Here is a 72,089-nt window from a genome sequence, read left to right as displayed (position 1 = left end):
TTTCAAAGCCGTTTGTGTATAAATACTTAACTATTTTGTCTACTGCGTTTTGATATCTCTTCAGGTTAGTTCTGTGTTGAGTTTCTCTTGGTTTGTGATTTGACCACAGAGCCAGGTCGTCCGCATACAGTGAAATCACGGTTCCATCCGTCTTGACTTTGTGAATGTCATGCTGCATGATGCTGAACAATGTCGGGGCAATGACACTGCCCTGAGGGACTCCCATGTTAACTTTGTCTGCTGTGGATACATCTCTGCCTACTCGAACTTCTAGCGTCCTTTCGTTTATAAATTCCTTCACGAAATTGTAGTCTTCCTGATATACCAATGTTTTTCAGTTTTCCAATAGTTTGGTGTGCCAGACTGAATCGTAGGCGCGTTTAATGTCAAAGAAGGTGGCAAACATGGTTTTATTTCTTGCTCGAGTTTTTTGTAATGTGGGCGGCTAGTTTAACAATGTTATCTGTACAGGACCTGGATTTTCTGAAGCCGGCCTGGCACGTTGGGATGATGCCATGTTTATCTAAGTAGTGTTCCAGTCTATTCTTGATAATTCGTTCATAGATCTTACCAATATGGGGGGTGAGAGATTTGGGCCTGTAACTAGATGCTAACTGCTTTGGTTTTCCGTCTTTTGGGATTGCTATCACCAGCGCTTCTTTCCACGCCTTAGGAATTGTGTTGCTTTCATAACAGGATTGGAAAAACTTTAGCAGTATGTCAAGGAGACAGTCAGGGAACTGCTGTATCATTTTATATGAAATTGGATCTTTGCCAGTGGACTTGTTTCCAGTCTTTATGCTTTTTATGGCTTTGGTTAGAGGATGATTTATTGGTAGGGTGTTATCTTCAGCTGGGTGAGTGTAAGTCTGTTGGTGTTCTTCTCTGTATTCCCGCCTGTCTGCTTCAAGGTGTTCAGTCTGACTGGCCCTGGCAAAAGTTGCAGCCAAAAGCTCAGCCTTTTCAAGGTTGTTTGTGGTGAGTTTATTGTCAACTATCAGAGGTCTGTGTTTGATTTTAGTTATCTTTTTCCAAATGTTTCCAGTATCCTGTGGGTTATTTACTTCCTCCTTTACAAACTGGTCCCAGTAATCTCTCTTGGCTTTATGACTGTGCAAGACATGTGACTTTTTGCTTCTCTCATATCATTAACTCTTGATTTGCATCTGTTTCATTCTTCAGGAGGTCTGATGTGGCTCTGTTTCTTGCGTTTTTGGCCTGTTCACAGTCATCATTCCACCAGGGGTTTGGTTCTGTCTTTCTTTTATTTCTGTTGGTGGTGTTTCTTGGGATTGTTACATTAGCTTTTGATATGATGAATTCTCTAATGTTTTCATAAAATGTGTCTTTGCTTTGTGATTCTAACTTGGTTATGTCGCAAGTAGAACATTCTTGTCTAAAGGCCGACCAGTTGGCTCTTTTATAATTAAATTTGGGGAGGCTTGTGTCCTCTGCTAGACCGGGGTTTATGTTATGTAGTGTGAGTAGAATTGGCCTGTGGTCTGAGTGGAGTGTATCGGGAATGATCGTCCAGTCAGCTCTACTCGCTAGTTTTATACTGACAAGGGTTAAATCTATAGCTGTGGCTGACTGTTTGTTATTATCAGGAAGTCTAGTAGGGGAACCGTCATTTAACACAACCATGTCTGAGTCTATTATATGGTCTGCCAAATGACTGTGTGTGTTGTTGTTCTTGAGTTTGTCATCCCAAAGTGCGTGATGGTCATTGAAATCTCCAAGTACCACCCAGCTTTGTGTGTCACTTTTGAGTTCCTTGATCCAATTTGTGTATTCTTCTCGACAACCTGTGGGGTAATAACATTCACAATGTGAGCCTTGCCGCTCCCTTCCATCGTGATCTCAATTGAGCATGTTGAGCCATGAACACCAACGGTGGGTGCGGGAGACATGGTCTCTTAATAGTGAATATCTCGTTTAATATAGATGGCTACATCTGTTTTATTTCTTTTCCCATCTGGTTCTGTAACTGGTGGGTAATAATACCCATCTATTTGTGGGAGTTTGTATTTTGGGACAGTTAAGGACTGTAGGGCTAAAATATATGGTTGTCTTACACTTAAGAACTGTGTGAGGTAATTACGGGTGGTGTTAATACTTCTGCAGTTCCATTGTAATATGCTTAAATTCCTTTTTGGTTTTGGAGATTGTGGATTTTGTTCTGCCCAACACGTTGAGTTAGCCATGAGGAAAACAAGAAACAGAAGAATCACAAAAGACATGTATGTCTGTGTTTGAACATATCCATTATATATTTTGCATTGCCTTACCAAGACCAACAATTTCAGTCTCTGTAAGATCTCTGACACCTAGTGTGGTGAGTGTGAGGAGGGCTGGGCTAGGTTGTTTCTTTCTTTATTTATTTATTTGGTGTTTAACACTAGGTTGTTTAATTGACACATTCTTGCCGGTTAGGTTTCTGTATACCTTTGACATGCATTCCAGGAGGTAACCGGGGTTTTGTTTGAACTGGGCATCGACAATTACAGTCATCATTTGCCCCAGAAAACAATGCAACAACCCCTGGTCTTCTCTTTCAGGACTTGCGTGTCTAGTGCGTATTTTTTCCATAGCAAGAGTGGCCAGTTCCAGCTCTGCTTGGTTTCTTTTCATTTTGTCCTGTTCAATGGCCAGGGAGATTTGCTGGCCAATGCTGGCTTCAATTTTTGTCAGAACCTTCTGTGCAATTTCATCTTCTTGCTTTTGAGCTATTTTGTGTTTTGCGGCTGTAAGGCGGGCCTTTTGTTTTATGACTTCTGCTTTGTCTTTAGTGATTTTCTTGTGGAGAGCCTGCGGCTGTTCGTCAGGTAGAGCCTGTGTGTTTTGGATGGTAACAGTGGGTTTATAGGAAAGGCGACGTCTAGGGGCTGGTCTTGGATGAGAATCCCGTTTGTTGGCTGCTTCCCCTAGTGATTTGGGTTTTGCAATGGATGCAAATGTGGGTTTGAGGGACTCTTCCCTTCTGTAAAAGGCATCATGTATCATAGGGGGGTCAATTTCGGCATGCTTGGCCATCAGTTTAGTTTCATTTTCTGTGAGAAGTTCGTTTTTGGCTCTTCTCAAAGCTTCTGAGAAAGGACTGTAAGAGCAGGCCCTGATTTTGTTTGCACGTTGTCTGAGTCTCTACTCGGGGCACCCTAGGTATGCCGCCGAGTGATCCCCGAGACAGTTAATGCAATGTTTTGGGTTGGTACAAGTGCTGACAGGGTGGCCGTCCTTAGACCCACATCTGGGACAGACTTGGGTTTTGGATCGGCACTGGTCTTTAGAATGTCCGAACCGGTTGCACATGACACAGCGCCTCACAGGAGCCACAAAAGGAGTGACGCGAAACTCCTGGTTCTCGAGGCTCAAGGTTCAAGGTTTCAAGGTTTTATTTCGGCTTTAGGCCCATAGGGCATTTAAGCAAACAAAAATACACAATTAAGTCACACGCACAATGAGAGTGCACGCAGGCATAGCAAACAGTGTATTTAATTAAACACCAAAAGAAAAACATAACACACTAACAAAAAGAAACCACATCTTCATCAACTAGAGCTCTACCTCACAAAATTACGAGAAAAAACAAACTAAACAAAAAACCAAACAGACAAAACCAACAGAATAAGAACCACAACAAAACACAACGATAAGAGTGAATAAGTCTACCCCATCGTGATTGTCAAACACATCAAATATTTTTCTAAGCAAAACTCATTCTTAAACAAACAATAATTATAACAAACGCTATTGTTGGCAGATTCACTTTTCCAGCATTGCAAATATTGGTCTCGCAGTCTTTGTTTTACAAGGCTCTTGAAGACATTTACTGTAAACGGCTGGACAAACCACAAATCTGAAAACCCTAACTGGTTTAATAATGAAAAAACATAAAACAGCCAAGGCAGCTTTATATGTGAACTCTGAAATAAATTCAAATACAAATTTAACATCAAACAAGAAATCTTTCAAATGACATTTTTCAAATCAGGCATCAGGCGATACCAATACACCAATAATCTACACTGGGCTTCTAATTTAATTGGATACTGTCCTAACTCTTCAAAAACCATACACGATGGGGTAGACTAAATTCACTCTTAAAATCATTTTAAAATAGCACAACTGAAATTTTGATACTAAGTCAAGCTTGTTTGTGACTGTGTCAGGCAACACGGCCGTCAGGAAGGTGAGCCGTACTGCCGCTGAAGGGGAGCCATCCTTGTAGGTAAGGCGCCGGGCAACCTTTACCAGCCCAGTATGACCCCCATCAGCTGTGACGGTGACGAACTCCATGTGTAGAATGTCATCGTTGGTGTGTGACCGATCAACACCTTTGATCACTCCTTCTGTAGTTGGAACGGGGATGGAACATTTAATGGGGATCCCGTTTAGAGTCTTCAAGTTTGCGAGCTGTTGTTGTTGTTTAGAACCGTGGCAGCATATCAGCCACTTGTTTTGGGGTAACGGACGAATTAGCAGGACTTCCCCTACGACATGCTTTATCTGCTTGTTTCTTCCCAAACCGAGGCCACTGAAGGTTGCAGGGCCTGTTTTGAGGTCCTCAATGATGCAAGGGAATTGGAAAAACACTGGTTTTGTTTGAGCCGGTTTGTTTATCTTGCCAGTCTGATGATGGCCTTTCTTTTGTTTGTTCGTTTTGGATTGGGCGTAACCGCCTTCGGTTTTCTGAGCAGAGGGCTTTTGGGAAGAAGGTGTCTTGTTTGTTTTGTCCGACAGTTCCGGTTCGGCTGTCTTTTGTTTACGCAAGCGAGCTTTGCGTTTGCGGGCTGTGTGAAAAACCTCATTGTCCGTTGTCTCTGAGGTAGAGTCCGACGGACAATGAGGCTGATCTGAACAGACGCTCTCAGTGCGTGCTCGCTTGCAGGGTGAGCGTGATTGGGTACTTGGGGAGTCAAAATACCCTTGCGGATATCCTCTGTCAAGGTTTGGTAGGCAGGACAGCCTCCCGCGGTTCAGGGTGTTGCTTTCAATGAGAAGCGCTGCACCAGTGTTCTTTGTTTTCTTCTCCTTATCAGAGGCGTCTGATGTGGGGTTCACTTTACTATGTATGCTCGCGCCGTGCCCCGTGGGGTCTTCGCTCCGTGCCGGAGGCGCCGGACACGGTTTGCCACTCTCTGGGTGATTGCCACATCCACTACCTTTTGTTCCCTTGCCAGAAGCGTCTGGTTCGGGAGCATCAGGTTGAGTAATCACCATCTGTCCCGGTGCATGATGCGGGAGGACCAGCTTCAGCCATGCGCCTAGCAGAGCGGAACGAAACAGAACAAATAGACAAGAGTTGGGTGCGCTACACCCCCTTCTTCTGACCTAAACACAAGTTACAAAGCGGAGATAGTCGTGAGGAAAAAATAATCAAACACACACAAACAAAACGGAAGTCAGAAAGAGGATAGAAAGGTTCTAGCTTGGCTTACTGACTTTAGCTTCCAGGCGTTGTTCCACTCCGTGAGACTCCCGAATACAACACCACATCCACAAACAAACACAAATATTCCAAGGGAAATCAGACGAAATCCGGGCACACTGAGGAACAGCTCAAGTAAACAGTGTTTAGGTTTTGGGGGAATCACCACGAGCACAAGGAACGGGCGATCAACGTGAAAAAGACACACAGGAAAAAATGCACCTGCGTTCCGCGGCGAACGGGGGGGGGGGGGGGGGTCCAGGAAACACAGAGTCAATATCTCCAGGATCACACAAACACCACAGAAACACAACAACTACACTACAGCACAGTGACACGGAGGACCAACATCCACATGAAACACAGACACTGTAGCAAAACTGCTGATGACTCTTTCCGCTTTCAGCAAACACAGGGCAGCTGGACGACGGTCAGAGGGTAAGTCACGGTTGGTTACGTTCTGGAGCAGGTTAGAGCAGGTGTGTACAGCCTGTACGGGACTTCAGCCCACATTAGACTAGGGAGTATGCTTGAGTTGTTAATGCGAAAGATTGTGTATGAGTGCGCCTTGTGGTGAGATATGTGCGCGTTATAAATTCTCGTATTATTATTATTATTACATAGGCTAATTAAGCTCACCCATGTACTGTTTCCGCCGTACCTTTCAAGTTCGTGTCTCTTTTATGGCAGTACGGTGATGCTCACTGCTCCCGACAGCTGGCTTTCACATGAAAACCTTGATGTGAATCTATGTACAAGGCAGAATGAATGTTGCAGATGTGTGACGTAAGGGTTTAATTTTTACCTAACTCATTTTGTATATATATTTTTCCCAATAAGACCTGCAGAGATAGAAGCTAGACACTCAGTTTTCAGCATGTGTATGGCAAATCCTTGCAAGTGTCAGACACACGTTGTGTTTCATTAGGTCTGTGTGTGTGTGTGTGTGTGTGTGTGTGTGTGTGTGTGTGTGTGTGTGTGTGTGTGTGTCTGTTTGTGTGTGTGTATTTGTTTGTGTGTGTATGTGTGTGTGTGTGTGTGTGTGTGCGCGTGTGTGTGTGTGTGTGTGTGTGTGTGTGTGCTTGATAGCGAGCGTTCGTGTGTGTATAAATGTCTGTCTGTCTGTCTGTCTCTGTGTGTCTCTTTGTCTCTCAGTCGGTCTCTTCGTCAGGTTATGTTTCTGTGTTGAATTAATGTATCAATGTAGCTTCCTCTCGTGGGACTTTGTCCCTATTTCATGTGATATTGTTCACTACAGGTGGATCTGAGAGACACTGTGGCAGTACACATTGCGACAGCCCATCCTCATTTCGACACTGACGGAACTATGTACAACCTGGGCACTTGTTTCAATCCCACTTCAGCCTACAGCATAGTGTCCATACCGCCACCACAACCCGGTGTAGGTGTGTGTTTAATCCTTCCGCTGACTTCAGCTGACACCCTGCGTAACCTGCTTTACGGGCAGCAAACATTTCAATAAACAACAACAAACACAACAACAGCAAAAACTAAAACATCTGGAGATCCAATTAAGTGCAGACAAAGGGATAAAAAGAACAAAGACACACAAAAAGACAGACAGACAGACAGACAAACAAGCAGACAGAGTAAAACCTGTACACTACCCCCCCCCCCCCCGCATTTGAAGGGGGGAGAGTGTAAAAACAAATGTGTGTTTGTGTGTGGTGTATTCATTTTACATTCATACATGTAATGCGCACAGCACAGTGTACATTTCCAACACATGTATTAATACACTAAGTAATGCTTCATATTCATATATTTACTGCCAGCAAAGAGGTTAAAGATTTGAGTAGCTACCTATTTTATCCACCTTTTATGTATGAGTCCTTTAGCGTCGCCCATTGTGAGTTAATTTCCCAGGATGGGCAGAAGTGGTTGAATTGGACCCCTGCAGCCAAAGTTACTCTGGACATGTTTACTGAAATAAGAAGACCAGATTACGTTGGGTGTATTATTAATGCTGCTGTTCTTGTTATATCTTATTCTTTATGTTGGGGCTTTAGTTATATTTTATTCGTAATGCTGTGGTTTTGTTGTAGGTCTGACCATAATCTGCAAAAATCTCAAGCTGCCATCGGTGTATTAAATTCAGATATCATGAACTTACTCCCTGACCTATTGAAGAAATTGAGTTCCTCTTTTTCATAACTCGATCTCCTGGCAGTCTGATTATGCAGTTAATATAAGGTATGAAAACTACGTAAATTGGATATGTTTCATTCAGTCTGAGGCAGTATAAACAGCACCATAGCCGTGTGTGAAACATTCCTGCCGCTGCTGGTTTAAACAATGTTTCATTACTGTTTAATATTAATGAAATTTACATACGTTTAAACAAATATGAAAACAATAACAAGCCTACATTCACACCTCTCTTCTCTTCATTCGGGGACATCCTAGTCAAATCTTGACATTTTTGTCAATTTAAAAAAGCACTTTGTCCTCCTGTTTGGCCATTTTTAATTCGCATTTTTGTACATCGCAGACGGGGCAGAAGCGTTCAAGCAAGCGACTCTACTGACTGCTATTCCTTCACGGTTCAACATGCACATCAGTTACAATCACAGCTTTGGCATGTCCGAGAACTTCTTTGTGGTACTGGAACAGCCGATCACACTCAACATTCTGAAGGTGGTCACCACCAATTGGCGACGGGAAGGATTTGCTTCCAACTTCGTCAAGTTCCCAGAGGAAACGGTGGGTGGCAGTGGTAGAAAGTAACAATAACAGTAACAAGCACCTTTATGGTTTCCCATAAAACCATTTATGTTCTGAATTTGCTTGTGCTAACAACCCAAGGGAGACAACCACTTCACACAATCATACTATGAAACAAGCCAACACTGTGATTGCTGATGTTGTCGCTGGATCTACCCAGCGACTGCATTTTTGAGAAAACCAACGTATTTATACATATCATCAATCAAAAATGCATACTGTTTAGCACCAAATTGTTCGGATACATAATCATCATGTAGGCAACATAAAGTACCCGAAATTGTGAGAGTATCCGGTCGAATAGATGGACAAGCACATTTTTGTCCATGAAAGTGTATATGTTATGTACAGTAAATTGTCAAAACCCGGAAATTTACAAAATCCCTGACCATCTCATTCCATTAGAATGGAAAATTGTCTTTGACTCATCTGAATTAAACCGTATACATGTACCTGTAACAACACATGCAGGTAGAAGTAGATGCATCGAGGTCGTACTATAGTTGCCTGCACGTCACCCTCTTTTGTTTTAGAAAAGAAAGGCAAAGGGGGAGGGTGTAGGGGCAGTAATTGTGTAAGGAGGGTTGGACAAGAGGACGACTTTTTTTTTTTTCCCCAAAATTTTGATCAATCAATAAACACGTGATAACAAACATGGTAACTGTGTGTTTTCTGTTTGTACACATAATTTCTAATTTACATGCTTTACCTTAAATCAGAGACAATAAACAATTTGTTTCTAATTAATAAAACGTCAGACTAACGAAATCTCAAAACAACATGATTTCCAAAAATAATTTCCAGTGTTAATCGTGAATCGGTTTTTTAAAAAATGCTTACGCACATCTTTGCGATTAAAATAATATGATTAATCTTCTTCATATTCACAAGAGGACGACTTGATTATGAAGACGGAAGAAGTGACTAGCATAAGAGACGGAAAGAATAAGATTAGAGAGAAGGATGCTGGAACAAGCTGAAAGTGTTCAGAGGATTGTTTTCTTAAATTCTCATTCCAAACTGAGAAAATTGGTACAAAACATAAATATATGCGAAATTAAGAGGAGTAAAAATTCCCTGTGGAGCAATATCTATCCTGGCCATTTTCATCCCTTTTCAAGGTGATAAGTTCACAGTTGAAACTGTTTCGGTCATAATTATGACGTGTGCAGATGTTGCCAGTGCAATGGAGGCTGCAGATGTTTCTGTGTCAACAATATCTGTTTTCTCTAATTGTAGCTGTTTTTTTCTGGGTTCAGATCATCTTTGTGTGTGTGTGTGTGTGTGTGTGTGTGTGTGTGTGTGTGTGTGTGTGTGTGTGTGTGTGTGTGTGTGTGTATCTTTGTGTGTGTGTGTGTGTGTGTGTGTGTGTGTGTGTGTGTGTGTTTGCGTGTGCGTGTGTGTGTGTGTGTGTGTTTGTGCGTGCGTGTATGTGTGTTTACACAAAAAGCTCCCAAACTGAATTTTACTTAGAAGACTTGGTGATTAGATGGTACAAGCTATATCTGCTTTATTCTATGTTCAGCAAATCAGATAGTGTAGATTGATTCTGAGACAGTAAATATCAAGTTCACTTACTGATCAGCAGTTCATCTTTGTACTGCTGACATATATTCTTCGAACTAATTGTAATCGTGCAAAATTGTTTTGTTTGATAGATGCCATTTAAAAAAAATCAAGTCAGAAAGTATAATTTGTTCCTGAAAGTGTAGTTATTGAGTGTATTATTGACGCCCATATTCATCTTTGCTCGTTAACTAAGAAACGAACTACTATACTGGACAAAAAAATAATGTTGGACAGATTGCCTTCAACGTCATCCGCCGCTCGGATAACTCACTGCTGCCTGTGACGTTTCAAGCAGACACAACATTCTGCTTTCACTTCGTCAACTGCTACGAAGTTGAGGAACATCTGGTGGTGGACTTCTGTGGCTACGAGGACATCAACATCATTGACGACTTGTACCTGAAGAATGTCATGAGTGCTGAATACAAAGCCAAGATTCCGCCAGCAACCTTCCGCCGTTACGTTTTGCCCTACAATGTGACGGAGGTGAGTATCAATCAATCAATATGAAGCTTTTATCGCGCGTATTCCGTGGGTACAGTTCTAAGCGCAGGGATTTTTTTCTTTTTTTAATTTTTGTTTTATGCAATTTATATCGCGCACATATTCAAGGCGCAGGGATTTATTTATGCCGTGTGAGATGGAATTTTTTTTACACAATACATCACGCATTCACATCGGCCAGCAGATCGCAGCCATTTCGGCGCATATCCTACTTTTTCACGGCCTATTATTCCAAGTCACACGGGTATATATTTTGGTGGACATTTTTATCTATGCCTATACAATTTTGCCACGAAAGACCCTTTTGTCAATCGTGGGATCTTTAACGTGCACACCCCAATGTAGTGTACACGAAGGGACCTCGGTTTTTCGTCTCATCCGAAAGACTAGCACTTGAACCCACCATCTAAGTTAGGAAAGGGGGGAGAAAATTGCTAACGCCCTGACCCACTGGCAGGATCGAACTCGCAACCTCTCGCTTCCGAGCGCAAGTGCGTTACCACTCAGCCACCCAGTCCACATCGGCACATATAGTGGAATCATGCCCTGTTTGCTATAAGCCTGTCCTTAACGGGGCGAAGTCGACTTCGCGAAGTATTGTTCACGAAGCTGGCCGCACAAAGCTTTTAGCACAGAGTTTTCTGTAAAGTGACTTCTCGAACTCTTCGCAAAGTCGACTTCGGGCTAAAATTAATTATACTAGGACCGCCTTTAAGACCTCCTTCTTTTGAGACCATGCTTTCTCAGATGTTCTGTTTATACCTGCATGTCAACTCACTTCCGTTAAAGGTTCCGTATCTCAATTTTCTCAGTTTGGATAGCCTTTAAAGGTGGACACAATTGTATTGTTTTGACGCCTAGAGCTATCTTAGTTTTGACAAAACAAAACGTTCAGCCGAACAGTTGAACAACTGCCTCCATCTAGACAAAGACTTTTTTTCCTCTCTCCATTCTGCCCTTTTTTGTTTCATGGGTGAATTTTAGCATCATGTAGCAACAGACAGTTTACTCACTCTGTAATTGTGACATGTACCATTTTGTGAGGAATATGAGTTGGTGCTATCGTTATTGTTGATAACCTGGAACATTTATTCATTTACAAAACAAAACGTTCTGAATTTTGGATTATTGTTATTGTTGGATATACATTCCAATAACTTCATTTGAATACATTAATTCCAATTTAATTTTCCATTAGTCAAAACTTGCCTGTGAATATAAAAGGGATCAACTGCATGTATGATTTTCACTGCTATTGTGTCTGTAGCATGTAGCTTACTAAATTAAACCTCAACTGTTGTTGATATCATTTAGGCAGAGGATGACGTCAACCTTGTCCAAGTAGCGGGATCCAAAGCCACTGCCTACATGAAAACACCAGGAATCATTCATCTCACTCCAGACTACATCACAGACGGTATGATACTAGTCCTATATGTATCTGTCTGTTTGTGCATCTGCAAACACTGTACAGTGTGTGTGTGTGTGTGTGTGTGTGTGTGTGTGTGTGTGCGTGTGTGTGTGCGTGTGTGCGTGTGTGTGTGTATGTGTGTTTGTGTGTGTGTGTGTGTGCGTGTGGTGTTTGTAGTGTAGTGTAGTGTACCTGTAGTGTGGTGTGTGTGTGTGTGTGTGTGTGTGTGTGTGTGTGTGTGTGTGTGTGTGTGTGTGTGTGTGTGTGAGTGAGTGTGTGTATTTTTATTTGCATTTGTGCGCATGCATGTTTGTCGTCTGATGTTTGTTGTTCTTCGGATGGTTAAGTTTCAACGTTGTTTCCTTTTGTCATAGTGGTCTCATGTTCTTTATTCCAGGTACAAAATTAGAATATGACACATTCTTCCACTTTCAGACAAAATTAGGCTAGAATTGCCTCGAATCAACTACCAGATGTGCAATGGCAAGAAATACCGCTACGCCTATGGGACTTCAATTTTGATGGCGGAAGAGAGGGTACGTACTTTTGTATTTGGTTTAACCATAGGTATATGATCTTACATGTTTCTATTATCATTCATTAATCGGCTCTGTCAACGCCCGTTTTGTTACCGCTTGCTGCCATTTATATAAGCCTAATAAACTTGCCATAGAGTTTGATCGTCCCGAACGAATTCTTCACAATCTCCAAAACCGTTGGGAATTCTGAATAATGAAAACCTTTCGTAAAATGACGTCAGCACCCTTCGGCGATTGGTCAATGCATTTTGGAGCTGGACTGCCAACATAATGTCGGTCACACTGGAAATGATTGGCACTTGAGCCTTGCCGTTCAAACTGATACGAGGTTAATGGGAGCAAAAGTCCAACTATCAACTAAACGTATGTCGAACAATGAGATCGACAGAACGTACAGTACACAAATACGAACAGAGAAACTCGGAAACGACGAGTCGATACCGTGATACCCATGCTCTAGGACTGTCAACATTTCTCTTTCTAATCCTGAGAACAGTGAGCCGGAGAAGCTCAATCGGTAGAGTTCCAGACAGCCAATTTGTTACGTTGGCTGTCAAGGGTTCGAATCTCTAAGCAGTCAAACAGATTTTTCAATGTTTTTTTAGTTTTTTTTTAGTTTTTTTCTAATTTTTCTTTATTTTTTTAACTCTTTATTCTTGTAGTTTATTTATTTTTTTATTCATTCCAATGGTTTTGAGTGATGTATAGAAGATCGAATTTATCACAAGGTTGCATAACTATCGAGTACTTCCAGTGAACAATTTCCCAGAATTACCCATTCTTTTTTGTTTGTTTAGTAACATCGGCTTGTATTTCTGGTTTAACTTGAGTTTTTTTTAATTTTTTGTCATACTGTTTTATTGCTTGTGCAGCTGATGAAGGTTGACTTGGAGCAGAGGAAGATCGTGGAGTGGAACGAGGTTGGGTACAGTCCTGGAGAACCTGTCTTTGTGCCCAAGCCTGGTGCCAAGGCTGAGGATGACGGTGAGTGGTGTACCTTTGTTAACCCATATCCTACCATGCACGCTTCACACGTGCATTAAAAAAGTTGAAGAATTTAGTGGCAATGAAAGCGAGATTACTTTTGATTTTGATGTGCCGCGATTGCTGATAGAGTTGTCTACCTTTTCAACACCCCTTCCCGCTTCCTGCTTGCAAAACTCACACGTGGAAACATCTTTTCTGCAGCAGACTCGAAAAAATGACTTCGAAATCTTCACGTCAATCTCAGTAAGTGCCATTTATTTACAAAAGCAGTTATTTTGCTAATGCTTGCACTTTTATTTGCATGGACATCTATGGAAAAACATGTTAGATTCGATTTGTGTGTAGGATGAAAGTTCCATGGAACTTTTGATCGAAGTAAAAGGTAACGTCTCTGCACGCTTCAAGCGTGCATGGTAGTGAAAGGCCCCTATATTTAGTGCTGGGCCACGTACGCTTCACGCGTGCATGGTAGCGAGAGACCCCTGGATGTTGTGTACTTACATACTCTATAAACATGCACATAGTAAAATGCTTTTGACTTTCAAATAAACATGCAGTGGCGGCTCCAGTGGTGCGGCGTAGGGGGCACTATTTCTTGTTCTTTTGATGATAATATTGTGTTCTTTTGACGCTATGTTCGTGTCTCTGCTCTCCCCTTGCAGACAACAACACACTGGACCCAAACGACAAGGTCAGCAAAGTCAGGGCATTCCTCTCGATGATCAACGAGAGGTGTCTGTTGTATTTCCCTGAGCAGCAACATCTCTCAATCGATGAGAGCATGGTCCCCTATTTCGGACACCACTCGACAAAACAATTCATCCGAGGGAAGCCAATTAGATTTGGTTTCAAACTGTGGACCCTCGCTGACCCGCTTGGGTACGTTGTTCAATTCGAACCGTACACTAGGGCTGGCGGTGGTCAACCATACGGTCGTCTTGGTCTCGGGGGAACGGTGGTCAAAGATCTGATTTCGGAGCTTCCACAACGCCCTTATCACCTGACGTTTGATAACTTCTTCACATCTCTTCCACTGCTGAGTGATCTTGCGGCTAACGGCATAGGGGCGACAGGAACAATCAGGAAGAACCGCATAGAACACCTGCCCAATGAGAGATGCCACCCGGTTCGCCAAAGAAGACCGTGGTGCCCTTGACTTCCGTCATGACCGACGCAGCAACGTACTGGTTGTGGAATGGAACGACAACAGTGTAGTGACCGCGGCGAGCAACTGCGATCGTGTGATGCCGCTTGCGTGAGTTCGGCGCTGGTCAAGAGCACAACGTCAGTTTGTTCAGATACAGCAGCCAGATCTGATCAGAGTGTACAACGCAACCATGGGTGGAGTTGACAGGGCAGATCAAAATATCAATGCCTATCGGATCTCTTTGCGCACCAAAAAGTGGTGGTGGCCATATTTTGCACATGTGCTGGAACTCGTGATGCAGAATGCGTGGCTGTTGTTCCGGAGAACAGATGCACACACCGCCGAGCCTCTCGACTTTCTTGCCTTCCGGCGACGCATTGTGCAAGTCTACCTGATGCGGCATGGAGCCATTGCCATGCCACGGCGTGCTGCTCGACTTGCTCTGCCTGCCGTCCACAGAGTGCCAGACGAAGTCAGGTTTGATGGCGTCGCCGTCGGTCATTTCGCTGGTCCATCGCAGACAACAAAGCGGTGCGCACTGTGCAAGAAGAACACCAAGAAACTCTGCCTGAAATGCACAGTTGGACTTCACAATCAGTGCTTCAATGCGTTTCACGGCATCCACTGAGATGACGCTCTGCTCAACCTGCCATGTCTACAGAGCTCAAAGTTGAAACTTATGAGTTTGAGGAACTATTTGCGAACTGTAGGTCTTGTCATCACTACTTTGTGTTTGTTCGTATCATTTGTTTGTGAAGTTTTGGAGATAAAAAAAATAACACGTACCAGGCCTCTTGATACCATGCACTCTCTGAGCGTGCATCATGAGAACACTTATACGTACCCGTTGGCTACCATGCACTCTTCAAGCGTGCGTCCTCAAAAACTCATAAGAAAAATAAAAGTTCAAATGTTATGATTATATTTGTGTTATAGAGTGTGTTTGTGATGGTAAAAAGCGAAAACAAATCAAAATTATCTAAAAAAAAAAATGTTGGTAGGATATGGGTTAAATGGCTTAAAAAATCATTAGTCTATAATAGACGAATTCCCTTGTCGGGTTTTTATTGTTGTGAAAGAGTGACCCCTAGGTAAGAAGAAAACCATGTGGGTGCCTCTCAGTGTTATGCACCTGACAAACAATTAAACTTGCAATCGTCAATGGCTTCACACATGTGTATAGATTGATAGACAATGGTTCACTGGCACAGACCCCAAGCTCACTGTATACAACTACTGGAAACCCATGCCTGTCGGGTCACATTCCTGTTCCAGACTCTCCTCGCCTCGCCTACCATACCAACCAAAGCCGGTGGCCAAAGCCTATGATTACATGTATAATTATAAAATTGTTGGGGCACTCCGTCACCATTAGTTCTGTGGCAGAATGTTACAGACTTTCACTGTCAAAAGCATTGCACCAGCCTGCTTAAATCTCTGTGAATGGAATCAGTCGTACATTTTATGGAGGCACCCCCCCCCCAAAATGTAATTCTGAATTAATATAACAGCTGACCTGCTGAAGGCAAATGTATAATAGACGAATGTTGTTTTTCTCTGAATTGTGTTTCAGGTGTGATCCTTTCTCCAGTGTTGAGTAACCTTCCCAACACCCCATCCTACCTACTGGTTCTGGACGCCAAGACCTTTAAAGAAGTGGGACGCGCCATTGCACCTTGCGACGTCAAAATGGCAATGTCCTTCCATGGTTCTTTTGTGGAGGGGCAGGACTTCGGCAGTAAGTCATCCGCACCTGCAGAGTCAGCTCACACCGACTAGTTCGATTCGATCAATTCCAGACAGCTGCAATCTCAGCTTGAATCTAAACTTTATTTCAAGGCTGTCCATAAGATCCTTCACCGTGCTTCGTGGGTCGTGGACGACCCAGAGCCTCACAAAATCCTCTTTATCTCTGAAACGATTTGGAGTTTTTGATTGAGACTTCTTGTCATCTCCCAGCACCATACGACCACCCCGTTGCCCAACTTTTAAAAGAGTATCTTTGTAAACAAAACAAAAAAACGATGACGTAATTTGAACTACATAGTCCGGATGATGTGAGTCGTGGACGACCCATATGGAACTACGTAAGGAATTGCACGTTGTTTATCCTTATTCGGATGGCGTGGGTCGTGTATGACTCATACTCTGCAAAGAGGAGGCAAAATGTTTATCCCTATTCGGATGGCGTGGGTCGTGTACGACCCATACTTTTTACGTTGAATCTATCATCATCCGGACTGTGTAGTCCAAAGCGTGATCCAGTGAAGGTTTGCGAAGTCTTGTTGCCAACAATTTAGTGCCAAAGCTTTTGTGTAGCCAGCTTCCTGAAGTAGACTAGACAAAGTCCACTTTGCCCAACTGGTGAGAGGATTTAGGGACTGTAAAGGTTGATACTAATTGGGCAAAGCTCGCTGCACGACGCTTTAGCACTAAAGTTTCAGTAAAAAGAATTAGCGAAGTCAACTTTGGGATCAGTTAAGGTCATCAGTTAAGGTCATCAGTTAAGGACACCTCCCAATAAAGGATTGCTTCTGTATAGTCCCGTTGTCTGCCATCTTTATTAAAATATACTTTGTCATGAAAGCCCACCTGCAATGTAGGGGCACTGTTGGCTGATCCGAAGTATGTCCTTTCATCGTTTTCAGAAGATTGTTTTTCCTGACATATTGTATCTGAAGTTGGCAACTGGCGCAATGGCCTGGTGGATAAGATGCCAGCCTTCCAAAAGGAAGGTTGTGGGTTTGAACCCTGGCCGCGCCTGGTGGGTTAAGGGTGGAGATTTTTACGATCTCCCAGGTCAACTTATGTGCAGACCTGCTATAGTAATTATCGCCAAATGCGCATGGAAAATACCAAAGGGGCGTATGGCTGCCTTATTGGCAGGGTAAAAATGATCATATACGAACAAAACGAGGGAGTTTCAGCCCATGAACAAAGAAGAAGAGGTCTGAAGTTGGCATAATTAGCTCTTCCATCATTTTGAGTTTGGTTTCACCTGACAAGATTGAGGTCTTTCTCGTTTCAGATTATTTACAGAGATGTTTCTTCAAATGTGTAACAATTGTGTTTAAACGTTCGCAATATGTCATTCCTTTTTTCTTCTCATTTTATTCGTTTTTATCTGCATATTGGCTTGACCTTGATTGTGTAGCTTTTACGTTTCCGCGCGGGTGGGGATCTTTAATTGGTGTCATATCATCAAGAGACTATGACATTGAAATTTAACACTTGTCATAGGCAACAATCACTGATTCATCTCTCCTCATATGTATCTTGCTTTTCGATTTACCACTGGTGGTGCTTACCCTAGCTAACCCCAACGCAACTTCCTGTACTTTTCTAGTCATTTTTACATAACACTGTGTTTATTTTTATTTGCAAACATCTTTCTTTACACTTTCCTGGCCGTGGGAATGCTGGTTTTATTCCTTTTAACCGCAGACATGAGCCTCAATTGCTCCTGGATTAATGAATGCGTGTTTAAGGCATTAAAGAATTTTTTGTATGTATAATTCTGGTGACTGCAACTTTAAATTTGTGTTGCTTCTTTATGTTTATCTTTCATTCCCCAAGGTAGGGAAATTCTTAAAAGTAATTGGGTGAAAAGGTGAATTTGTATTTCAGCTGCATTCTTACCTAGTCAAGATGACAATATGCCAAATTTGGAAGGTTGATGTCACAAGTGCTAAATGTGTATCTTTGCCAACATAGTTTTTGCTAAACTGTACACTGTTTTGTGTGATTTAAATTACATGATCAAGTCTGCTGTGTGCTGAGAGAGTACTACAGTATTACAAATTCAATTTATACATGTCGACTTTTCATATGGAGCATTAAATCACATATGGAACTGTGCAATAATTTTAAACTATTATTTTACCTGTATAGTATCACAGTTCATATTATAAGCATATTCTATTTCGGTATTCTTTTCTTTGTCTTTCAGTGGACATTAGCACTCGACAAATTTCCATTGATAACATTTTCTTTTATATTTATCAGTGCTAGTCTGTTGTGGAAAATATTATGTGCACTGTATACAAAGTGATGAAATACTACATGTATTCTCATTTTCAGATCTGCTCTTTTAATACATCCATTTTTACATTGTAAATGAATTATATGATCTGCTTGGCTTCAAGTTTGAGAATCCACATGGTATTAATCTTCAAGAACAAATTCCATGTTACAAAATGTGATTTAAATACCATTCATTTATGGTTAATTAAGTCAATACCGAACAAATATAGTAAACGAGTACAGTAGTACTTTCTTTTTTTCTAAACCTTGTGCCATACGTTGTTGTTGTTTTGGGTTTTGTTGTTGTTGTTTGTGTGCAAGTTTGACATATAGTCAATGTTAAACATGTTGAAAACATCCTACGTTGTCTTAAAGTGTACTCAGGTTTATAATTGCGATATATATATATCAGTAGCTGTCATTTGATTTTAAACATTCAACAATTAGCATTCCCTGTTTTTTTCTGTTTTGTTTTTACTGTTGTTATTTTTCTTGTTGTTGTTATTGTGTGTGTGCTTGTTTGTCATCTACTCAAATTTGACAAATAGTCAGTTTTACACAAGCAGAAAAAAATTCCCACATTGTTTTAAAGTTTAATTGCATATCACAATTACTTGTACATGTATACTCAAGTTTATAATCATGATAAGACAGTACGTGGTCACTGTTTTGTTTTTAATATGATTTCCAACTTTGTTTAAATTGCAGAATGAACTTTTATGCTTTACAGTTTTAATTTAATCTTGGTGCATTTACTTATTACTACATATTGTCTGTGTAATACACTTGAACACTTACTCTTGAGATTAATTCTTCCAGAATAGAACAGACATGCTATCTGAAAGAAAAACGTATAACTATATACCTTGAAGAGATTTCCTTTTCTTCTTCACATAATTTCTTCATTAGCAATAACTGATCATTTGCTGTGATTATTTTGGTGATTAATAAACTGCATTTTGTTACTCAAGTTGGTTTTTTTGTTTTTTGGTTTTTGCTGCAGGTATTGCCTTCCTCTCCGTTTGACCTACACCCCCCGCCACACCCACAAACAAACACCCTCATGACTTAGTATAATTATTGCTTTGTTTTTGTTATCAATAAAAGGGACTGTCTCTCTACTGAGTTGCTTTCTACATTGACAATTAGACTTGTTAGAAATGTTTCTCTCACTTTCTTTTCCCTCTCTCACTTTCTTTCTATCTCCCTCTCCTTTCTGTCTTGCTCTCTCACTCTGTGAATGAACACAATTCTTTTGATCCTTTATAACGCATTTAATACCCACACTGTGGAAGCTGGATTCATGTCAGCCAATGTCCACTCACACAAAAGATTTCACCACAGTGCAATGAAAAGAAAATGTAGAAAGCATGCATTTAATAGAGTACATTCAATAAAAATAAAAAAATAAATAAACGGTATACATTCTTTCTTTCTTTATTTGGTGTTTATAAACATCGTTTTCAACCGTTCAAGGTTATATCGCGTCGGGGAAAGGGGGGAGAGGGGATAGAGCCACTTGTCAATTGTTTCTTGTTCACAAAAGCACTAATCAAAAATTTGTTCCAGGGGCTTGCAACGTAGTACAATATATTACCTTACTGGGAGAATGCAAGTTTCCAGTACAAAGGACTTAACATTTCTTACATACTGCTTGACTAAAATCTTTACAAAAATTGACTATATTCTATACAAGAAACACTTAACAAGGGTAAAAGGAGAAACAGAATCCATTAGTCGCCTCTTACGACATGCTGGGGAGCATCGGGTAAATTCTTTCTCGTCCCAACCAAAATGGGACTCCCCCTAACCCGTGGGGGGTAAACGGTATACAGCTGTTTTAACAATATCACATGATTATAGGAACACTGAAACATACAGCAACCTTCGGCATGCAATCATATTTAATGGCATTTATGTCTTCATAACATTTCAACATCTTTTACTATGCATTAAAAAACAAGGGAATTAAACAAAATTGCCAAACTTCAGCCTTTGACAGAAGACTTTGCATCTACTCTTGACAAAAAATTCAAGATCACAGCATGGTAATATTTTGTTTGTTTGTTTGTTTGTTGCTTAACGTCCAGCCGACTACGCAGAGCCATATCAGGACGAGGAAGGGGGGGATGAAGGGGGCCACTTGTCAAGCGATTCCTGTTTACAAATGCACCAAGGAACTTAGTCGATAAATATCGACAGGGGGCCGACAAATGGTTTAAATGGGAAATGTGTGTATATGGGTGTGGGTTTGAAACAAACAAACAAACCAACCCATGTGAACCCCGGGCCGCAGGCCTTCGATGTAGTGATTGAAAAAAAAGGATGTTCTCAAATGGTTCAATTCTCATTTGGTCTGATTCTCAAATGGTACCGGTATACTCCCCCCCCCCCCCTGGCCGCAAGCCTAGGAGTAAAATTTTATAGACACTGACCTTCTTCCCAGGGGTCATTGACCCAGTTTTAGCTATGAGAGGTGGTTCGCCCAGAGGCTGTAGAGTATACTGGGGCGGTCTCTTTGATGTCTTGAGAGGAAACTTGGCCAGGGTAGTACATGCACCAGAACTGGTGGACACCAAGGACAAACATGAAATCGAAGCAGTTTGCTTTCAGAGAGAACGGTCGTCAGCAACTCAAACTTCTCTGTTTTCTTTTTTTTTTAAATCTGACTGTCTTTGTGGCCCCCTGACTCCGCCCCCCTCCCTCTGTAAGGACCCCCCTCCACAAGGACCGATTTTTGTCAACATTTTAAAGGTCGCTAGAGAGGGGTTCCACTGTATGACCTAACCGCTACTGGCAGACGGCCTCAATCTTCACGCGCAAAGACGAGATTAATAGGTGCTCGGTTTTGGTATTTTGAATTACATTACATTAAACCTTTGTTGGGTTTCATGGTCATGGCAACAGCCATAATAATATTACATGATGTATAATATCATATTTCAGCATATGTGAATTACATGTCATCATACTAAACTGTCATACATTTTTATTCCTACATTATTGTGATTGATCACAACCAAACCTACTATCATTGGACACATCCAAATGCAAGCGCCTGTTCTTGACAATTTCCCTCTAATCTAAATATAAAATCAGTGCAATTTCCTGGGTCGGGCTTTGCCACAGACACTCACGGTTTGGCCTGTAGGTAAAATGTACAATGTATTTTCTGATTTGTGCACAAAAGCTTTTTTTCTTTTTTCTTTTTTTTAACATAACAATGTTTAATGTCACTGTATGTTTAAAAGACCATGGTCATATTTGTAAAAAAAATGTTAAATTAGAAAATAAATAACATTTTGGTTCATGATTTTTCCTACACCTGTGCTAAAAATAAGAAATAAAAATGTCGGGTATATAAGTCACTCAAATACAGCTAGGTATGAATGGCTCGGTTTGAGTTTGTTGCAGTTGACCCTGCACAATGCGACATATCATGTTTTTGTTGAACAATTTTGACGTCACCCCTCCCATAGGGTGACGTATTTCACAACTTCCTGTGTTACACAAACTCTGTGATGACCAATTTTGACGTCACCCCTCCCATAGGGTGACGGATTTCACAACTTTCTACAGATGAACAATTTTGACGTCACCCCTCCCATAGGGTGACGGATGTCACAACTTCCTGTGTACACAAACTGATGACGTATTTCACAACAAAATGGCGCTGCCCATGGTCAACCTCGAAACTATCCGTATAGAATGGGGGCGTCCTCGCCCCCATAATAACCCATTACTTGTGTCCCAGCAGGCTTTAGTAAAACTAAATTAATACCTACTGGAAGATTACCAGTTTCCAGTATGTTAAAATAGGCTTAACCTATCTACTGCTGGACTTACATCAGAACACTAACAGATTAAACTATACATGAATCGCGAGACAAGCGGCAAGAGAAGAGATTTTTGGAAAAAATACAGGTGAATGAGCAAGAAGGCAGAAAAAAGAAAAGAATTCATGAAGAAAAAGAGAGCATGACAGGAAAGAGGAACCAAAAATCTACCTAACAGCAAACTAGAAAGCTCCTGCGGTTCCAAAAACAGGAGGGGCTTTTAATTTCATAACCGCAGTGCCCCACTGCGGGAAGCATGGTAATAGAGAAAATTTGTTTTCTGTGAGAATTAAATATAAAGATGTCACAAAAGACCTGAATTGATTGAAAGGGGAATACGGTCATGAAATGTTAACATGCATGTTTTCATAAACCAATGCTGAAAAAAATTACGAATAACACATGTGAATGCCCCTGCTAAGGAGCCTTCTGTGTATCTGGATTCTTTTTGTTTTGCTTGTGTTTTTTAGTCTTGCTTCTAGCTTGACTCGCATGCGACTTTCCGTGGTGGTGGCTTCCCCTCTCTTTTCTTTCACTTTTCTTTCCCTATCTCACTTTTGCCCCTATTTGTTCCCATTTTGCAGCCACCTCTGTAGGTTCGCGTGCGGGTCTAGCTCGCTCTTTATCTTCTAGTTTTCTTTATAAAGTATGAGCGTCCTGGTACGACCTTTGTTTTTGTTTTACTGACGTTAAATATTGTAACGTTTTTCTGATATTGTTTTCATGTGCCTGTATGGCTCACGCTGGACCATGCTAGCCTCTGGAGATTTTCCCCGGAGAGCACGGGACGCATGCTTTGCAACAGTAAAACCGTAGTAACGCGTAGTAACTTTTAGTTCACCTCTGTGGTGGATAGCCTGTATTCGTTGTCACTTGCTGGGAAGCCGTTCAGGGAACTACATGTGTTTTAGTATAGATAGGGTTTTGCTCTGTTCCTGGGACCAGTTTTCAAGTTAATTTGTAATGTTCTGTTTAGTTGCTCGCCTTGAGCCTGTTTAGGTTATATTGATGCTGTCAAAGGCGAGTATCCATTTCTGACTCCATGTTGCTCTTATTTACCGAATTCGTGTAATTTTCGTTTCGAATCTTTGTTTATGACTTCTTTCCGTTTCTGTGTCTTCTGTCCGTTTCTTTGTCTTCTTTCCGTTTCTTTGTCTTACGTTTTTATCTATGCAAGGGAAGAGCTGAGACTGTTCTGGTTTATTATGATTTGACTTTAAGCCAGTTTTTGTTTGCTAACCTTCTGTAAGATTTTGGTTCATGTTCGCGAGTCGTATTTGTATTTCTCCGTCCTGTATTGTTGGTCAGCTTTCCTTTCACTGCGTGTCGTTTCTTGTTTAGTTAGCCTAGTGTGTCCTACGTTTATTCTATGTTAGGGTTTTTTAACATATTTTGTCTTGGTGTTCAGGATAGCTTTGGTGATTTTTTATTGATTTGCCGCCATCTTGTTTCGGCCGCCATTTTGACGTCCATCTTTGATGTTTATGTTTTTAGGACACCTTTGATGTTTAGTTTGATGTTTCGAATTCTAAGTTTAGTTTTTTCTTTCTATCAGTTTCCACCGCTCCGCGCTTCTCGCTCCGCGCTCACCGCTCCGCGCTTCTCGCTCCATGCTCCACGCTTCACACTCTACTGTTCTGCACTCTCACTCAAGCTAGTCCTTTCTACTTCACATTTTAGCTTTAATTCACTTTCTAAACTTAGATTAGTTTTTCCGCCACGCTCCTATATAGGTTACTTAGCTCTCCATAGATTTATGTTTAGCCTTTTATATATTGATATTATGAGCTGATTCCGAATTACTATGACATTGACAAGTATGACCATATTCACAATAAAACTTTAATTAATTTTCCAATTCTAGTGTTCGTTTTGTTTTGTGAGCGCGTCGGTTCTTTGTAGCACCAAAATTACATCCTCCAGAATTTACATAAGTCATCTTAAAATCTTACAGCAACTCAAGGGCAAGCACAGTGGAAACTTTGACATTTTTTGGAACATTTTGGATTGTTTTCGACAAAGAACTTTATGAACTTTTGTAGGCCTGTGATCAGGGCCACTGACTTTTGAACTTCTTATCCTTACGAATCTTGTGAAGAGATCATGAACCTTTTGTCTTAAAGGAACTGTGTTTCGTATCTAGCGAACAATATTTTAATTTATTTTGTCGGGCCCAGAGCAGAGCAACTTAGGCATTATTTTAGGTTTGTTGACCATAGCATTGCACACTTCGTACTTCGTATTTTCTTCCCCTCTAGTGAGTGACCCGAGGTGTGCCGTTTTTTGAATTTTGTTTCTCTATATTTCGCAAGTCTTTGTTAACCTCTACGTTTTCACTTGACTTAAAGTATGGATGAGAAATTACCTTCTCATGAGAGTGCCGAGCTATCCCCTTACACTTTGAAGTTAGAAAGGGATGAACATTTTGCTTCGGACACTGATAGTCGTAAGAATGAAGGCGACCATGATGGCGCTCAGGGAGAGTCTCTAGCTGAACCCACTCAGACCCAAGACACTTTGAATTCAGATAACTTTCCCTCTCAAGCTGAACATTCTCCTACACAGGAAGGTTTAGGAACTGAGCCCTCCCAACAGGCTGCAAGTGCAGAGCATCTCGCTCAACGAAGTAGAGAAGAAAGAGGCCCCGCCATTGTTAGGGCTAGACTTAATGCTGAGGTGAGGGAACTGGCAGACAAGTACTGGGCCATAAGTCGAGCTCATAAGAATACGATCAGCGAGTTGTGCACAGCCTTTAGGGAAACACCAGACAAAAGAAGAGCCCTTAAAGCTCATAAAATAACCCTCTGTGAGCGCCTAGATGAGCTGAATGTAGCGAACTCGAGGCTTTGTCAAGTGGCTGAAAGTGATGTTGCTATAGAAGAGGATCTGAGCGATATGCACATGCAAACGGAGACGCTCAAAGAACAATACCGCAGTCTCTTTCCCAAGTTAGACCCGTACGCCTCCAGCTCGGACTTGACTTCCACAGTCGCTTCTGGAGGTGCTAGAGAGGTTTCTCTAGATGCTGCTTTGGCGGTTAGTGCAGCGAGATTTAGGTCCCAGCAAATGGTCGCAGATGAAAGGGCCAGACAAGAAGAGACTCTTTTGCTTTTAGAGGAGAAGGCTTCTAGGTCTAAAGCTTTGGCGGCAGAGAAGAAGGCAGAGATGGAAAGAAGAGAGATGGAAAGAGAGTGTGCTCGTTTAGAGAGAGAAGCTCAAGATGAAGAGTTAGCTTTGAAGAAAAAAGAAAAAGAAGTTAAGGCTGCACTAGAGAGGGTGGAGAGAGAAGGCAAGATGCAAGAAGAGCATGACGTTTTTAAGATCCTTAAAACTGACATAGAAGACCAGCAAAGGGCTAGAGAAAGATTCATGCCTCAGCTACCTCGTGACAGCCCCATTGATAGGTACCTAGGTACTCACAGCACCCTGCATGTAGGTACACACCTAGAGAGCATAGGAGATGTGGCGGTAGGGTATGATAGGCACACACAGCACACACAAGATACATATAAGCCTGCGACAGCCGACACCTACGCCCGCCCGCGTCACCAGCCGGCAGCCAACACCCTCGTCTCTGGGCAACATCAGCCTGCGGCAGCCAAGCCTGGACTCCCGCCACTTCAGCAGCCCACGGAGGTCAGGGCTTATGCCCCTTCGCATCTCCAGTCGGCCGCCGAGGATATCCGCGACACTCTTCGAGGCATCTCCAGGACCCTTGCCCAACCTGTCTCCGCTTTTCACCCACTGCCAGCAGCGGTCACAGCCACGGCTCCTACCACTACGACGATGACTACAGCCACCACGATGACGACAAGAGTCGGGGGCCAATTCGCGACCTCCTTTCGGCCTCAGTTTGTCAAAGCTGAGATTCCAAGCCACGAAGATCGTCCTCGCCAGATCTACGCGCCTTCCCGTTTCCCTCACAAATCCCTCAATCCATCAGCGAGACCTTTTCCCGGGCCTTTCCCTGGTCCTTTTCCTGCCATGACCTCCCGAGAGTCTCCGACCTATGTGCCAAACTTTGCATATGGGCCTTCTGTCATGCATCCTCCCATGCAAACACAGCAATATGACCACGCTGCAAGCTTTGCTCCTGACACTGACTACACACAGCATGGTTTTCAAGAGGCTCCGGTCACGAGCCCTTCAGACGTCTACTACGGGCAAGATGCATACCTTCCTCAGATGCAAGGCCAGCCAGCGCTCTCCGAGGGTTCTGCCCTAGCTCGTACTCTAGCTGAGGCTCTCCTGATCAACAGGTTACCGACGCAGGAGCCCACTACGTTTTCAGGAGATCCATTGACGTACCCTCTCTGGAGGTCCTCATTCACGCTTTTGATTGAGCGGCAGGGCTTTTCTGCAGAGGAAAAGCTCCTCTACTTGGAGAAGTACTTGGACGGTCCGGCGAAGGATGCGGTCAAGGGACTCTTTCTGATCAGGGATGCCCAGGCCTATCAGCAGGCCCTTCAGACGCTGGAGGAAAGATTCGGCAGTTCTTTCGTCGTTGCCAGAGCCTTCCGAGAGAAACTAGATGCATGGCCGGTAATCAAACCCAAAGATGGACAAGCCCTCCGCGCCTTCTCGGACTTTCTTGGACAATGCCTTGTGGCGAGCCGAGTGATAGGCCAGCTACAGAATCTTGAAGACCCAGCCTATCACAAGACACTCATGACCAAGCTTCCAGATTGGTTGGTGAGAAACTGGGTGCGGAAAGTAAACAAGACCAAGAACGAGAAGAAACGCTACCCTACCTTTGAGGAGTTGTCAGCTTTCATCAAGACAGAGGCAGACATCCTTTGCGAGCCCCTTTTCTCCTCCAGCAAATCTGCCGCCTCTTCCACCTCACAGACCGCCAGCTCAGCAGTCCCCAAGAAAACATCGTACAGTACGGATTGTTCTACATGTCAAGAGTGTGACAGATGTCAGCACCACGCTAAAACTGTCCTGAGTACGAACTGCGACGAAGTCTGTCCCTTTTGTACCGTTCGTTTTCCGACCAGCTCTTCTTCTCATCCTCTACTCAGATGCCAGAGGTTCGATGAGATTCCCGTTGAGGACAGGAAACACTTCATGTACGAAGCGTCCTTGTGCTTCTCCTGTGCCAGAAAGACTGACCATAGAAGTGTAGACTGCACTACCAGGGCGATATGTGACAAGTGCCAAGGCCCACATCTCACTATGCTGCATGGAGCGCCTAGCTACAGGAAGAAGATTCCCAATCAGCAACGGAATGCCCGGGGACCGCCAGATTCTTCAAGGTTTGTCTGTCTCAGTCAAGATGCCCGTGTTTCTGCCTCTGGATCAGCATTCGCGACGACCAACAAGTCAGACAGACCAGTCAGAGCTACCATGATTGTTCCGGTCAGAGTTTCGACGAAAGAGAATCCCACGGTAGAGCATACGACATACGCGCTGCTTGACACCATGTCTTGCATCTCCTTCGTTACTGAATCTTTGAGTGACAAGCTGAACACTCATTCTGAGCCAGCGTCATTGAGGCTGAACACTATGACTTCTCAGAACACTCATATCGAATGTCAGAGAGTGACCGGATTGTGTGTCAAGGCCCTCAACTCCAATGTTTCCCACAACCTGAAAACGCTCTACACGACGGACCATCTCACCAATGACACTGAGAACATACCAACATCAGAAACCGCTCGTAACATCAAGCATTTGAGCCATATTGCCAGCGAGATTCCCCCATTGCTCGAAGGCTGCACTCCCGGGTTGTTGATTGGCTACGATCATGCAGAGCTATTCATGCCAGAGAGAGTCATCAAGGGAGACCCATACGCCGTTCTCACACCGTTGGGTTGGACGATACTGGGACAAGTGTCGCCAAAACAGTCTGTCCATGACGTGATGCACGTGTCTCTAACAGAACATTGTCTCAGCGAGTACGAAGGTGAATCAGTCGCTTCCGTATATCGCACGACACTCGCCGAACCCAGCATCTCCGACGCCCTCCATGTCATGGAAAGGATTTTGAGAAGACCAGTACGAAGAAGACCACAACGAAGAAGACCACAACGAAGACCACGACGAAGAAGACCAGTACGAAGAAGACCACAACGAAGAAGACCACGACGAACAAGAAAGTGGCTTCTTCCCCAACGTAACGTTGCTGTCGGAGATGTCGTCGTGCTACGTGACGAAGCCGTATGCAGAGCAGATTGGCCTCTTGGGCTCGTGACGGAGGTTCGCCCCAGCGACGATGGACTCGTGCGAACCTGCAAGCTGAAGACTGTCAAGGTCACCTCGAAGACGAGCCATTCCACTTTCTACTACTGGCGCCCCATCTCCAAGCTGACCGTGCTGGTGAAGGCAGACCCGGACACCCAATGACTTTTCCAGTGAACTTTACTGTTTCGACAGACCGTTTGTGCATGTTTTGGTCTGACGTAATCCGTTCGCCTTTTTTGACAGGTGGCGCTGTTTTGATTTGGGGAGAAAATTTCGTCTTAATGCAAATATTTTTTGTGACTTTGTGGTTTTTCTCCATTTTGTATATATGTTTTTGATTCCGCATTTTGGAACGAAAGCTCTTGGCAGAGGCAAGCGCTTAATGAATCGGTTTGTTTAGTCCTTCCCGCGTGCGGATGCCTGTGCTTATGATTAAGAAGACTGAAGATGTTTTTCTTTTGTATTCTTTTGTAGGTTGCGACTACAGTCTTTCATACTGAGTTGCGGGTTATGTAAAGGTGTAAGAATAATGTTGACACGATATGTTGACAGTGACGGACCGACGAAATATGATGTTACATTTGTTGAAAGAACACGTGTGATTTTTTAGATTGAGACTCATAGAGAGTGCGTTTCGAACAGCTACGTTTTGGATAATGCCAAAAGGATTCTGTAATGTTTCGGATTTTGTTTTTGAACCACGTATGTATTCGATGATTTTTGTTGATTTTTTATGTCGACTTTTGTAAAGACTAAGATGTCTTCGAGGGGGGAATGTGAATGCCCCTGCTAAGGAGCCTTCTGTGTATCTGGATTCTTTTTGTTTTGCTTGTGTTTTTTAGTCTTGCTTCTAGCTTGACTCGCATGCGACTTTCCGTGGTGGTGGCTTCCCCTCTCTTTTCTTTCACTTTTCTTTCCCTATCTCACTTTTGCCCCTATTTGTTCCCATTTTGCAGCCACCTCTGTAGGTTCGCGTGCGGGTCTAGCTCGCTCTTTATCTTCTAGTTTTCTTTATAAAGTATGAGCGTCCTGGTACGACCTTTGTTTTTGTTTTACTGACGTTAAATATTGTAACGTTTTTCTGATATTGTTTTCATGTGCCTGTATGGCTCACGCTGGACCATGCTAGCCTCTGGAGATTTTCCCCGGAGAGCACGGGACGCATGCTTTGCAACAGTAAAACCGTAGTAACGCGTAGTAACTTTTAGTTCACCTCTGTGGTGGATAGCCTGTATTCGTTGTCACTTGCTGGGAAGCCGTTCAGGGAACTACATGTGTTTTAGTATAGATAGGGTTTTGCTCTGTTCCTGGGACCAGTTTTCAAGTTAATTTGTAATGTTCTGTTTAGTTGCTCGCCTTGAGCCTGTTTAGGTTATATTGATGCTGTCAAAGGCGAGTATCCATTTCTGACTCCATGTTGCTCTTATTTACCGAATTCGTGTAATTTTCGTTTCGAATCTTTGTTTATGACTTCTTTCCGTTTCTGTGTCTTCTGTCCGTTTCTTTGTCTTCTTTCCGTTTCTTTGTCTTACGTTTTTATCTATGCAAGGGAAGAGCTGAGACTGTTCTGGTTTATTATGATTTGACTTTAAGCCAGTTTTTGTTTGCTAACCTTCTGTAAGATTTTGGTTCATGTTCGCGAGTCGTATTTGTATTTCTCCGTCCTGTATTGTTGGTCAGCTTTCCTTTCACTGCGTGTCGTTTCTTGTTTAGTTAGCCTAGTGTGTCCTACGTTTATTCTATGTTAGGGTTTTTTAACATATTTTGTCTTGGTGTTCAGGATAGCTTTGGTGATTTTTTATTGATTTGCCGCCATCTTGTTTCGGCCGCCATTTTGACGTCCATCTTTGATGTTTATGTTTTTAGGACACCTTTGATGTTTAGTTTGATGTTTCGAATTCTAAGTTTAGTTTTTTCTTTCTATCAGTTTCCACCGCTCCGCGCTTCTCGCTCCGCGCTCCGCGCTCACCGCTCCGCGCTTCTCGCTCCATGCTCCACGCTTCACACTCTACTGTTCTGCACTCTCACTCAAGCTAGTCCTTTCTACTTCACATTTTAGCTTTAATTCACTTTCTAAACTTAGATTAGTTTTTCCGCCACGCTCCTATATAGGTTACTTAGCTCTCCATAGATTTATGTTTAGCCTTTTATATATTGATATTATGAGCTGATTCCGAATTACTATGACATTGACAAGTATGACCATATTCACAATAAAACTTTAATTAATTTTCCAATTCTAGTGTTCGTTTTGTTTTGTGAGCGCGTCGGTTCTTTGTAGCACCAAAATTACATCCTCCAGAATTTACATAAGTCATCTTAAAATCTTACAGCAACTCAAGGGCAAGCACAACACAGAAGCAAACAATATTCCTTTCCAGTAAGTTAAGTTGAGGCAAAAGAACCAACTGGTTGTAAAAATTGTCACTCTTTAGTTGCCCAGCTAGGTTCTGAATTGCTCTCAGATATATTATATTACATGACAAGCTTTTCAGTACCATGGCACGATTGAAACCTATTTACACCCCCGGTGTAGGGGTGTGTATAGGTTTCGGTCGATGTGTTTGTTTGTGTATTTGTGTGTTTGTGTTCGCATATAGATCTCAAGAATGAACGGACCGATCGTCACCAAACTTGGTGAACAGGTTCTATACATTCCTGAGACGGTCCTTACAAAAATTGGGACCAGTCAAACACACGGTTAGGGAGTTATTGGTGGATTAAGATTCTACAAGGACTTATAGAGAAACATATTCATGGTCAAAGGGAAATAACCTTCTCAGTTGGTGGCAGTGAGAATGGGTGCAGTGAGAATGGTTATTTCCCTTTGACCAACGGGGGTGTGTTTCCTACCTCGAAGGAATTTCTTGTTTTATATATATTTTATAAGTAATGCATGGAAGTACAGCTGTGTCGATCAGAAACAGGAATTATCTTCTTGCAATTATGGAACAACCGGTATATGTACAGAATGTTTTTTAAAGTTAACCTGGGCAGGAAGAGACCGCACAACAGTCACTGTCAGGTGTTTTCAAGGGGAGATAACAAAGTTAAATGCACTCTGGGTTTTATTTTGACAACATTTAGCCTGTGTGATTGGGTCAGCTGAATTTCAAACCTCATAACGGCACAAGATCTGCTCAGCTGAGAATTGTAATAAAAAAGAGATATCTACCTTACTAATCGTCTTCACTAAAGAATCAAAACAGAAACCCTAACTACTAACCAGCAATAACGCACGCCTCACCTTTCCATTACAAACCTGGCTGCTTTCTAATGCCCTCATCAACCGCACCCAGCTATTCATCATTCTAAAATCTATGACTCAGTGTGGCACGCTCGCCTCCTAACTAAATTACAGCGTATTGGTGTCACCGGGCGCCTGTACCACTTCATAAAGAGTTTTATCTCTGATCGTGAAATTTCAGTTAGAGTTGGCTCCGCTACATCAGCCCCACAGAAGATAGATATGGGGGTGCCCCAGGGTAGTGTGATTGCCCCAACTTTATTCATGATAATGTTACACGACATAGATCTTGTGGACGTGGGAGGAGCCACCATTATGCTATATGCCGATGACTTAGCCCTGGTTGACAACACAAAACCACGTATCCTAAGTAATAAAAAACCAAATATGACCCCCTATCAAACTAAAATAGATAACCTGGTAGAGTACATGAACCTAAACGGATTCCTACTGGCAGCAGAAAAAACGGTCTTTATGGTAGTCTCAAGGCAACAAAAACTGGATAAATGTAAATTAAACATAGGCGAAACAATCCTATCCCCCAGTAAACAGGTGAAATTCCTAGGCGTCATTATCGAGCGGAACCTATGCTGGTCACCCCACATTCTACACCTAGTAAATAAGGCGAATAAAACAATCAGCCTAATCAAACTTTTAAGAGCAGAGCCGTGGGCTTGTGGCAAAAAGATCATGACAGACATAGTTAGAGCCCTCGTCAGGTCTAGGCTCACTTATGGCCAGGAGGCTTTCTTCACGGCACCGAAATCTGTTTTAAAAAAACTAGATACAGTAGAACTAAAGGCACTGAAACTGGCCCTCGGCACATGTAAACACGCTAAAAACAAACTTGTTTACAAAGAGGTAGGCTGGACAACACTACAAGAAGAAAGGACACTGCGCGCCGCTCAATACGGTGTGCGCTCATACACCACTGACAACCCCACAAGTGAAGTCGTACGAGAATCCTTCACCAAAAACACTCGTATTCACATGGACACATTAAAAGAAAAAACTAAAACCATCTATGATAAGACCACACCTCTCTGTGATTTTGTTAAACCACTACTTACTGGTAGTAACATCACCCCGGAAAACATAGTAAAAAAAACCCACAAGTATACCCCCCCTGGTTACTGGAGGCCCCAATTATAACAGGCTCCCTTCACCCAACAGCCACTAAAGTAGACAACCCCCTTTTATTAAAGTCAATCGCCCAACAAGAACTTAAAACAACATATGTCAATTATTTACAGATTTATACAGACGGATCTAAACTACAGGACGGCACCGTCGGCTGTGCCTTCGTTATCCCCGATATGAACACTGTAAAACATTACAAATTGAACCCCAACATCTCAATCTTTTCCGCTGAACTATTCGCCATTATTATGGCACTTACGTTTGTTAAGGATTTACATAACAAACCAGTTGCCGCGGTGATTTGCACCGATTCCAAATCGTCTTTACAAGCCATGCAAGGAAAAACTAACAACCGTCTAGAACTCCAAAACGAAGCACTCTTCCTATCACATCAAATTATAACAGCTGGGACAGACCTGAGATTCCTATACGTTCCGTCCCATACGGGCATAAGAGGAAATGATTTAGCCGACCAGGCAGCCAAAACAGCTACAGAGCTACCGGATGACTTTATCATCAACATTAAATTTTCCAAATCTGAAGCTTACGCTAAAATAAAAAAGACATTTTTTTGCAGCCTCGCGAGTCAGCCTGACGGGGGATCATTTCCCCCCCTCCCTCCCGGCCTCCTGAGAATGTTCCACAGAACCCGCACCGAGGGCTGTATCCATAACCTCTTCCTGCACCACTGCGAGTGCGGAGAAGTTTTTAGCTTTGAACACATCTTTCATAACTGTGATTTTAACAAAGTAAATTTTAACACAGTGCATGAATACCAACACACCCACAAGCTCACACCAACACAATTTCTGCATCACCACACAGAACTAGGCTGGAAACACAGTTCCCTGCTTCTTAAGTGTATTTACAAGTCAAACATAGCTAGATGGTTTTAACCAGTGCAAATAATTTTAAGAGAACTCAATTTTTTCTCGGTATTGGGATGCTGTTTCCCAATACGGATACCTGCTTTTAACCGGTATTAGTCTGCCACATGTGACTGTGGAGAGGGAGATCAGACTCCAGAACATGTTCTCCAAGCATGTCCCCTCCTCGACCAACTGCGAATCCAGACATGGCCTGACCCAACAGATCTGAGGACCAAAATGTGGGGAGCACTGGAGGACCTGGAAAGAACGTCCATGTTCATGGCATCCTCCAGATTCCGAGTCTGACACAACCGTCGTACGAAGAAGAAGAAGAAGAAACCGGTATTAATCAAATGTGGCTCTGACTTTTATAACTTTTAAACATCAATTGGATGAAATAAACACTCGTTTTTATCGTCCCATCCCCCCAGAATACGTATGTGGATCCCACCTATATTCAGGTGATACAAAGTACTCGACCTTATCCAATCTTAACAGATCCTCTTAAATATCTTATCACCCCCACTCCCGTCATCCTCCCTCTTTTAACCAGCCCCACCTTTTTGTTTTTTTTGTTTTGTTGTTTTTTTGTGTTTTTTGTTGATCGTATAAACCAATTCATGTCCAATATAGGCAATTAAGACCTGACGGACAATAAGCCCCTTAAATTTCTTCTTCTAAAATCTAAAACCCACAGTCTCACTCTGAGAAATGTCTTTAATAATTTCTACCCACTAAAATTGTTTCGTGTACCACGTCTAGTCATTGTTGGATACAGTCAATACCACAGAATAACAAAGCACCAATTTCACCAGATAACTGAAGACAGCATCCACAGTCTCTGTTGTAAAAACACATCAAAACCACTGACCTGCTGAAAAAGAATAACCACAAGAGTTCAGGGTAGCTATATATAGCACATCAATAGTGTAGAAAGGACATTTCAGTCACTTCCATTATTACTAATACTATTAGACAAGGACTGCCAATTTAACAAGACAGCGTAATTCAACAAATTCTACAAATCTGTTTTCAACCTTAAAGATATTCTCAGCTCAGACGGAAACATAATACACATTTAGTGTGATTGAGAAAAGGTAAAACCCTGACTTGATGTTCAATTCTTTGTCAAATATGCTTCTAGCCTTTGTTGCACAAATGGGTGACAGCACTTTTCTACTGATTGCAACATGCATCACATTCTCTTATTGTTATGTCTGATAGATACAGCATCAAGCCAAATACAGTCAATGCTGTGGAAGGGGGTGGAGGATGAAGAGAAGGAGCAGAGATGAAGTGTCTATGTGATGACAGTGGGTGCTTTGCGACCGGTCAGTTCCTTCAACTTGGACATTTCCAACGCAATCTGTATCAGCGGCTTCAGCACCTCCTGCAGACACACACACACAATTCTGTCACTGGTCATGTTTCTTTCTCACACACACACACACACACACACACACACACACACACACACATACCACACCACACACACACACATACCACACCACACACACACACACACACACACACACACACACACAAATACACACCCACATAAACGCACAAACTCAAGAGGATGTCAGACCTGGGAACCCCTGTTTTGCACGTGGAATATTCTCAAACAAACTTGGCGTCTTTTCAGAAAAATGAGCTTACTCCACACAGCATTTGAACATCTATGATTCAAAAAAGCTTCACAAGCGTCCGTCACACTGTTAATTAAGTTTACCAATACATTTGAAACCAATACTTCTCTCAATATTTACTGACAAAAAACTGTTATCATGTTTCAAAATACTGGATCAGCTTCGGTATGCCCTTGTGAAGAAAAGTAGTCTAGGAATTTTTCTCGTCATATTTTTTTCCACTGACCATACTGATCATATTCTAGATGATTATGCGTACAAAATATGGCGAAATCGTATGGGTTCCCACGTCCGGGATGTATACATTCAACTGAATTTCCCCACAATAAAAAATATAAACAGTGGCATACAATCAAAAATGTTAGTAATAAATTTTCATTTGATTTGTTTGTTTGTTTGTTTATTTGTTGCTTAACGTCCAGCCGACTACGTAGAGCCATATCAGGACGAGGAAGGGGGGGATGAAGGGGGCCACTTGTCAAGCGATTCCTGTTTACAAATGCACTAACCCATTACTTGTGTCCCAGCAGGCTTTAGTAAAACTAAATTAATACCTACTGGAAGATTACCAGTTTCCAGTATGTTAAAATAGGCTTAACCTATCTACTGCTGGGCTTACATCAGAACACTAACAGATTAAACTATACATGAATCGCGAGACAAGCGGCAAGAGAAGAGATTTTTTGGAAAAAATACAGGTGAATGAGCAAGAAGGCAGAAAAAAGAAAAGAATTCATGAAGAAAAAGAGAGCATGACAGGAAAGAGGAACCAAAAATCGAAAATTTTAAAAGTAAATTTTGATTTGATTAATATACTTACCCGACTCACAACTAGCATTAACCTCTGGTTTAAGTGCTGGGACGCTGAACTACGCTTCACCCCTTAAGGGGAAGTAACCCTAAAAAAGAACAGCCTAGAACCCGCAAACTGGGTCAGAGATCCAGGCCATACCGTCACGTGACTGACCACGCGAGACCGCCGCCGCCATGTTGGAAATACCTCACTCGAACGAAGCGAAACGTTCATTTTTAGGGTACCATAAAGCGGGGTAGGCGGGAGGGTATAAACGATGTGAGTCGGGTAAGTATATTAATCAAATCAAAATTTACTTTTAAAATTTTCGATTAAATTACATATCTTATCCCGACTCACAACTAGCAGATTGCTAATGAAGGAGGTGGGTAAAAAACTTACACTACAAGTTGGAGAGAACCTGCCCTGCGGCTACCATAGCCGGAAGGGTACTGGTCCCATCCTGACGAGTACTTGCGATGTCCCGCAAGTAGAAATTTATAAACACGTCTTCGGATCTCCAGTAAGCGGAATCCAAGACTTCTGCAAGTCTGCCAGACTTGAGAACGGCAACCGAGGATGCCCAGGCTCTGGTTTCATGCGTCTTAGAAGACGACTGGGGAAGGACTGACTGCCCCCCCCCTCTTCCTTCTTGCTGCCAGATGTACGCTTGTTTGATCAAGGTAGACACCCATCTGGCCAAAGTGGCCCTAGACAGGTCTCTGCTCCGGGCCGTATTGATGGAAATGAACAGGAGCTTCTGATCTTTTGAACGAATAGGCGCCGTACGCGACAGATAGTTGCTGATTGCTCTGACAGGACAATTTACGATATCTGGGTCACCTGGTGCTAAAATTGTGGAAAGCGGAGGAATTTTGACCAAGGGGGAGAGCTGATCTGGCCTCTGATTTTTGGCTAGAAAATCCGGACGAAAACGAAGCACGACTGAACCGTTCCTCTCGAACGAAATGTCTTTAGCGAGACCGGATAAAGCATGTATCTCACTGCTTCTCCTAGTGGTGGAAAGCAACGAAAGGAAAAGCGTTTTACGGGTAAGATTGTGGAGACTCGCTGCATGCAAAGGTTCGAAATCCCGTGACCTGAGAAACTCGAGAACCAGAAACAAATCCCAAGCTGGGACTGGTGACCTTGTCTTAGCAAAGTCCAAGGAAGCACCCCTGAGGACGCTTGCTATAACACCATCAAGAGAGATTATACGCCCCAACTGCCTAAGTGTTGAGGAAATCGCCGATCTCCTGACCCTCAGAGAGGCAGGAGACCGGCCCTGAGACGCCAACCAGGCCAAATGATTTGCCACCTGCATGGAACGGGGGGAAGTAGCGTTCACGCCATTATCCGCGCACCATTTGGACCAAGCTGCCCAATGTGAGGCATATACAGAGCTTGTGGACTGTCTGTGAGACTTTTGCACTAAGTCGAGAGTCCTATCCGATGCACCAGCGCGGCGCAGAGACGTCTTCACAGTCTCCAGCCGTGAAGGCGTAGGGACTGCGGATTGTCGTGCAGGACGCCCGTGCGCGGCTGAAGAAGTTCCCCTTTTCGAAGGTTTAGCGGAATGGGTGGCCCCACTGCGAGACGGAGAAGGTCCGGGAACCAGTGCTGAGAGGGCCACCATGGAGCCACCAGAATGAGAGACGGACGTTCCATCTCCGCCTTCCTGAGCACCTTGCCGAGAAGCTTGACAGGAGGGAACGCATAAGCCACGAGTCCCGACCAGCATATCTCCAGCGCGTTCGTTTTCCAGGCTTCCGGATCCGGAAACGGAGAAACAAACACGGGAAGTCTTCTTGAGAATCTTGTGGCAAACAAGTCGACCAGTGGCTTGTCCACCTGAGCCCACAGACGGAGTAGGGCTTGGTGAGCTATCGTCCACTCCGTGTGGATGACGGTAGCCGACCGGCTGAGAGAGTCTGCCAGAACATTGAGAGACCCTGGCAGAAACTTGGCTGAAAGAATTATATGATGCTGCTGGCACCACACCAGAATTTGACAAGTCCTGAGAGACAACGAGTGGGAACGTGAGCCGCCCTGTCTGTTCACGTAAGCAGCTACTGTAGTGTTGTCCGTGTGTAACTTCACATGGTGCCCCGTCACAGTGGGAAGGAAACTCTGAAGTGCAAGGAATACAGCCTCCAGCTCTAGCATGTTTATGTGCAACAGAGACTGTGTCTCTGACCACACACCCGAGGCCGTCAGATGGGCTAGGTGAGCGCCCCATCCCACCATGGAGGCGTCTGTGAACATGTCCTGGTCCGGGGGAGGAAGGACAATGGGAACGCCGAGAAAGAGCTGATCCTGAAACCACTGCTCTGTGGTCTGCTTGATCCAGCCCTGAATGGGGACAGAGACGTCCCAACCCTGAGAAGCTGCTTCCCATACCGAGCCGAAGGCCGCCTGAAACGGCCTCTTGGATACTCTTCCCAGGGGAACGAGTGTAGCCATCGACTCCATCTGGCCTAAGGCAGAAGCCAGAACCCTGGCCGGGGCCCGTTCCTGACACCGCAGCGACGTTAGGAGAGACAGAAGCCTGTCGACTCTCCTGAGAGAAGGTCGGACCGTCCAGGCCACGGTGTCGAACGTCATACCTAGGTACGTAAACGTTTGTGACGGAGTCAACTCCGACTTGCCCTGATTGACACAGAAACCTAGGTCTGCCGACTGACTCAAGACAAACTGAGTGTGAAGACTGCAAGTCAGACGATCCTGGTTCAGAATTAGCCAATCGTCTAGATATGCACGGAAGCGAATGCCCCTCTGCCTGACAAGGGAGCACAGCTGACGAGTCACCATTGTGAAAATCCAGGGAGCCAGAGACAACCCGAAGGGAAGGGCTCTGAACTGGAAAATCTTCTCTGCCCACCTGAATCTGAGCCACTTCCGATCCGAGGGGTGGATCATGATATGAAAGTAGGCGTCCGTTAGGTCTATGGACGTTACCCAGTCTGACGGCCTGAGAGACTCCCTGACAGAGGTTGGAGTTTCCATAGTGAACCTTACCTTTCTGAGGTACCTGTTGAGAGGAGACAGATCGAGAACAGGCCTCCAACCCCCCGAGTTTTTGGGGACGACGAAAAGTCTTCCATAAAAACCCGGAGAGTTGAGGTCCAAAACCTCCTCTATAGCTTCTTTCAGAAGAAGAGAGGCAATTTCCGACTGAATTGTCGCCTTTGCCTCTGGTCTTGCTGGGAACCGGAACGCTGGTGCTACTCTGGTAAGAGGAGCTTTTCCTTCTTTCCAGAGTAGGCGGAACCCCGAACGCACTATCCCTACGATCCACTGACTGTCTACAAGTTGTAACCAGCAGGGAAGAGCCCGGGAGGGGCCACCCGCCACCAAAGGGGTGGGGGTTGTAGGGATGAGTGGTTCGGGGAGGCATCATTGGGGGTTGGGCTTTCGCCCACCCCCCCTGGAGTTCCCGAACGATGGCTTCTTCTTAGGATAAGGGGCACCTCTGCCCCTTCCCCTATAAGAAGACTGAGAGTGCTGCGTGTTGTGGCCGCGATTAGCTGCCGAGAACGAAGCCTTGGCCTGACCCTGCTGCTTTGCCTGTGGCTTAGAGAAGCCATGCTGTGCAAACCGAGCGATCGCCAAATCCTTGGCGTTCTGGGTCTGCTTGTCTAGAGCGTCAAGCGAGGGCTGCCCGAGCAGAGCTCCCTCTGTAAAAGGAGAAGACTTGAGAGCATCCAAAGTCGCTTTCTCCTGAATCTTTGAGCCCGCCAAAAAAGAGTCCCTGCGTGTAAACACGGCGTGGGAGTAAAGGCGAGCCGCCACAGCCATCTGTTCCGCATTGACCTTAGCTAATGTGGCCAGAAGTGTCGTAACGTCCTTCACACTTGCGTCATTCCGGAATTCGAAAGGATCCAGAGAAGACGCAATCGAACGAGATAAAGTCCGAAGGAGTGTCTCAGAAAGGGAGGCAAGTTCAAGAGAGTATCTGCCTGCCTCCTCCAAACCAATGAGAGAACCTTCCGTGTAGACACAAGGTCTGTCTTGACGGTAACCATCCTCCCTAAGAGTGGACAGCTCCGGTGTGACCGGAAGAGCTGCACTCGGCAGGGCAAAAGTGTTGATAAGGTTCTGAGGCCGACGGGTGAGTGAAAACCTGCGCGCAAGGGCAGGGACACTAGCATGCGGAAGTTGATCAGTGGCAAGCCAATTCTTGGCAGCTTCTGGCGCCTGACCATGAGCAGATAGGAGAGGGACAGTGCCAACCGGCAAGGAGCTCGACGTGCCTGGAACTCTTGCTAGAATTTTCGAGAGTTCATAAGCAACTAAAGGAGACTCAGAAAACTGAAAACCTTCAGCTGCTGTTGGTGCTGTGCGGAAGTCACCCACCGCTGAGGGTGGGGGTAAGACACGACCCGCAGATGAAACAACGCCGTCAGGAAAGTATTTGTAAGCGACCTGTGCTGCAACAGCTAAGGACGGCTTCAATCTTGGCGGTAACTGGAAGTCACCGTCATCCTCATTGAATGAGGTAGGATCGTCTCGCTCCGACTCCACTTCCGTATGTATAGACAAGTCTGCATGACTCACCAAGTCTTGAACATCATCAACCGGAAGCGAGGCTGACTGCAAACCGGAAGTAGAACTTCGGTGCAGAGCCTGCATGGAGCCAACTTCCTGCCCAGGAGGAAGTGGTGACGCGAATACACCAACGGGGGAAGTCAAAGACGGCCCGTGTGCACCTTGGTCACCAGATCGATGTAAAATCGATTGCATTCCCGCGTCAACACCCCATGAGCTCCGCTTCGTATGAGTCGTTTGCCCCAGGTATGTCGAACTTTCACTCCCTGACCTATGAGGCGGGGGAGCTACTAGTTGCGGTCTATGCGGAACGCTTTCGCCAAAGAGCCTGGCTACCGGCGAACCCAACGTACCTGAGGAGAGAGCCTGCTGCGCAGGAGCAACAGTGTCCCGAGGGACCATCTCTCCGAAGCTGGCGTGCGCCAGTTCTTCCGCCCGCAAATCCGCTGACGTGACTGTGGCCGAAGGAGGCAACCGGATGCGGGAAAGTGAAGAAACATCGCCCACACCCTTAGGCAGCGAACGCAACTCCTCTCGCGTAGCCTGTAAGTCAGTGGCAAGTTGCTGCTGTTGAGAAAACATGGTATGCATTTGCGAGGAGAAAGAAGAGAGAAGGGAAGAGAAATCTTGCTTATCACTTTTCTTAGACTTGGCTGAACGAGCCCTACTCCTGCTTTTAGATTCTTTCAGAACGGGTAAGGTAGGGCTTGCTGGGTTATCAATATCAACCGAAAGCGAAGCATTAGAAACCGGGTCTACAAGAGTAACCGTTGTACCTTTGGGTTTATCTTTTGCCTGACTGCTAGCGGGGGAAGAATCAGCAACTAACTGTCGAGTATTATGCTTTTTCTTCTCTTTGTCCGACATGTTGGAAACAACTCACAGAGAGTAGAACAACAACAAAGTTGACGGACACAAGGCAAAAATACAAGTAAAACAAACAAAGAACGATCTCACCAATACAGCCGTAGAAGCAGAGACCGTGAAGAAGAACCGGGGTGAAGATAAACTGCCAACCAGGCAGCAGGCTGAACGCCAAAATGCGTAGCTCGAGAGAACAACGTCCTATCGCTAGAACCGCTGAGGAGAGAGTGAGGTATTTCCAACATGGCGGCGGCGGTCTCGCGTGGTCAGTCACGTGACGGTATGGCCTGGATCTCTGACCCAGTTTGCGGGTTCTAGGCTGTTCTTTTTTAGGGTTACTTCCCCTTAAGGGGTGAAGCGTAGTTCAGCGTCCCAGCACTTAAACCAGAGGTTAATGCTAGTTGTGAGTCGGGATAAGATATGTAATTTAATCTACCTAACAGCAAACTAGAAAGCTCCTGCGGTTCCAAAAACAGGAGGGGCCTTTAATTTCATAACCGCAGTGCCCCACTGCGGGATTTCATTTGATTAATATACTTACTCAACTCACATATCTAGCAATTAACCCCAGTTCAGTCCTGGTAACGCTGTACGCGTCCCCTTGGTAACAAGGAAGACGCCTCTAAAAAAGAGTGACCATGACCCGTCAAGAGGTCAAGGCCAGACCGAGATCGAGGCTGCCTTCCGTATGCGTGCGCATACGCCGCCATTTGTATTCTTTCTAACCGAAGCCCAACTCACTTCTTTTTTTAGATAGATATAACCCCAAAAGCGGGGAGGCGGGAGGGAATAAACGATGTGAGTTGGGTAAGTATATTAATCAAATGAAAATTTATTGGTGGAGGGAATTCACCATATCAAGAATAGAGAACTTGTCCTGCCACCACCAATGCTGGCAACGCAGAACTGCCATCCTGTCGCGTTCCAGCGACATCTCTAAGATAGTAGTTGATGAAAATGTCCTCCAAGCGCCAGTAAGCTGACTCCAGGACCTCTGAGAGGCGCCCAGAATGGAGGACTGCTAGGAGCGAATAGGCAATGTCCGGGACAGGTAGCTGCTGAGAGCCCTAACCGGACAGTTACATAAGTCAGGGTCTCCAGGAGCAAGTACATTGCTCAAGGGGGGGATGCGGATAAGAGGGGATGTTTGACCAGGCTTCTGGTTCTTAGCAATAAAATCTGGCCTAAATTTAAGAGAAATAGAGCCATCTTTTTCAAACGTAATATCCCTAGAAAGTCCAGATAGCGCGTGAACTTCGCTACCACGTCTAGAGGTAGCAAGCAAAACAAGAAACAAAGTCTTACGTGTCACATTAGCCAAACTGGCCGCATGGAGAGGCTCAAACTCCCCAGAAGCAAGAAAACGCAAAACCAAAAACAAGTCCCAGGCCGGGAGCTGTGACTTAGAACGAGCTGTGTCAAGGGAAGCACCCTTGATTACACTAGCAATAACACCACCAAGATTAATCTTATGACCTAACTGCCTGAGAGTAGAAGAGATCGCTGATCTCCTAACTCGAAGAGAAGAGGGAGAACCTCCTTGATCGGCTAGCCAAGCCAGGTGATTGGCCACATGCATGGATCTGGGTCACTCTCCTGAAAACTGGTCAGATGTGTGACTTGAGTGTCCAAAAATAAAGTTAGTCAAAATTGAAATATTTTGGTGTGTTTGGTTTGTTTAACATCTCAACTTTCCAACACAAGGTTTTGAAAAGCAAGATAAACTTTTGGAAATGTTGTAATTTAAGATAATGTGTTGAAGGTTGCCTTGTCTCGCGTGTAACACAGAACACCATTAGAGGCACATTTTTACTCTTATCATAAAAAATACAAGTGATTATCATGCAATTTCCAATGAGATACAATAGAAATTGCTTCATAGAAGTACCAGAAGTTTCAAAATATACCATACACTTACATAATGGGGGGATTACTATGAGGACGCTAGATCAACAATTTCTTAATTTACAGAAAACCTTTCCAGCAAGTGATCAGATATTGCTATCTGCAAAATTGTATGATTTAAAGAATCTCCATGAATACTTAAAACAGCAATATGGACATACTTTGAAAAATCTTGGTATTACATGCAGATATTCATCAAATGACACAGAACGTCTCGCGTGTAACCATGGACACCGCAAACAAACACAGACACCAATATCAGTTAACCATGGGTTTATTTCAGTCAAAACGAAACAACTTTTTATTGAAATGTGTGTCTGCCACGCCTGTCAAGAGTTGGGACAGGCAGCACCTTAACTACTTCCTCAAACTTCACAAAAAATATCTCTTCCACAGCAGGCCACACAAACGATGATCCTTGTTTCCTATGGAAACGAACAACCACCCCATTCCCATCCAGTGTGTCAATCTGTGGACAAACAAATAAACCTTTCTTAAAATAGAAACATTAAAAATAGTAACTGAAAAGGTTTACATCATGAATTAAAAATACAAGGAGCAAGTGACACCAATAAACTTGGAAATGTCTACCTCAGAAAAGCAGACAACTGAAGCTCTCCATTCATACCAACTAGGGGTAATTTGGTACTTGAAATACATGTATAAATGTAATTGATTCCATATGTAACCTGCACTTACCATGCCATGGAAAGACTTTGCTAGGAATGTCTGCACAAATCAGTTTGGATACAGAAAATTTAAAAAATGACTGCACGCAAGCAAAGTCATTCCAGTATAATAAGATTAAGATTAATGAAAAACATGTTAAAACAATTATTTACAGTAGAAACGTACCGGTCTCTCTGATCTGCTCCTGGATCAGCATTGACTGGACTGGCAGAAAGGATAGGAGCATTAGCAGCATCCTGGCATCTGAAAAAAAAGTATGCAACAGTTGGAGTCAGATATTTTAATTGCTACCACAGCTTTACATCTCACATTGAGGTACATAACAGTGCATGTTACAACCGTCAAGATCCCAAGATACACACATTGAAAACCAGAGTGGTTCTGTCCTGAACACATCCTCGTAACACAAAGAAACAACAAGTCGCGTAAGGCAAAATTACTACATTTAGTCAAGCTGTGGAACTCACAGAATGAAACTGAACGCACTGCATTTTTTAACAATGACCGCAGTGAAACTGACGAGCCTGTTTAGGGCGGTAGTGGTTTCGCTGTGCTGCATATAAGCACGCTTTACTGCACCTCTCTTTGTTTGAACTTTCTGAGCGTGTTTTTAATCCAAACATATCATATCTATATGTTTTTGGAATCAGGAACCGACAAGGAATAAGATGGAATTGTTTTTAAATCGATTTCCGAAATTTAATTTTAATCATAATGTTTATATTTTTAATTTTGAGAGCTTGTTTTTAATCCGAATATAATATATTTATATGTGTTTGGGTCAGAAAATGATGAAGAATAAAATGAACATAGTTTTGGATCGTTTTATAAAAAAATAAAATTTGAATTACAATTTTCAGATTTTTAATGACCAAAGTCATTAATTAATTTTTAAGCCTCCAAGCTGAAATGCAACACAAAGTCCGGCCTTCGTCAAAGATTGCTTTGCCAAAATTTCAATCAATTTGATTGAAAAATGAGAGTGTGACAGTGCCGCTTCAACTTTTACAAAAAGCCGGATATGACGTCATCAAAGACATTTATCCAAAAAATGAAAAAAAACATCTGGGGATATCATACCCAGGAACTCTCATGTAAAATTTCATAAAGATCGGTCCAGTAGTTTACTCTGAATCGCTCTACACACACACACACGCACAGACACACACACACACATAATACACCCCGACCCTCGTCTCGATTCCCCCTCTATGTTATTAAGTCAAAACTTGATTAAATGTAAAAATGACTACACGCTGTGTAAAATCTGCTCCAGTGCGAATGAAAATGCCAGTATCTGTCATAATTTCTGTCCCGCACGCATCGCTGACACCGCATGCGGAAAGCAGCAATGGCGTCTGCAATACGAACGAGACAGCTCTGGCTATGATGAGAGATTCAAACGCTATTTCTTGAGATTCTCAACAAAACAAATGAACCTGAACCACATGATCTAATCTTCATTTAAAAAAATAGAAAATAAACTAACAAGAGGCGCAAAACAATCATAAAAAACGAAAACTTCTTTTCACGTTGGACTGTTACCTAGATCTACTCTACCCATGAATTTGCCACTTGGTTGCGTTTTTCTGACAGAAAGGCATTTTTTTCGAATTCAGTTTGTAAACATGACAAAATCACATTTATAGTGGTTTAAGTTCTACACGCAAAATAGTAAAAATAGAGCCGTCGTAAAGCTCAAACTTACCTCAAAGGTTGTGATCACATGTACCGTCTCGCACGTCTGTCGTCAACTTTGGCGCGGACACCGCAACAACAAAGTTTTCCTGCGTCTAACCGCGTGCTCGATTGTACGAAAACACGTTTGCACCGTGTAACCCCCACAGGGACTCCCTTATATTCATGCCCGAATGGGTTGAAAGATAGCAAGTTTGCCAGAAAATAGTTCTGCAATGTGCTCACACGTATCGCAAATTTTCGGACACCACTTGCAGATCTATCAGAACATCTCATTAACCTTGCTTTACAGACTCAACTTGAATCTCATTCAATCGCGATTAACGACATCGAATATTTTACTATGTCAGAGTAGAATTATCCATCCCCTGAAACAGTATGCACAAGTTATGTTTGGGCATGGCGTTGAAGGTAAAAATAGGACACCAAGCGTGACGTGCGAGACGATTGTTTCTACATGGTCAAATGCAACCAAGTTATTATCGAAAGATCGTTTGGGCGCATCGGGCGGGTGAAATCAAATTCATACACAGGAATTTGCAACAATTGTAGAAAAATGTGTTATCAAATGGGTAAGTTTGAGGCATGTGTATGTGCAGAGATAGCATGTCACACTTTCGAATGGAAAAAAGTGGCGATTTCAGAGCTTCTGGAGTGCAAAGCAAATCACAGAATTTACAAACGCTTTAGTTCTTGTTCACACTGTTGCTCCAAATAACACTGAAGACAACAAAACACATAAAAATAAAGGAAAGTAATTATTGTGTTGTTTATTTAAATGTTTTTGTACGCTGTCTCGACTGACCAGTTTCCAGGAGAGTGACCCATCTAGGAGACAAAGGATCAACTCCGTTATCCAAACACCATTTTGACCAGGAAGACCCGTGTGAAGAATACACAGAGCTGGTCAAATCTCTGTGAGAGTGCTGCACCAATTTCAAAGTGGAGGCTGAGGCCCCTGCACGGAGCAGAGAGACTCTGACAGAATCCACCCGTGAAGCTGAAGTGCTTGCGGATTTTTGTGCGGCACGCCCGACCGAGGCTGCACCAGATCGCCCTTTCTTACGCCGAGAGGAATCGGCGGACGAACTGCGAGGCGGAGTAAGTCGGGATACCAATGCTGGCTGGGCCAGAGAGGGGCAACCAGCACTAAGCGCTGGCCTCTCGAGATCTGCCTTTCTCACAACTCTGCCCAGAAGGCGAAAGGGAGGGAAGGCATACGCCACTAGCCCTGTCCAATCCATCTCGAGAGTGGTAGTCTGGTGGAAAACCTTGTCACAAACATGTCTATGAACGGCTTGTTCCCCTGAGCCCAGAGACGATGCAAAGCCTGGTGAGACAGTGTCCACTCTGAATGTAGGACTTTGTCTACCCTGCTCAGAGCATCTGCCAAAACATTGAGGCTGCCCTGCAGATACTTTGCTGAAAGCAGGATGTGATGAGTGCTGCACCATATCAGAATGCGACACGCACTGTCCGACAGACTCTGAGACCGAGTCCCGCCCTGACGGTTGATGTAAGCCGCTACAGTCATGTTGTCCGTATGTAACCTGACATGAATGTCTGTCAGCAGAGGCAGAAACGCCTGAAGTCCAAGAGCCACAGCCTCTAATTCCAGTGCGTTTATGTGCCACGAGCCCTGACTGGCATCCCAAAGACCAGACGCCGTCTGCTCTGCCAGATGTGCTCCCCAACCTGTCCGGGAGGCATCTGTGAAAAGATTGTTCTCCGGAGAAGGGGGAGCAATGGGAACTCCCTGCGAAACCCAGGGAAGAAGCCAAAGCTTCGTGGTACAACCGAACCAGCTCCCCAACTCGACCTGGACGTTCCAGCCCTGAGTCGCTTGATTCCACATTGCCTGTACAGCTGCCTGAAACGCCCTTTTGTGAACTCTGCCAAGCGGAACCAGCGGAGCCATGGATTCCATCTGACCCAGCAGCGAGGATAATTCCTGAGCCGTGGATTGATTCTTTACGTAAAGAGAGAGAATCAGAGCCTGCAACTTGTCCACTCTTCTCTGAGAAGGGCAGACTGACCAGTCTAGAGTATTGAACTCCATCCCCAGATACGTGAAACGCTGGGACGGTTCCAACTCTGACTTCAGCAGATTCACTGTGAAGCCGAGTTGCCAAGCCTGCCTGAGAACCAACTGCGTATGTGTTCTGCACAGGTCCTGGTCCTGGTGCAGAATCAGCCAGTTGTCGAGATAGGCCCTCAAGCGTACCCCTTCTTGCCTCACCAGGGCACAGAGTTGACGAATGATCATGGTGAAGATCCAAGGAGAAAGAGAGAGACCAAACGGAAGAGCCCGGAATTGGAAAATTCTGACTCCCCATCGGAAGCGAAACCATCTCCTGTCCGCTGCATGCATGAGGACATGAAAATAAGCAACCAGTCCTAGCACTAACCCCATAATGCCAGATGAAAGGTGGGGCAGCCACTAGATTGCTAATTTTAAAGTCTTAAGTATGACCCGGCCGGGGTTGGAACCACGACCTGCCGATCACGGGGCGGACGCCTTACCACTAGGCCAACAGTGCCGGTGGCGAACGTGGTAACTCGACCGTACGCAAGCCACCCTTACTGACTTCTTCCTGCCCCCGGGCGGAAGCGGAAGCTGAACTGCCGGCCAAATATCTTGTGACAAGGCGGGGAGAAACATGTCTTCCGTGCGAGTAACAGGGTCCCTACCCCGAACTGACTGACCGTCTGAGCGGAACGGACCAGCCCGGAGATCAGAACTTTCACCCCGTCGCAAGGCGAAAGGGGTTACTTCCTCCTGAGACTGCGCTCCACTTTGGCCGGAAAACCCGGTTACTAGTGGAGCTGAATACCTTGTGACAGTACAGGCACACCGGAAAACCGAACACTCAACGAGGGGGAGTGAACGTCATAGGCATCATGCGTCGCATCCACATCAGCGTGGGTGACCGTGGCGGAAGGGGAAGGGCGCACCCTGGCCAGCGAAGCAACATCCGACACACGGGAAGGTAGAGCCCGTAGCTCAGCTCTCGTCGAGGAAATTTCAGAAGCCAGAGAGCTAACCTGGGAGCTAAGAGACAAAAGCAAGGAAGCTACATCCGCAGCAACCAAACCCGAACCAGCAGAAGAGCTACGTCTCTTTCACAACCTTATCGTCCTTAACAGACTTGTCAGAGGACTTAACCGGCAAAATAGAGGTCACCGGCAAATCAACCAAAACATCAATGCATTTTTTAGAAGATGGCTCTAAAACGCTAACAACAGCCTGGCCGGAATGTTTCGGTTTCCTAGGCGTTTTCCTAGGGGAAGTCTCAGCAGGTACCTGCTTGGGAGGATGCTTCTTCCTGCCACTATCGGCCATGACAAAGTGAACTCAAGAAAAAAAAATTCAAAAAATTGTACAAGTACAAATTCAGGCCAAAATGTAGCCAAAAACCATGGAAAATAAGGAAAGATCTCACCCCAACAGGCTGCGAAGTCGAAGACGAAAATACCAAGGGGAATGTAACCAAGTCAAAGACCCAGTTACAAAGGCTGTCAAACAGCCGGAGCGTAACGAAAAGCGACCACCGCGTGTGAACGCTGAGGTAGGAATGAATACAAATGGCGGCGTATGCGCACGCATACGGAAGGCAGCCTCGATCTTGGTCTGGCCTTGACCTCTTGACGGGTCATGGTCACTCTTTTTTAGAGGCGTCTTCCTTGTTACCAAGGGGACGCGTACAGCGTTACCAGCACTGAACTGGGGTTAATTGCTATATGTGAGTTGGGATAAGATAATTTATTTAATTTAATTCCTGTTTTACGACACATCAACCACATAACACCCACCTGACCGTCCTGAATTTGACCATGCACATACTTTATCCACGATGATTCCACTGGAATTACATGTAGTTTGTTGTTGTCAATATTTTACTTCCCTAACGTTAATATTCCGTAACAATACGGCCCGATAGTTGAAATAAGGCGATGTGAGACTATCAAATGAGATGCTTCGAATTCCCCCATGTTTCTAACAGAATAGCAATAATAATAATATATCCTCAGACCAGAACTAATGGTTGAAATAGCAGACGCTAACCTGTGCATCTTTTTCAAAGGTAGAGGAATCAGCTTCGTAGCCCTCAATGTACAGTCTGATGGTGGCTCCACTGCTGCCTGTTCCGCTGAGGCGGAAAATTATACGAGAGTCGTCCGTGAAGATGAAGCGGATGCCCTGTGAAACAGAAAACAGGAGCAATACATTTGAAAGAACAAATCTGTTTAAGGAGATAAGTCTGCACATATAACTGACTGGTGTAAAAGTTAAATAGCTTCATTCCCTCAGTGGAGAACTTGGTTTTCTGGGTGGGTACCACCCTGTCACTCCCGAAAGCCTAAAAGAAATTAACTGATAGGAAGAAGAAAAGAAAATGCTAAAAATATGTTGTACTCTTTAACAGCTGAAGCAGACAGTTTACACAGGTGTTTTTTTCTCCAGTAAGATCTGGTCTACCAACATTGCCTCTGCCTTACCTGTTTGGTGCTAACGCTGCTATCAATGGGGTCAGTATAGGAGAAGTTGTCTGCCTTGGCCATGGTGTATGTTTTGCCGCCAGCACTGAACTTCCTCCCCACAATACCCTTCTCTGCAATCAAGGCTTCTAGACCATCCATCATCTTGTTGGCAGGCGCAGAATCACAGCCTTCATAGTCGTAACTGTCAAGAAAATGGGATAAAAAGTCATCAAAATTAACTTGCATTAAATAGCACTTCATGTTGATTAAAAAAAAAAGGTTGACACTACACATGTGCATACTCATTCAGCAATGAGTCATACTTCTGTTCTTTTCCGTTTATATCAATGGTTGATTACATGGTTACGGCTAAGTAGACCACAGGCATGGTGTGATTTCTTCTGATCCTTCTTAAACTTAAGGGAGGACAAGAGTCCACGCTTTTGCTGTTTGCTTGCTTGCCATGTTTGTTTATTTGTAAAAAGCTGGACTAATAGGACACAAGTAATAGCTGGAAGAATGTTACCATTCTATTCTGCAATGACCACAATGTCCATGCTTACACAATAAAAAATTAAAATATTATGCTAACACAGGCAACGTACAAAAACCATCTCCTCCATTCCTCATGTTAACTGATAATCTTTACCTGGTCTGATTCCATCTACTCTCCTTTTCATAAAAAAATAGCAGTCAATATAGCAGAACACACACATAGCTGTTCAGATTTTCAATTTGGTGAATATCCGAGTCGATAAACTACAAGCTTCTGTGACAAACAAACCTAATTCTGATTCACACACTGTAAAGGCCGAGAAATGTAGAAAAGAACGTGAAACTGAAAGTTACCGTGTGAAGAAGTTGCGGCCGTAGAGCCCCCAGTGCTCCATGAGAAGCTGCTGGACAGACTTCTTCTTGGCCGCCAGAACCTGCAGCCAGGCCAGTACCGCCCACACTCCGTCCTTCTCCCTGGAATGAACAAGGACAACTAACATTATCACCATTAATGACATATGATACCAATACATGCAGTCATTACGATTAATTTTCTACTGCTGATAGGTTGAAGTCAACGAGACAAACTTCATTCTTAAAAGTCTTTGTCACTTTCTCGGGAGACATGCAGAAGAAGTGACAGAAATTTTACGTGACACCCTTATATTGACAGCTTTTCAAACTTTCACTTCAAAAATACCGTCAAAAAGTAACATCTTGTCGTCTTTTTAATTGATATTGACTATGTCTTCAATCAGTCTATCTCTGTAACAGGGTCCATCTGTCACTCCCTACGCATTTTCTTTTGTACACTTTTGCCTGGGTGTCTTTACAGGCAAACATACTATTCACCCACCAACACATATATATACGTGCGCAGCGACATTTGAGAGCCAGCGTTTGACCTGAGTTTAGTGTTTTTATTTATTTATTTATTTATATGGGAGATTTATATAGCGCTTGACGTTCTCTAAGCGCTTTACATATTAATTTCTGCCGTGTGAGATGGAGTTTTTTACACAATATATCACGCATTCACATCGGCCAGTAAATCTCAAGCCATTACGGCGAATATTTACTTTTCACGGCCTATTATTCCAAGTCACACGGGTATTTGGTGGACATTTTTTTTATCTACAGTAAAACCTGTCAAATAAGGACACCCTTGGGACCAGACAAAAGTGTCCTTATTCTGCAGGTGTCCTTATTAGACAGGTGCAAGTAAACGCGACAAAGTCAAGTTGAGAGAGAGAGAGAGAGAGAGTACTGCACATGTACATGTACATTTATAAGAAAAACAGAAGCTGTTTAGATTAAATAGAGAAACATTTAATATTGACTGTTGTAAAACAAGTTTAAAAACTTGTGATAATGCATGTTTCAGCTACTAGGTACTGCCCTGCCTTTGATCTGGCCGCACACACAGATTTCCACTCTGTTAAACTCGGTCACTGACCGGTCACTGACCCCGATGCAGGAAGTGTTTCCTCTCTCAGATATGACAGGGGAACCACCTCTCATGGCAAAAACTGGGTCATTGACCCCTGGGAAGAAGGTCGTGTCTTTTAACAAGGCCACCCAGCTATCACAATGCCTTTGATCTGGCCGCACACACAGAGCACACATATTTTCACTCAGTTAAAGTCGGTCACTGACCGGTCACTGACCCCGATGCAGGAAGTGTTTCCTCTCTCAGATATGACAGGGGAACCACCTCTCATGGCAAAAACTGGGTCATTTTGGTGCGCCCTATCGGCCCCCTGCGTCCAATGGGTGACTGGATTACAATTTATTTTAAAAAGGGGGTGCGTCTTAGATAACGAAGCGCCTTGTCACCCGGAAAGTACGGTATATGACTTATTATGGACCCAAAATACGTGTCCGCGTCCGTAATGCCGAGGTGGCCGTAACGTACAGGTGTTTTACAGTGTAAAGCAGTCCGTGCCGAGACTGACTGTCCGTATTCTGCGAGTGTCCGCTAAGTCCAGTGACCGTATTTGACAGTTTTCACTGTATGCCTATACAATTTTGCCAGGAAAGACCCTTTTGTCAATCATGGGATCTTTAACGTGCATGCACACCCCAATGTTGTGCTTCATTATCTTGAGCATTTGTCTCCTGGATAACTGTGCTCCTAGGCATTTTTACTCATGCCTCTTTTTTACTCATGTAAGTTCTCTTTGGGTTCCGTTTTCAAACTTTCTTTTTTTCCACTTGTATACATACTTTCTATTTCACTTCAATCCCTTAACACATTCTTTCTTGTATCATAACTTTACACATTTGTTAAATATTGGTTCTTCACACTAAATTGAAGATACCATCTAAGAATGCTCGGATTTAAAATATCTTTTCAAGAGTAAGAACCTGATGTGATCGGATCCAGTCCCGAAGCTTTCCTCTCCACACAGAGACAGGCGGCCAGCATCCATCAGGTTTCCAAAGAACTTCCAGCCTGTGGGCACCTCAAAGCACTCCGCCCCCTTCACCTTAGCCACTCTGAAATATTCAACAATAAACTGCAACATTCACCAGGCATGGGAATTCCAAAAAAGAAAAAAACTCTGAAAATAGGCCAAGGTCCAGGGGCCGCCTAGGCCCCGGCCGGGTACAGGGGCCGAGTCCTGTTTGGGGGACCAGGGGGGCGAAATTCCCCCGAAAGGAAAACGAATTTTAGCATTTTAGACCAATGTTTTGATAGTTCTTGTGTAAGCAAAAAATGGATTTCCGCGGACAATTATTTATTTTCGCTGAAACGTAATTTCCTTTTCGCGGAAATCCGCGATTTCGTGGACAATTCCCATGCCTGATTCACTCAAAACTGGACCACACCGTGAAGGAGAACACGAATTAAATGTGCAGAATTTGAGGTTGCCTCCAACGCCCACATCCACACACTGTCTATAATTATACTCTCTGGCAGATTTACACACATTTACCTCTCTTCATGCAGGATTTGAGGTTGCCTCCAATGCGCACATCCATGCATGTACGCAGACTAGTTACTCTCTCGTTGAACTTAAAACACATATGCTTTGTAGAGAATATATTCTTAATTGTTGGTCAAAAAAGGGATATACTCCAGAAAAAGACAAAACTTTTGTAAATGCAATATTTTCATTTTACTCGACTTGTTAAATCTACCTTCATAGTAAGACCACTTCTTTTTTAGGTTCTAATTCTCTCCGATTCAGGGAAGTCTTAAAAAGGGGTTCCACTGTAAGGTCATACCACAAGACGTACTGTACCTGTCCACAGCACCAGCAGTGGGCATGCTGCGAGCAAAGCCCTTGATGCCAGTCTTGCGGAAGTAAGGGATGCATTCCAGGTTGTTGGCTAGTACTGCCAGCGAGTCATTCGGCGTCACAAAGAAGGCATTGTGTCCTAAGATCATGTTACGATCCTGAGAATAGCATATACACAAAATTACTCACTTTCTAAACAAGTTGTTGTTTAACATAGAGATGACAATTTTGATCAGAAAATACACAGAATTGACTTATATATAGCAGAATCACTCTGAAGCCTGCTTACGCTAAAAATCTGACCATAGTGCACTGCAGAATGTTCCAGTTTGAAGTCTCTTTTCAACAGCTAAAATACATGGCAATTCTGTGCATTTTTCATTGCCTAGCCTTAGCAAATGGAAATTAAAGCCCTTCAAATTTTATATTTAGAAACTCCTGACGCGATCGGGAGAAAAGCGGGCCTTGCAAAACCAAACTCAACAGAATAGCAGTTCAAGAGTATTGTACACAAGAGCATGCAGACGCAAAGATGATTTTCCACCTTCATATACCTAAACATGCACAATCCAGTTGTCTCATCTCATCTCCTCACAGGTCAAGACACCTACCCCATCTCCATCAAAGGCGGCCCCAAAACCGTGCTCCCCTTCTTTCATCTTGTTGACCAGGTCAGCCGCATACGTTAGGTTCGGGTCGGGGTGATGGCCGCCAAAGTCGTCCTTAGGTTCGACTTGGATCATGCTGGATGCTGGAGCTCCCAGCTCCTCATGGAAAATGCGTTGCACATAGGGACCAGTCACTGAAAGTCAGCAATAAATTATGGTTTCATCTCTATCGTCAGGTTAACTACAGGTTGAGAACAAGACTGTAAAATATGTGCATAGATAGATACATATGTACGCATTAAACCTCATCCACCCAGGCTCATAGCAACAAACACATGCCCAAAGATGACATGCTAACCGATCCACTCCCACACTGACACAGAAAACTAGCAGCAACAAGAATCACATTACACATTTATACCCACGCACATATTGTGCTCGCTCTCTCATTGTCTCTCTTTCACACACCCACACACACACACACACAAATGTGCACACTTAACACTTTAGCAATACTAACCGCCATTCATAGAATCAATCAAGATATTGAGACGCCCCCCAATAAACAGCTGCTTGATGGCTTCAAAGTCAAAGATCTCTTTCATGAGTTGCACGTAGTCATTCACGCTGTCAACCACCTCAACCTCGAACTCTCCCTGTCCTTCAACCTAAGCCAAAGAAATATTGAATATTTGAGTGTACAATACAATTGCATGTATTGCATTGCATTATAAGTAAGATCAAATCACAGTGATCACCTGTACAAAAAGGACACCTATATGGGGCCAGCCAAAACTGTCCCTACATTGAGAGATGTCCTCTAATCTGAGGAGTCTCACGTCATTGCAGGTACCTTAATCTGCACCAACATTTCAGCAATTAATTATTTTAAATCAAGTTGTCAGCTTACAACTTCTCCTGTACTTAACAAAAACTGCATGCAGTTTTTCAGTTGCCAAAACATCAGCATTATGTTTCATTTTGAATAATTGTTTTGTAAGCGTGTAATGCATGCATGTACATTTAGCTGATGCGATGTGAAGGAATGTGGTCAAATTCATATGTGAAATTCAGTCACTTGCAAGAAAGTTGATGTATTTCTTTATTTTGGTGTGCTTGAATGTCTAAAAGTATGTCTGCACAACTGAAAGTTAAAGGTCCCCAATCCCTCATGCTGATCTCACTGTTTCGTTGGTAATAAAATAAAACTTTTGTCACAGTTTCTTCAATTCCAGAAAAATACCTTGAACGTATGACTGCTGATTATGTCCAAGTCACAGCGGAGTTCTGGGCAGATGATTAACTCGCTGATGTTTTTGGTGATTTCAAAAATGGCGTTTGTAACCCCTTCTGGAGCAGGACCTGAAAGTTACAGAAACATTTATCAATAAATCAGAAAGAAAAAACCCATATACCGTACTTTCCGGGTGACAAGGCGCTTCGTTATCTAAGACGCACCCCCTTCTTTTTAAAAAAATTTGTAATCCAGTCACCCATTGGACGCAGGGGGCCGATAGGGCGCACCAAAATTGAAAAAGTATACCGGTAGTCGAAGACCAAAGCCAGGTCCATTGTTTATAGACACGACCTTCTTCCCAGGGGTCAATGACCCAGTTTTTGCCATGAGAGGTGGTTCCTGTCATATCTGAGAGAGGAAACACTTCCTGCTTCGGGGTCAGTGACCGGTCAGTGACCGAGTTTAACAGAGTCGAACTCTGTGTGTGCCGCGAGATCAAAGACATTGTGATAGCTGGGTGGCCTTGTTTATAGACACGACCTTCTTCCCAGGGGTCAATGACCCAGTTTTTGCCATGAGAGGTGGTTCCCCTGTCATATCTGAGAGAGGAAATACTTCCTGCACCGGGTCAGTGACCGGTCAGTGACCGAGTTTAACAGAGTGGAAATAATTATGTGTGCTCTGTGTGTGCGGCCAGATCAAAGGCAGGCATTGTGATAGCTGGGTGGCTTGAGAGCTCGAGGAAACTTGGCCAGGGCAGTACCTAGTAGCTGAAACATGCATTATCACAAGTTGTTTGACTGGTACTCAGGCGGTCTCTTTGATTTTTTTTCGTATTTCATACACGGATTAGACCCTTCGTTATACAAGACGCAGGGGTCGAACTCGAGGAAAAAAGTCGCGCCTTATGACCCAGAAAGTACGGTATACAAACAAACATTTTCTTTCTGAACTTAGCTGGTGGGAGGAGAGGGAAATTTCCTCATCGTCCCTTCACATCTCTACCAGCTCTTATCTTAATTTCGTATAATTAAATACACCTGATATCATATATATCCCACACTATAATTATTCATACTTCACCTTGACCATTTTAAGAATGAGAGATAGATAGTGAGAAGGAAAGAGAGAGAGAGGGGAGTGGGAGGGGGGCGAGAGATCGAGAAAAATATCGAAGAGTTAAGAGAGAGAGTGTAGTACGTGAGAGTAAGAAAAAGACAGACAGAGACAGACAGAAGGAAAGGAAGAAAGAAAGATAGAAAAAGAGAAGGAAAGAGAGAGGGAGAGAGAGAGTGTGTATACTGTGTACAAAAGCAAAACAGCACCAGCACTGCAGTTAGTCTTTTTATCTGTTTCCCGCATCTCCTCCTCTTAGTTTTGCAATTTTCTTTAGCAGTTTTTCTTGTTCAAATGGTTGTTCAGGCTTTATCACAAAACCATACACTATAGTATAGATATATGCGGGCCAAGAGCCCGTTAACAGCCAGATTCTGAGGAGAAAATGGGGCTGGATTGGAAACCAACATCCAGCATCACCCGCCAGGCTCTCACTTGGAACCCGCAGGAGAAAAGAAAGAGAGGGAGGCCGAGAAACAGCTGGAGGCGTGACACAGAGGCAGAACTGAAGAGGCATTAATTAGGCAACAGATGGGCAGAAGTGGAAAGAACAGCCCAGAACAGGGTGCGATGGAGAAATGTCGTCAATGGCAGGCTATGCTCCAATGGGGGCAAAGGCCCAAGTAAATAAGTTATATAGTATAGATATATATATTTAAAACTGACCTCCATTGGAGCAGTTAAACTTGATGCCAAAGTCTGCGTTGGGGCCACCCGGGTTGTGGGATGCTGTGAGAATGATACCGCCATCTGTTTTGTATTTCCTGATCATGCAGGACACAGCAGGTGTAGACAGGATGCCTTGCCGACCAATGATTAACTTCCGCACCTGTTTGTGAGGACACTTGCAAGTTTATTTGTCTTCTGCTATACCGACTGTTTACAAAACAAAACAAAACAAAACGGCAAAGTGACGAACTAAGCTACGCAATGTTTGTTGTTGCCACTAGCGAGTAGAATGTTTACATTATCGCTTGACAATGGAAGAGTACCATTATTGGTTTTTCATATATAAAAGAGCACTTCCAGTTGCATCGCTTGAGGTACGAACATCGCTGAGAGAATTAAAAACTCATTACGTTTAATGAGACTCTTTAACTGCACACTGACAATTTGGCAATATGTGGGAAGAAGGGAGAGACAGATTGTTGAGAAATATAAACACAAAAGGGTAAAGAAAACAAAAAGATACAGACAGGCTGACTGCATGAACTTAACAATAATCACTTATTTATCTGAGCAGAATGACAGGCTCTTGACTTTTTTTGTTATTACCCAGACGCATGCATCACTCAAAACTAGGAAGTAAATTATACAATGTACTGGATATATATATAAGCCTCGTGAACGAGAACGATCACAGAGACATGGAAAGAGAGACAGAGAGAGAGGGATAGGGATTGGTTGGACTGACAGACAGTCTGACACATATCAATGGAAAAGAAGAATGGTGTCCATTTACAAATACAACACACATGTATGCACGTTTCTTTTCCACCGTATTTTACTTTTTAACATCCACCACAACACTTGAAGAGGTAAATATACACATCCACAGAGTGTGATAAGATTATTAAGATAGATCATTCTTCATTTAACAAGGGTAACAGAATAAGCAGTGCATGATCTGCTTTCTTTTTACATCTAGCCTTCACTCAAATCAACAAGCAAAAAAACAATTGTTTCGTGTTTACAGATGAGAGAGGGAGAGAGAGAGAGAGAGAGAGAGGGATGTGGGGGGGGGGGGGGTGAGACAGAAAGACAGAGACAGATCAAGACTAGAGAGACGGGAGGACTGAGAGTGAGACTGAACAGAAAAAAAGAGAATGACTGACTGACTATTAGTATTAGGGTTTAATTAAACGTCCTCTTAGACCAACTGGTCTATATTGGGACAGGTATTGGTAATACGCTGAAGATATGGTGTGATACTTTGATTCGAACAAGCCCGCTGTGGCTGTCTTCTACGACACACCAGCATTGGGTTTGTCTCGTCAAAGTATCGAAATACGATCATGATAATCAGAGACGAGAGATGATGCATGCGTGTCTTCGTGTTTTCCAAGCCCTGAGACTTTTGCTGTGAACGTGGGATCTTTTTCGTGCGCATGTGTGCACACGGGGGTGTTCGGACACCGAAGAGAGTCTGCACAAAGTTGACTCCGAGAAATCAGTAAATCTCTCGCCGAACGTGGGGATCGAACCCACGCTGATAGCGACCAACTGGCTACAAAGCCAGCGCGCTACCAACTGAGCTACGTCCCCGCCCAAAAAGAGAATGGCAGCCGCTGCAAGCAGAGTCAATTCAGCACCGCACTTACTCCGTTCCCTGCCGCAATTCTGATGATGATTTGAATCGCATCGTTCAAGAAGTACCTCCCGTCACCACCGACAATCAACGTACTACCTTTCAATTTGTCACCAAGGCCAGCAGTTAGAGTCGCCTGTACAAAGTTTTCGGTGTAGAGTGGCTGCTGAAACACTGGGACACCTTTTCTCAAACCACTTGTTCCTGGCTTCTGCCCCTCGTGGGGGGTCGTGGCGAGCTTTTGCGCATATATCGACATGATTCTGAGTCAGCTTTATCCAAAACAGCAACAGAACAAGTCATAGAATTCTTGGACGTGTCGGCCATTTAACCTTGACCTTACGCGACCTTCCCCTTCCTTCATTTACAGGGGACATTACTACTGTACCTCTGAACATTTCGTTCTGCTGTTTAGCTCCCTTGGAATTTTGACCTCCACCATCCTTCGATTTTTCGGAGCTGTTCTCGTGTGTGTGTGTGTGTGTGCTTGTGTGTGTGTGTGTAAGTGCGCCGGCTGGTTGAAAAAAAGCTCGTTGTATTGCTTATGCCACAACCCTCGAAAAATAAAAATTGATTTGATTTGATTTGATTTGATCTGTACGTGTCTCACTATCCATCTGTCTCACATTTGTTGCCAGTTGTTGTGTGTGTTTTTTCTTGTTATCTTTTTCGCTCTTTGTTGTTTTCCCTTTTATGGTCAGAAGTGGCATGGAGTTTTAGTTTTGATTTTTTCAGTGTTTTTTTTAAGGCAATTTGAACAGCATATAATCATTGTTTGATGTGATTTTGTCACTGTCACCCGGTAGCTCTTCCAATAAAATATTACTATACTTCAAAATTCTATCACTTGTATTTTCCGGAAGACTGGCATGTTTCCCCAAAACTGATGTCTTAATTACCCCCAAAAGCCACAGAAAACTGTCAATTCTGATCCACAAATCGTTCCGTATCACTTTCTAGGACTAAACTTTCTTTTCTGATGAAAAACATGAAGTCTGTCCCGCAAAGAATCAAATCTTTATTTCCGTGCCAGATCGACTGCCCTTAATTGTTTGCTCGTTTTTACATTCAGTAAATGTTTGACCCAGTAAATGTATTACGAAGACCGCTGGGAATCAAGGTAACTGTCAGTTCACGTGTGTGAGATACACGATAACTTCAATCAAAGTACGACTGAAAACATATTGTCCAAACACCTTTGGTATAAAAAATATAAAAAAATGAATGCATATCCTCACTTTAAAGTTACTGTGCTTGTCACGTCAAGGTGCACGGAGCCCCTATAGGGCTTTCAGTCATGACTCAGGCAGCTATCCGTTTGAAATTATACCAAGTGTCATTAACCTTCTGGCCGCAAGGAGTAGAAAACTGCCATTGAAAGTTGTTGTACGATTTTTACGGTATTGGCTCCGCAGTGCTTAAAATGGATGATAAACGCCGGACTTCTATAAAAGGCATATAAGATGCTTTTAGCTTTGGACGAAAACGGAGAAAAAAAGTGATGGGCATCATTCTGAAGTTCGACTAATATTGTCAAAAACTGGTTTTTATTTCGTCTGGCTCCAACAGGATATCAGATATGTAAACATATTTTTGCGTTAACATAATTATAATCAGTGGATATGTTCGAGCAGTAGTAGGCCGAAACAATACGATTGAAAGATCGCTACAGTTTTATTGTACATTTAACTTTTAGTAAGGCTTTGTTGTCGCCTGAACTTTATTGTTTTCGAGTTGCGCTTGCCCAGTTCAGAGTAGGTGTCCGTCCAATGAATACAAATTTCAGAAGGTACATACAGTGATTGTATTACATCTTGAACACACGGCCAGTACCGTGTAACTGGCCTTGATACGGAACGATCCAAGGGGGGCAATCTCAGTCATCTGAAAGAGGGAAATCCAAACGCAATCCGCTTTGTTCGATTTTATGGGCTTGGACGATAGAGAAAAATAAGAAAAGCAAAAGCTGGAGTCCAGTCTGGACGAAACTGCTATCAAGAACGCAGAATTGATTTTTTCTGAGTTTTTTTTTTGTTGCCGTAAGCGCCGTGTCGAGCTAAAACTGAAGTTGCGGCACAATTTCGCTTCTCGCACATCTGATGCTTGTTGACATGCATCAACGAAGGGGCCTCACTCTGGAAGAGTTTCCTGCTCCGATAAACATGGCGCTTACGGCAAAAAAAACTCAGAAAAAATCAATTCTCTTACGTTGATAAGATTTCTTGATAGTTTGGGAAATACGCCACTCTCGTCGGGTTTTAAATGTAGAGATTACATACGGTGTAGTTCCCTTGCAACATTTATACTTGTATATTCTGCGATCAGACGAACTTGGACAGATGTTTTCAGAAGTAAATAAATAAGTTTACGTTTATATGTAATGTGTCATAAGAATAAAAAGCTGCGCTTTTTTCCCCAGTCCCCCGTCCCCTTTGGTTTGTTTTTGGGTTTGTGACTTTCGTGCAATAAACAATTCTGAGTTCTCTCTCTCTCTCTCTCTCTCTCTCTCTCTCTCTCTCTCTCTCTCTCTCTCTCTCTCTCTCTCTCTCTCTCTCTTCTCTCTTCTCTCTTCTTTCTCTCTCTCTCTCTCTCTTCTCTCTTCTTTCTCTCTCTCTCTCTCTCTCTTCTCTCTTCTTTCTCTCTCTCTCTCTCTCTCTCTCTCTCTCTCTCTCTCTCTCTCTCTCTCTCTCTCTCTCTCTGTAGTTACAAAACAGGTTACTATTTCAACTCTTTTAATGAATGTCCGATTCCAACATCAATTGCCAGGTAACTTAAAAACATACGACACAAAGGACAACAAAAACTATGAGCTAGTGCTCATGACAATTGATCTTGAAACTGCTGTTTCGTTTTACAGCAGGAGACCTAATTATCACAACAATATTGGAGTAAAAACACACGCACCACATTATAAAAATTCAACACTCTAAACTATAGTGTTTCACTTTTGAACACAGTTTTTGTAACCTGTTTGGAACACAGTCGGAAATAGTACAGTAGCAAAGGTAGCACACATGTTAAACACTAGTGTTCAACTGAAAGATGTGTGCTACGTTCGATAGTAGAAGTATCTACAAGTGTCTCAAAGACTCTGCTCCCGAGTACCTTCAATCCTCCCTGGACCTGCACACCCAGCCCTCCGACCGTCCCCTTCGTTCTGCTGCTGACCCACTCCGCCTTCACATCCCTCGCTCAAAACTCGCATCTGCTGGTCAGCGTGCATTTCCCTCCGCGGGCCCCTCCGTCTGGAACTCCCTGCCGCTTGAGCTTCGCCAGAGCCCCTCTCTTGACGCGTTCAAGAGTAGGTTGAAGACTCAGTTCTTCCCGTAGCTGGCTGCGACTTTCATGTTCGACGTGATGTGTTGTGCCCCAAAAGACATTCTTGTGCTGTGCTCTGTGAGAGGTGTTTTCTTTGTGCTTAATATCATTTTGTTTGGACCTAGCTATTGATGTGTACATTGTTGTTAAACAGTTGTTTGTTGTATGTTTATCAGGGTTTGCTAGTGTGTGATAGGGTTCGTGTCCGTCTGTAGATGTTAGTTTCTTTGTTAGTCCTGTGTTGACAACTCTTCGACAAGCGCTTAGAACTGTACCCACGGAATACGCGCTATATAAGCTTCCTATTGATTGATTGAAGTATGTACTGGTCACAAACACTATGCTCAAAAGTGGAACACTACAGAGACCAGAAAAAAGACATGCATACAATATTTTCGTCCACGATGCATGGCACAATGAGTACTATTGCAGTTTTGACTGGTCAGGCGTATGTTGGTGCATTCCAAGGTAAAAATTATGTTTATACCAATATATAAAAATAAAAAAAGCAGCAACTACAAACATAATAACAACAAAATGTTCCATACAGTAAGAGAGAGAGAGAGAGAGAGAAAGAGAGAGAGAGAGAGAGAGAGAGAGAGAGAGAGAGAGAGAGAGAGAGAGAGAGAGACGGAGAGAGACACAGAGAGAGAGAGAAAGAGAGTTCTCGGGAACTAACAGAACTAACGTCGGGAGGAGAGGAAAGAATGGATTTATAAATAGTGAATATCGACAGCAAAGAACGCAAGATGAAATGACATGAACATAATGAGCGCGTTGAATTATCTTGAAGAATAGGCCAGAGTTTAAAAATAAAAAAGATAGACAGAGAGAGAGAGACTAACAGAAATATCTCAAGAAAGCAAGAAGGAACACAACCACATGTACATAAAGAATATTGACTAATCATACACAAGGACAAATAACATAATTTCACGCATAAACTCAGCACAGCATTAGTGACACGTTACGCATGTTTTCGTTTCCTGCTCTTTGTTACATCGGGTGCGGTACTCAATTTCCGCTGAAGACTACGAGATATGAGGCTTACCAAGTTGATCGGTACGAAAACAGGCATAGCTAGTCAACGGCGTGATCACGCACACACACACACACACACACACTCACACACACACACACACACACACACACACACACACGACACACACACGCACGCACGCAATCACATACATAAGTTTGAGTTTTCAGCTAAAACAGGCATATGTAAAATCAAAGACCCTGAACTCGCTAACAAAAATTAAGCGCATTGTCTGATGACATTTCTGGTTATTGCTGAGGTAGTTCCGTCATATCCGCATTTATGCACCACATTTTTTTTTTACTGAACATTGCGGTGGGAAAAAGATGTCTACGAAAGTTTGCCATTAAAGACAGGTATCCAACTAATACAAGCAGAACTGTCAAACGCAGCTCGACCTCCAAGAAAGTGTCCGAAGATCAAAGAATGGTAGTCAGTTCTGTTCAGATCTTCTTCTTCTTCTTCTTCTTCTTTTTTCGTTAATGGGCTGGAACTCCCACGTTCACTCATGTTTTTTGCACGAGTAGATATGTACGTGTATGACTGTTTTTACCCAACCATTCAGGCAGCATACACCGATTTCGGGGGATCCGTTCAGATCAATTCAATTCAGTCCTTTGACCGTGAGATCTGCTTTAACATCCGCGATGAGATCCTGCTCGGTGACGCCTAGCAAAGATCTCGGCAATAACTCGATGAAGTTCAGACTCAAAGTTATCCTTTGACCGTACTCGCACAGGAAGGAAACTAGTCCACTCCCGTGAACCGCAGTCACCTCCGTTCAAAAACGAAGAACTGAATAATTGCGCAGTGTTTGTGCAAGCCTATTAGCGGAACTACAGTAGGGGTGGCTCTTAATTGAGGCGGAAGTCGATATCGACTTCTTTTTACCGAAACCACAGTACTAAAGCTTCTTGCGGCCAGCTTCGCGAAGTATACTTCGCGTAGTCGATTTCACCCAGTTAAGGACAGGCTTAAAGGGAAGCCTGCAGCCTGCAGCTTTTCAAAAGATCGCGAGGCAGGTCTGTAGAGTTTGCCTCCACTAGCGTGCATCACAGCTCACAGCTCCGTAGAGTTTGCCACCACTTGCGTGCATCACTGTTCACAGGTCTGTAGAGTTTGCCTCCACTAGCGTGCATCACAGCTCACAGTCTGTAGAGTTTGCCACCACTTGCGTGCATCACTGCTCACAATCTGCAGAGGTGGACTTGAGTATGGGCTTTACCTGACCAGTCTGGTGTGACGGGTGTCTGCTGTATTGCTTGCGGGGGTGGCTGCGCGTCAGGTCCTTCTGGAACTCGTCCGCCCAGTGCACGTGACCGTCCGACAACTTCCGCCTCACGCGCGGGTCGCTTCCGGTCTTGTGCTGGTACGCCTTGCAGCCGATGCTCAGCTTCCGTTCGCGGTGCAAGGTGGACGAGGCGGAAGAGTGGGTGCTTGTAACGTCACTTCCGCGAGAAGAACTTCCGCCGGAACTGAAGCTGCTGTGAATGTCATCGTGGGTGAGACCCGGCCTGAAACTAAGGCTGAAGTTATCGGTGTCCATCTCGTCCTCGTCCTTGATCGTGGGCGAAGAAGAAGGAGAGTGGAGGCAGCTACCGGAGCCGCTATCTGCTGAAGAGGAGAGATAGTCCAGTGCCTTCGTGTAGTAGTAGTCAGCGCTGAGCGAGGTGGGGCTGTCTCTGGTTTCTTCTGCGCCGCCTTCCATTGTGGCAGGTGGGGACTCGCTGCGTACTGACACCATGAAAACGTGGTGATTTGGATCAGCACTGAGTCCTCACTGACTTGATGGTTGTGGATACCGTCTGAGCGATCGTGTCGGTGGACTGCTTACACCAGCTGGCGTTGTTGCTGTCGTATGGCCGGGTACTGTTGGTGATTTTGCTTCGAGATACGCGGGAGAAATCTGGAGGGAAACAAAAACACCAATAAGTTTAAGAAATTGAAAGGTGTTTGTGGGTGGCGTGGGTGTGTCTGTGCGCGCGCGCGCGCGCGCGCGCGCGTGTGTGTGTGTGTGTGTGTGTGTGTGTGTGTGTGTGTGTGTGTAGGTGTGTGTATGTGTGGGTTTTGTGCGTGTTCTTTTTTTTTTTTTGGAGGGGGGGGGGGGGGGGTGGTAGTAATTGTTAAAGCGGTTACAAAGAACCTGATGCCGTTTTTATTTTCGACAGAAAAGAATATCGCTCAGGAGAAGCAAGAGTTTGAAAATGTAAAAGCACACTAAGGCCTATGTGCATGATGTTACATATTTTGCCTTATTTTCTTATTTTACGGCACCAGCATTCACAATATTTGTGAATCTATGGTATTTTACGACTCTTGTTTTCTTCTTCTTCTTCTTCTTCTTCTTCTTCTTCTTCTTCTTCTTCTTCTTCTTCTTCTTCTTCTTCTTCTTCTTCTTCTTCGTTCATGGGCTGAAACTCCCACGTTCACTCATGTTTTTGCATGAGTAGGTTTTTACGTGTATGGCCGTTTTTACCCCGCCATTCAGGCAGCATGCGCCGATTTCAGGGGAAGCATGCTGGGTATGTTCGTGTTTCTATAACCCACCGAACTCTGACATGGATTACAGGATCTTTTCCGTGCGCACTTGGTCTTGTGCTTGCGTGTGATTGCAGATTGGCCGACTTCGACAGTGATCTCCGTTCTGTTCTTCACAGTTATGATAAAGACATCGTTCTAAGGTCAAAATAAGTCGAAATGTTGGTAGGCTACTGCTGCCGGAAGGAGACCGTAATATATGGTTGCATCACTGTCAACAAAATCGTCTGCTCCAGCGAGGGCCGAAACAAAACGGTTGATTATCACGTGACACTTATGCCATATTTATGCACAGTAAATACATCCGCAAAAAATAGCTCGCTTGAAACTGTCTAAAATAAAAATTCCTCTGTAATTTAAAAATTACAAAACACCATGAAAAATCATTATCGACGATCGCGAATCTGCTTACATCCATAACACATTACAAAAAGCTCTAAATATGTACAAAAATCGGTTTCCTTGCCAGACAAGGAAACTCAAGGCATCCTGTCAGGGAGAGAATGAGCCGAACTCATTTTGACCTGAGGTCAGGATGGTCTGCACATAGGTTGACCTTGGAGATCGGAAAAACCTCCACCCTTAACCCACCAGGCGGCCGCGGCCGGGATTCGAACTCACAACCTTCCGTTTAGGAGGCCAATGTACAAGATACAAGATACAAGAAGTTTTATTGTCCTCATCAATACAAGGAAATTTGGCATGTGTGTGGCAAGACATAGTACACTGATACACAGACATTTACAAAACACAACTGAAGTTCAATACTAGCACACCCTTACGCACCATACCCACTACTTCAGACACACAGGCTACATGTGCCCCTCGGACGTACGCAACCCACAATTCCCCCAGCCATACAGCTCCACATGCACTTACTCATTCGTGCAGCACTCTAGCACCCGGCCATGGAGTACAACTCACACACTGGAACCCTCATACGGCTACATATTGCATTATAACACCCGCACAAACATTACAACCTCAAACATCGTACTAGATCTACAACTACCAAGCATACATCCACTATCATGCACCGAATACATCATCATACATTACATCATAACATATTGTATTATAACACACGCACAAACATTACAACATCAAACATCTTTTAACGTAGAGGGGGGGAATCGAGACGAGGGTCGTGGTGTATGTGTGTGTGTGTGTGTGTATGTGTGTCTGTCTGTGTGTGTGTGTGTGTGTGTGTGTAGAGCGATTCAGACCAAACTACTGGACCGATCTTTATGAAATTTGACGTGAGAGTTCCTGGGAATGATATCCCCGGACGTTTTTTTTTCTTTTTTTCGATAAATATCTTTGATGACGTCATATCCGGCTTTTTGTAAAAGTTGAGGCGGCACTGTCACACCCTCATTTTTCAATCAAATTGATTGAAATTTTGGCCCAGCAATCTTCGACAAAGGCCGGACTTCGGTATTGCATTTCAGCTTGGTGGCTTAAAAATTAATTAATGACTTTGGTCATTAAAAATCTGAAAATTGTAAAAAAAAAATGTTTCTAAAACGATCCAAATTTACGTTTATCTTATTCTTCATCATTTTCTGATTCCAAAAACATATAAATATGTTATATTTGGATTAAAAACAAGCTCTGAAAATTAAAAATACAAAAATTATTATTAAAATAAAATTTCCGAAATCGATTTAAAAACAATTTCATCTTATTCCTTGTGGGTTCCTGATTCCAAAAACATATAGATGTGATATGTTTGGATTAAAAACACGCTCAGAAAGTTAAAAAGAATAGAGATAAAGAAAAGCGTGCTATCCTTCTCAGCGCAACTACTACCCCGCTCTTCTTGTCAATTTCACTGCCATTGCATCGAGCGGTGGACTGACGATGCTACGAGTATACGCTCTTGCTGTAAAAATGCAGTGAGTTCAGTTTCATTCTGTTAGTTCGACAGTTTGACTAAATGTTGTAATTTCGCCTTACGCGACTTGTTTAGTTTGTTTTTGTTGTTACTTTTTGTAACTAAGGAACAGATCAGTCACATGTTTTCCTTTGCCGCCTAAATCACCAATGCCCTACAATGTAATATTGGGAACAACATGCTTTGAAATCCTTTGAGACCGGCAATTTAAGATCTATACAGACGTTGTTTCGACTGTGAAATTAGAAGCAATGCTCATTTATATACACACACATATCTCAGGAACTTTCCGTGCAGAAACAAACAAATCAAACGGATGAAGGGGGAAATTGTTGACGCTAAACGTCACAATTAAATAATTGTAACAAACCATCGTAACAAACCATCGTAAACAAAGAAACACCATCAAATTAAAATGTACGAAAAAGAGAAAACGTCGCAATATCGCGTTTCTAATTGCCAACAAGGAGCGAACAAAACTGTATACTTTGTATCAAAATATGGAAATATCAGAAATCAAACCACCACTGAAATGCCAGATTCGTAAAAAGACGACCTCATATTAATCCATCAATCCATCACTTAATGAATAAATAAATAAATAAATAAATGAAGAAAGAAAGAAAGAAAACTGTAAAAATGTTTGAGTTGAACGAGCGAATAATAAGACAAAAGGGAATTCGACCGAAGGGTGAAGGAAAACGACATCTTCTCGGCAAATAGGCAAGAGCGAGAAACGAAATAAAAAATAAAAAATTAGATAAGAAGAAGAAGAGAAGAAAACAAAGTAAGGAAACCTGTTTTCCAGTGTATATATTAAAACAATCCAGATGGGGGAAAAAAGGTCAGAAAATAGATTTCAAACTACAATAGACAAACACTTAAATTTTCATCATACTTCAATGTACTTTCATCATACCATCCTGAAGAAGGCAGTTTGTCGCTGCCGAAATATTGATTAAAAAAAAGTACGAATCTGGTTACTGCTGTGTCCTCTGTTTGTTTAAACAAAAACTTAAATTAAAAATCAAAGGCAAAAAGTTCTGTTCATAATCAAAAATAAAAAACTTCAACAGACAAACTTACCTCTTTCTTTTGTAATTTCGTATCAAATTATTCTTCACCAAATAAATCCGTCAGTCCTGTTTTCTTCTCTGCAACAACTCTACAGAACCAGTATCGTCCGAAAACCAACACCTAAATGCAGCTCCCACGTGTGCTTCGCACAAAAAAAGTAATTCACTGTTTAATAACTCCGCCTTCTCTTTCTCTCGCCACACTCGCTACGCGAATGACGGGAACTCCCTGCAGTCGGGTACCTTATTCATCGACTCCATTTCACCCGGGGTAGGTACAGTGAAACCTCTCTTTCAAGGCCTGAAAAAAAGGGATGAGAAACTCAGGTCTTTAAAAATAGGGCGTCTTGAAATGGAGGCCGTCAAATTATTCAGGTTATGAACAGACAATCGAACAAACAAAGTCTTGATATTACGAATAGAAGTCTTGAATCGGGGGAAACAATATCAGACAAAAATACAGGCGTTGTTTCAACGGTGAAATTTGAAGCAATGCTCAGTCATATACACAAAAATCAAAAATAAATATATAGTGCTGCAATATCGAAGTTTTTTTTAAACAATATTAACAAAACTTTCTCCCTTTCATTTTTAATTTTTAAAAGAGAGGTTCCACCGTGTATAGGTAGCAGACCGGTGTTTACGTCTGGGGTACGGCTCGGAATCTTGTGAGTCGATCTGGCAGCGTTCCAGCCACCGCCCACAAATTAATAGTGCTGCAATATCGATACATGTGGGACACTAGACGGTGATAAATTGTTAGCTTGGCTACAGTGTCGAGAGGACTGGTATTATGTCGAAGTTTTGCGTGCCAAAAGGGTCATTTGGGACAGGGCTCTCATGTAGGAGTTAGTGACTTTTGGCAGAGAAGAAGGCCGTGTGAGTTAAAATTGGTCTTGGTGAAGGTATCGAATTAATTCGGTCGAGGGCAAGGTGGGAGGGTGGTGGCAGTGGAGGTGGGGAAGAAGGCAAGAGGAGATTGATAGACGGGTGGAATGTTTGATGGGGGTGGGGGTAGGGGGTGGGTTTGGAGGTGGTTGCTCGTATGGTAGATGGCATGTTTTAGTATTCGGTTTCGTGACTGAATTTTAATCGTGTGGAAAGAATTCTTATATCAACATCTTGATTTGTTGTTGAAGCCAGGAAAAGCGTTACAGGGTGCCTTTAAATGCGCGACAAAGAAAACCAAATTTTAAAATGGGAGGGAATTTTAAAATTGACATAAAATGGGAGGGAATCTTAAAATTGACATACAATGGGAGGGAATCTTAAAATGTATATTTACAGACGTTATGACCTATAACCTTAAAACGAACATTGAGTCTAGTCTTTAAAGGGGATGTTGGGGGTAGGTCAGTCTGATCATGGGAAGGGCAGGGGTGTAAACCGTGGGTCACGTTCAACTTTAGGAGGCCATGAATTGCATTTAGAGCAATGTGAACAGCATACAAAGCCTACATAAGTTTATGAAACCATTATGTTATTCAATTCATGTTAGTTTAGCGTGTCGACCCCACGAAAAGTGTACACATAACTTTACAACACCATTCTTCTCGACGAAGGTTGTCAGTAATTCATCTTATGTTAGCTTTTCTGAACGAAAAGTTTACATTTAAGTTTATGAAATTATTCTTTTCGGCGAATGTTCTGTTATCCTGTCTGTGTTAGTTTAGCGGTAGTTAGTGGCTAGGGGGATGTTTGCCAAGTGAACATACAAATGACGCAAACGTTTGTATTACAGTTCTTTTGATCCTCGGGTATTTGTGTTAGGCCGTGGTAGAGATCAATAACTGATTATTGATTAGGCATGAAGGCTTTGCTTCCGTCACAGTATAGATTTCCACTGCCTCGCTTTCTGGGTTAAACTTTGCTTTGCTCATTGATTGATTTGTTGCAGTATATTTTTGGTTCGTTTTTCCCCGGCTGACTTTTGAAGTGAACGGATCTGATTAACTGGTGAAGCAATTTTTAGGCCCGTTGCTTCCTCCCCGTAGGATTTGCTTTTATGTTTTCGTTCTGACTTTGGTTGAAGTGGAACGGTTTCGATCGGGAACTGTGTATTTTCGTTCTTATATCTGTTGTCCATTTGTTCCATTGTTCTTTGCCCCCCTTTCTCTCTGTCTATACTGGTTGGTCCGGTGTCAGAATAATGTGACTGGGTGAGACATGAAGCCTGTGCTGCGACTTCTGTCTTGTGTGTGGCGCACAATAAATGTCAAAGCAGCACCGCCCTGATATGGCCCTTCGTGGTCTTTCTTTCTTTCTTTATTTGGTGTTTAACGTCGTTTTCAACCATTCAAGGTTATATCGCGACGGCCTTCGTGGTCGGCTGGGCGTTAAACAAACAAACAAACAAACAAACAAACAAACAATCTCTGTCTCTCGGTCCCTCTCCTCACTCTCAACCCCTCTTACCCCCCCCCCCCCCCCCCACTCTCTCTCTCTCTCAGTCTCTCTATCTCTCTCTCTCTCTCTCTCTCTCTCTCTCTCTCTCTCTCTCTCTCTCTCTCTCTCTCTTGCTCTCTCTCTTTCTCTCTCTGGCTATAATAAATGTACCCTTATGAGCAAAATTATCACTGGATGTGTACCTGAAACTTTACGTTCAAAATTTACCATGAGGAATTCACGTCAATTTATGAGATTAAACACTCCTGTTTCTCGGATTGACCTGTTTAAGTCCAGTTTAGTGTATTCAGGTAGCAGTCTTTGGAACTCTCTTCCAACATTCCTGAGGCAAACTATACCAGCACAGATAGTTTTAAGAGCAGATATTTGTCTTATGTAATGAAGTCAAAGTAAATTATATTTGTCTTAAATAGTATTCATTTTTTTGTATTAAACATGCCCCTCTCCTCTTTATTGGTATAATGTACACAGACCCTTTTCGTATGAAGGGACTTAAAAACCAACCACTATTGAGATGTGTGATGATTTTAGCAATGTCTTGCTTGT

General features: G+C 43.4%; 3 protein-coding genes and 1 long non-coding RNA gene across 4 annotated transcripts in view; 1 reads left to right on the top strand and 3 right to left on the bottom strand.

Moving 5' to 3' along the window:
- The window catches only part of LOC138967033 (beta,beta-carotene 15,15'-dioxygenase-like), a 27,426-nt gene extending 7,661 nt beyond the window's left edge, over nt 1-19,765 (top strand). Inside the window, exons 5-11 of the mRNA XM_070339489.1 lie at nt 6,687-6,834; nt 7,941-8,152; nt 9,977-10,228; nt 11,561-11,663; nt 12,093-12,193; nt 13,069-13,180; nt 15,904-19,765. Coding sequence (XP_070195590.1) covers nt 6,687-6,834; nt 7,941-8,152; nt 9,977-10,228; nt 11,561-11,663; nt 12,093-12,193; nt 13,069-13,180; nt 15,904-16,109 — 1,134 coding nt within the window. The 3' untranslated portion in view covers nt 16,110-19,765. The remainder of the gene's footprint in view (nt 1-6,686; nt 6,835-7,940; nt 8,153-9,976; nt 10,229-11,560; nt 11,664-12,092; nt 12,194-13,068; nt 13,181-15,903) is intronic.
- Nucleotides 19,766-34,224: 14,459 nt separating this feature from the next.
- LOC138967032 (phosphoglucomutase-1-like) lies at nt 34,225-59,632 on the bottom strand. The gene is made up of 11 exons (XM_070339488.1): nt 59,283-59,632; nt 57,628-57,790; nt 55,852-55,970; nt 55,129-55,276; nt 54,612-54,802; nt 54,004-54,158; nt 53,123-53,254; nt 51,110-51,229; nt 50,279-50,462; nt 49,845-49,979; nt 34,225-35,021 (listed from the first exon to the last, which is right to left on the bottom strand). The coding sequence occupies exons 1-11, from the start codon at nt 59,526-59,528 to the stop codon at nt 34,932-34,934; spliced, it is 1,683 nt and encodes a 560-aa protein (XP_070195589.1). The 5' UTR covers nt 59,529-59,632; the 3' UTR covers nt 34,225-34,931.
- Nucleotides 43,708-46,607, bottom strand: LOC138967031 (uncharacterized). The gene is made up of 3 exons (XR_011455821.1): nt 45,789-46,607; nt 44,246-44,323; nt 43,708-43,859 (listed from the first exon to the last, which is right to left on the bottom strand). It is a non-coding gene; the product is annotated as an uncharacterized lncRNA (long non-coding RNA).
- A 2,352-nt stretch (nt 59,633-61,984) lies between the features above and the next one.
- Nucleotides 61,985-69,458, bottom strand: LOC138967030 (uncharacterized). The gene is made up of 2 exons (XM_070339487.1): nt 69,148-69,458; nt 61,985-65,532 (listed from the first exon to the last, which is right to left on the bottom strand). Exon 2 carries the CDS (start codon nt 65,368-65,370, stop codon nt 64,807-64,809), a length of 564 nt encoding a protein of 187 aa, XP_070195588.1. The 5' UTR covers nt 65,371-65,532; nt 69,148-69,458; the 3' UTR covers nt 61,985-64,806.
- Nucleotides 69,459-72,089: the final 2,631 nt, after the last annotated feature.

Source organism: Littorina saxatilis, linkage group LG5 (genome assembly GCF_037325665.1).
Source record: "Littorina saxatilis isolate snail1 linkage group LG5, US_GU_Lsax_2.0, whole genome shotgun sequence".
Lineage (NCBI taxonomy): Eukaryota > Metazoa > Mollusca > Gastropoda > Littorinimorpha > Littorinidae > Littorina > Littorina saxatilis.
Note: the sequence above shows the minus strand (reverse complement) of the source record. Positions and strands in the feature narration are given on the sequence as shown.

What these genes read in the sequence shown, in the direction of transcription:
- LOC138967032 (XM_070339488.1), bottom strand. Translation starts at nt 59,528, where the DNA reads ATGTCGATATATGCGCAAAAGCTCGCCACGACCCCCCACGAGGGGCAG. An exon ending in GTTTAACTGCTCCAATGGAG is followed by an intron (nt 55,971 to 57,627) that starts GTCAGTTTTAAA and finishes TGTAACTTTCAG; the next exon opens with GTCCTGCTCCAGAAGGGGTT. An exon ending in TCAGCAGTCATACGTTCAAG is followed by an intron (nt 55,277 to 55,851) that starts GTATTTTTCTGG and finishes TCTTTGGCTTAG; the next exon opens with GTTGAAGGACAGGGAGAGTT.
- LOC138967030 (XM_070339487.1), bottom strand. Translation starts at nt 65,370, where the DNA reads ATGGTGTCAGTACGCAGCGAGTCCCCACCTGCCACAATGGAAGGCGGC.